Here is a 72,089-nt window from a genome sequence, read left to right on the forward strand (position 1 = left end):
CCTGCTGCGAAATCCTTCCTTCAGAATCTGAGGTCGAGGTTCTTCATCACTCAACCACACCATGTTAGACTGCTTGTCTCTGGTGGTGAAGAAAGAAATCCAACACTCATCTCCGGTAGCTACATCTGAGAACCGTTTCGGACCATTTGGCTCGAATTCAGCCAGCCATAGACGACAAATCCGCACCCGTTCGCTCTTCTGCTCTTCCGTAAGCAAATGAGGTATCCATCGAGCACACTTCTTCCTCAGCCCTAAGTGTTCATGCACGATGTCATGTGCGCTCCCATAACTGACACCGAGCTCCAAGGATAAGAATCGAAGAGTAACAGTTGGATCTTCGTCAATGATGGCCCGCGCACGGACCGTCGTTGCTTCGGTCACGGATGTCCGAGGGCGGCCAGGACGATGATCATCTTCTAGCTGCAATTTTCCGGCTGCGAAAGCTCGAATCCAGCGGGAAACAGTTTCCAGTGATGGAGTAGACTCGGGAAAAACTTGCAACAATTCCTTTCTGATCTCCGTTGCTTTTTTCCCGAGTTTCCACCTTGTGAAGGTGTAGAATCTGCAGCCTTCTTTCGAAAAATCCATGTTTCCGGTTAGAGAGGCAAACCAACAATGACGCAATCGCACAGCGCAACGATAAAATGTAAGCTAGACAAACAGCGACAAGCTCAAACATGTAACAACAGGCAACACTTGCTGCCCCTTGCTCCCCGCCCCCCCAACACTTATAGTCTCTCAGCTACGAGTCCGACTGTCATTACTTTCTGATCACCCCTAGTATATATATATATATATACATATATATATATATATATATATATATTATATATATATACATATATATATATTATATGTATACATATATACAGTATATATACATACACACACACACACACACACATATCATATATATGTATATATATACATATATATACATATATATACATATATATATATACATATATATATATACATACATATATGTATATATATATATATATAATATATGTATATATATATATATATATATATATACAGACATGACAGAATTGCATAGACATCAAGAGCAATGCATTTCTGCTCTTATTTAATGCTTGATGTTAATCAAATTTACCTAATATGTTATATCTACCTAGATTTATGTTTTAGATTACATACAAGATTTAGCAAGCAAGCCACGAACCAAAGGAACAGTAGACCTATCTGAATTTCAGCGAGGTCGTATTTTGAGTCAACATGAAGGTGGACTTAGTCAACACAAAATATCTGAAAATCTGTCAATGCTCCTTTCTACTGTCAATAGAGTGGTCATACAATTCACCAGAGAGGGCAAGAAGGGCATAAAATCTCATTCAGGTCGTCCCGGGCCCTCAGAAACAACCTTGCGTCTTGCCAAAATAAATGTCAAAGAGGATCCACGTTGCAAGGCCTCTGACATAGCAGCACAAGCTGATGTCAGTCCCAGAATAGATGTCAGGTACCTCCACAAGCTGGGTTACTATGGCAGAGCTGCAAGAAGGAAACCACTCCTTTGTCCAACATATATCAAGCGCAGAAAGGATTGGGCTGTTGAGATGGTGGAGAGCCCTGTGGCCTTTTGGAACACTGTCATTTTCTCTGATGAGTCACGATTCACATTATTTTCTGACAGTGGAAGAGTGTGGGTCTCGAGACTCTGCAGTCAAGTGTTTGACCTGAAAAGACTGCAGCCAACAGTGAAACATCATTTCAATAATGGTGTGGGGTGCAATTTGGAGTGATGGTCGATCAGAGGTGGAGTGTCAAGGAAACATCAATTCAGGCAAATATGTTTCTATATTAAGGGAAGAACTCATTCTAATATTCTCCAGAGGTAGAATGAGTAAAAATGTCTTCCTATTTCTGGAAGATGGAGCTCCTTGTCACACTGCTCAAGCAACACAAAACTGGTTGAACCAAAATGGGACCAGGAAACTTCCATGGCCAAGTCAGTCCCTGTATATGAACCCTATTGAACACCTCTGAGGCATATTAGACCGACATCTTCGCAAAAAGAACAGGAAGCCACCTTCAAAGCCCGAACTCTTAGGGTTATTACAGGAAACATGGCAAGAAATCCCTCAAGATGATACTCGTGAACTAATCACTGGCATGCCTAGAAGGGTCATTGCATTGAAAAAAGCAAAGAGGATGTCAACAAAGTATTAGTTATTCACATTGTGACCATTTATAAGCACTTTAATTGTATCATTTGCTTGTTTAACCAATTACACGATTTCTCTTGGTGTCTATTCAATTCTGTCATGTCTGTGTACACACACACACACACACACACACACACACACACACACACACACACACACACACACACATATATATATATATATATATATATATATATATATATATATATATACATTTATATAAATTCTATTATCCCTTTTCTACCATCCTTTTTAAATGTTTCCTTTATCGATGCAATATTGTCTCATTAATTTCAATGGAAGCATTCACACTGGCGCTCTCGCTCCAGTCTCGCTCCGGTCTCGCTCCGGTCACGGTTCCGTCAAAAGATATTTTTACTGGAGCGAGACTGGACCGTGACCGAACCGTGAGCGCCAGTGTGAACTCAGTTGCCACGGTCCTGCACCTGCCAGGGCTGCCGTTTCGTAGAATTTTGTACCAAATAGCGGCATGTGGCAACTGCACAAGGATATGAGGAAATTTTTTCTACATATCAGCGGGCTGTTCATAACATTTAAAAACTCAAACTTTTGTTTAAAAATCATAGAACTGTTATCAAATAATAAATGGTACATCAAAATATGACTTAATTGGTAATTGTGTTACTTATAAAATATTGTACCCCAAAAGATACGTTTTTACATACATACATATACCAAGGCTTTTTCCCCCTTACCAGGGAGGTAGCCAAAAAAGGACAAGGCATAAAATCCTTCCCACCCATTCCATCCCCGAAAACACTCCACACCCCTCCACCCTCCCTCCCATCTTAGCACCTCCTAGATACGTTTTCACGGTGTAGTAAAAAAAAATATACGCTAAAGTTTCAGCTTTCTTTTAGCGATAATAATAATAATAATAATAAAAGAATTTTCATATCTTACTGAATATGTTAGGGCATGGGGGCCTTATATACATTCAAGAATAAAAAAACTAGAACCAACATTTTGTCAAAGTTTGACAAGTATATCTTGCTATGAAAGTCTGCACACGCCCGAGAAAAATGTATACCCCGGTATGGCAACACTCCCATTCTACACGGCAGTGTAGAAAACGCTGCAGCCCTGCCTACTGCTCCACTCCAGTCGAGATTCAGTCTTCGTTTAATTAAGCAAATAGTGTTTCCTTCTGTCCTACCAAACCATGGATAATCCAAAGAAAACACCACAATGGAATCATGCGAAAGGTAGATAAATGATAAAAATACGTTTTCTTTTTATTTATCACTGATACAATGGCAATGCGCACAGCTAGGATATACATAAGCACCAACTGAATAAAATATAACCTACAAAACTTACTTTAATTTTGTGGTTTCAGATGAAATGCTAATAGAATTAGTCAAAGGTAAACCAGAGCTCTATGACCTAACTTCGCTGTACTACAGTCACACATCCTTCGTAACTGATGGTAAGACTTCTACTGGTGTCGAGGGAGGGGGGATGACGGGAACGAGAGCGGACCGATAAATACCTCAGAACCGGGAGTGGAGCGTGACCGGACCGATAGTGTGAATCAACCCTGAATACCTCAGAACCGGAGCGTAGCGAGACTGGAGCGCGACCGGACCGATAGTGTGAATCAACCCTTATGTAGAGTAGTAGAACGGTGGGACTATGGAAATTATGTGACCAGCTTTTTTTTTCGCAGAGATAAGTCTCCAGCCATATAGGAATGCTGCGTGACTCTGGTTCGTTAGGATGTCACTAAAGGCGTCTCTCATATCTCGAATGCATACGCGAAGTAACCCTTAAATTATTATCTTCGGTGCGAGGTCCCCAACTCTTCTGAACAAAATCGTCTGACGGCACAACCATTGAGAAATTATGTACCGTAAGCTAAAACAAAATCTGATAAACAGAGTACGAGGCAATTTCATTGATGACACGAACTCACAACTCACTTGCAGTTGACTGACCTTTGCCACAAGTACGCATGTTATCAGGAGAGAGATAATATGACACATTCTGTCTGGTTACGGGCATCTGAATAATTATCTTTTGCACGTAGGGCGCAGTTCAGTTCAATTTAGTTTAATCGTCAGTGTGGGACCTCATATACAGCTCCCATTTGTTGTTCGTATTGTTTACGCCATTACTGTCTGCTCGCAATGTTGCCTCCTCCGTTTTGACTTTTCTTTTTATTTCCGTATCCAGTATTCCATATTACTTATTAGTTTTCTTTAATTAATTAAAAGCATTATTTTGGGTTTGTTTGCCTGGTCTGAATTTCCCGCCAGCGACGAGCCGTTCTGGATGAATCAAAACGCATATACAGTACACTCGAATTCCGTCGTCATAGTGTTCCGTCTTTACTGACTCGTCCAAGCATCGCCTGCCTCCTATGGCAAGTTGACTTGGAGATATTATCATCTTAATTATGTCTCTGGTACATATGTGCCATAATACTTCTTTTGAATGTTTAGAAATTAAACGTAAAAAAGGCAAGGTAGAAGGTACGATGCTTTCTCCATCTCTCATCCCGGCGGCACCAGTCAAACCGGACTGCAGTCGTACCACCGTTTGTATGTTCAGACGCGCTGCCGACCTGCCGTCGCCACAACAAGTAGTCGAGCGGAGAGTCTGTTCAACAACTTGGGACCATCATTTACGTGCTGTGAGTTTTATACCTCCTATATCATGACACATAGAATTAAGTTATTTTTGTTCTTCTGTAGTAAGTACTGGTTATGCCAGTGAGTGTTAAGTTTTTTAAGTTACCATATTGAGTTTGCTAGATAAGCAGTCACAAGATTACTATGCGGTAAAAAATCACACCCTCCCACCCATCAAATGAATCAAATTATCTGACATTGCAGGAACACATTTTAAAGTCATCACTGTTAATGAATTCGATGCTACATTACACAAGCGTGTGTGTGAACTTGAAATATTAAAAAAAATGCGAGAGGATAACAAAAACTAAATGAACTTGTTTGGCAAGAGTTGCTCTCTTGTTAAAACACCTCGGGCAAGGACGTGGACAAAGTTGTTGCGGTGAATAATTAAAAGGAAACTGATCTAGTTCACAATGTCTATTCAATTATTTGTCCATTTATTTAATTATTTATTTATCTACTGTTTTTGCTTGCTTTACATAACTAGAATGCTGGATGAGCTATCCTCACTGGATCTCGTCTTAAGCTAGGCTAGTTGTACTATTTTTTTTTTCTGTTATTCCACGAAAAATATTTTAAAGCCCTTTAAACGCCTTACCTTTTTCAATTTCTATGTTAATTTTTATCGGTTATGTTTACTTCATGGCTGTGGGTTCTGTTATTGTAACATCTTCTTTCAGTGTCAGTAGTTCCAGTCTATCTTATTTTGTATGTTTTACCAGTTAGATTGGGAGTCGTTTTAGTTACTGCTCATTTTTTCTCTACAGCTTATTGTGTGCTGATCCACACCACCGCATTTATTCGTTTATTTTCTTATTTACTACCACTATTTTTGTCATAATTCCTGTACATGTAGCGAAACCACTTGCATTCATAAGCAATTAAGCCTCGCTCTCCACCCAATAATGCATGTAGATAGATTTTCCTAGTCTCAGCTATATATGAATATCTTGTATCTTCCCGTATCAGCTTCCAATGGATTACGTGTGTATTTGTGTAAATTACCATGGTCTTGGATCACGTGTTAGACTAGTGATCGACAGCTATCACCTTTGCGACTGTACGTTTATTGTTGTGAAGTCACACACACAACTCCTTGCCCAACAGAGCGGTGACTGATATGCGAAAAAGTACAAATATGTCAACAGTGGATGTAGTCTGTACGATTTTTCGCATTTAATTGGGATTTTCACAGCACTGTTTCCCAATCTGTCTTGCACTGCCCCTACTTTTGTTCGGCCGTATGTGACAGTCACGAGCAAAAGTTGACCCAGGCTACAATTCTCACAACGTCAATATAATTTATTTTTTGTCGAGTACTTGATATGTTTTCCTGTGTAGTATTTAACTTGGCATTCTTCTTGAATAAACAAAAATTGTCTGATAAAGTGAATTTTGTATAATGAACAAGTCTAAGTGAATTTGCTGGTGACTTCAATGCCTGCATAAGTTTCACGCAGTAGATTTTTTTTTTTTTTTTTTTTTTTTTTAATATGTAGTGGCACCCGGGGAGTGGGGTGGGGTCAGGGATGGCCCTTCATCCACAAGAGCTAAGATAAAAGGGGCGGGATGCCTGGAGGGAGGCTAACCAGCCTGGAATGGTCATCTTCATATAAGGGGGAAGAAGCCGTTTGGCATAGAATATAGATGACATAGTAATAATGATAACAGTAAAATAATAATAATGAAATAGGAGGGAGGGGACGAATGACATTCTGACAAATATATAGATACAAATAAATAGATAAATGAGAACCACCACAATTAGGGGATGTTGATGTAGTGGTGCTTGACTTGGCAGGTGGGCTGTCGTCGACGTCAGTACAAATTACACCCCAATACACGCGCGCGCGCACACATTTACTTAGATAATGAACTTAACAAAACTTTGAGGATATGTCTAATGATAGTGGCACTAAGTGAATCCCAAACTAGGGGAGCGCCCCCCCCCCAGGGAGGCATGAGGATGCAAGGGGGGCGTGAAGTCATTTGCTCAAAAATCATTATTTGATTAGAATAATTAGATAATACCAAGAACAACCACCTGCCGTTACATACGTGCAAAATATAACTGTCAGTCACCCCAACCAATTATCTATATAATATATAATTATACATATGTAATTTCTCATTAATACAAAAAGGTGTGGGGGCGTGCTGGTCTGCTGGAAGCAAAAAAGGGGCGTCATATATGATAGTTGGAAACCACTGTTTTGGTGTCTCGTGGCGTGGGGGCACGCCGTGTTGGATGACTGCCATCGCGCCGTGGGAAGTGCATGCGGACAAGTCGCTAAGCGCCATGGCAACAAGGCAGGCCTTGAGCTGTACTGCTCCGCAAGCATCAAACTGTTGCCTGCTCACTGGATCACCCTTATGATCATCATTTATCTTTATTAATTCATTTAGTTCGTACCATTTTTAAAGGTGGGTCAGTATCTCTGCTAATGTCCATGGTGTCAGCGTCATGAGCAGCTTTGCAAAGTTATTCGACACATTGTCACCCTGAAGGCTCAACAGGTTGCTGGAGACCATATAGAACACACGGGCATGCATCCACCGGAGAGGGAGGCGGGCTCTCTGTTCAGAATACAACGTGCCTCCTGATAAAGCTATGAAGAAACAGTTGGATCGTTTCTTTCCTTAATGCATGTTTCCACTGTTATGGGAGTTGGGAGAAACGTTGTGTATATGTCATTGAAAGGTATCGTGTGTGGAATGATGTTCCATAGACTGTTAAGCCGAGCAGTCCCGTCTTCCTGAGGAACACCACGGCTGGAACGGGGTTTTCCTACAAATCCCTCATATTGTATATTGTGTTGTTGGCGTGCGTGATTTTGTACGATGTAGTTTTCTATAATGTGTTGTTTAGTATGGGGTGAAGTATTAAATCCTGGACAGTTGCCTGCGATGCTTAGAAGGGCTGGATGGTGGCCGCACCGCAGTCTGTGTGGACTACTCTGTCCTTTTGGGTGAGAGAGGATTCAGAGGGATGGATATCAGGGGGTCTGGCATGCAGCAATATATTGTCTTTCAGTTTGTTGATGGAACAGTGAGTGATATGATTATAGTTATGCTTTTGGAGGCTGGTGTATGGTGGTTGTTGAGGAAGAGAAGAGGATATTTGTGTATGATATAGGTATTTGGGTGTTGTTTTGATGTTTCATGGCGTGTGTGGTTGTTCTGCTATATAGTGTAGTGTTTGTGGAGGCTGCGGCAAGTGTTTGTGTGCCTCTCATGTCAAGATGATATTTGACTTTAAGGACTTTCGTTTCATGGTGTAAATTGTCTGTAGGTGTTATATTAGTGCAGCCTGTAATTGCATTTAGGGCTTTGTTTTGTATTGTCTAGGGTTTTGTGGTGTGTTAGTGAGATTAGGGGGCCATACAGGGCTCTCATAATTCATCACTGAGCGTATGCATTGTATACTCTAGTAATAGTTTGTTTTGTCCAAATGTTGTTCCTGCAATTGGTTTAAGCGCGTTAAGTTTAGGTGTGCAAGTCTTCATGTTTGTGATGTGTTTGAATGACATGGATGTCATTTGTTACACCAAGAATCTTGGGTGTATATGTGTGTGATATGAGTGTTGTTGATATACAGTAGAGGCGTGGTATGTATTTGTGTTCCTCTGTCCGATTGGTGAGAAGTGTGGATGTAGATATGGTTAAGTTATTTTGAGTCTTATTTGTAGTGAACCAGGTGTTAAGTGTGCCGAGGTATGGCTGTAGTATATCTGCAGCGTTGTCTGCGTTACAGTGTTATGTAATTGCTATGTCGTCTGCGCAAGAAGAAATTTGTATTCCTGTGGTGTCGGGTGTGAGCATATCGTGCATGTATAGATTAAAGAGTGTTGGGGATGGAACTGAACCTTGTGGTACTCCGTTCTTAAAGTTTCTGGTTGATTGCTGTCCTTTCATTATATAGATTACATTTTTTTCTTTCCCTTTTCGGTCTCAGCACCCCCTATAGTCAGGTCTAGGTAGTGTAACACCCACTATACTTCTGGTGACGGGGACTACAGTCGATGCACGACTACAAGGGGCAGTTTTTCTCTGCATCTAGATTTTAGTTCAGCCCCTTTAACCCCCCCCCACACACACACACCCCAGGCTGGTATAAACAAAGTCCATCTGTACCACAGCGATGCGAGAGTTCTTTGACCTCATGTCCGATTTTTGTTCTGTCCAATATTGGCTTGATTAGATCAATTGAGGAAATCTGTTCCTTGGGCGACTTTCTGCTCCGGCTCCGCGTTTTGATAATCGCAGACGACACTTCTGTTGTACACATGAATGGAGGAGACTGCAAGAGACCATAAGGGCTACACTAGACAGTTTCATTTCCATCCATAAAGTCGTTTAATCTTCTCTGAATTTTTTTTTCAACGCTCATTGCATTGTTACTAAATATATTTCACTCGTTAACCACTCTGTTAGTAAACCAGTTCTGGCCTATTTCCTTTTTAAACCTAAATTTGTCTAATTTAAATCCATTACTACGAGTCCTGTCTACTCTCTTGATATGATGTCCTTGCTTGCATTACCCTCGCTAAACCCTTTGACAATTTGAATACCTCTATTAGATCACGACAAAAGACCGAAGTGGTGAGGAAAGCTGAACTTCTTAGTTGTTTGTGCTCCTCGTGGAGCGGAAATGAATGACAGGAAAACAAAATATATGATGTCAACCAATGACTGCGGATAGCGAGACGATCTGTGCAAACCATACGTTGACTTGACCGCACGTTTCCAACAAACTGTTCCACGTCTACTGCCATCAAAGTTCTTGTCTTTGTAGACATAGATAACCGTGTCCTTTGTTAGATTTGAAACTTAAGTTTTAAAACTGTACACTTATGTCGTCTATTTTAAAAATATGGCTGCGATTAATGGGTGAAAGTGGTTGTATACGGATTAGGAATGTATAATACCACCAGGAATTGTGTTCATTAGAGGTAGGGTATACTCTTACGAACACGTTGATTACACTGAAAACAATATAAATTATTCATGGAAATATGGCTTGAAAGACGAGACAGATTTTATTTCTCTCTGTGCCCTTTTCCTCTCTTTTCATGGGGTCCTGCTTAGACGACAAGACAGATGATTCTTGAACTTAACATTGGATCCAGTATTTCACCTATAATTCACCCATAACATTGTTTAAATCCAGATCTTGCTTGCACATCATAGTTCATGAAAGATCGTTGATCGCACTGATAGGTGTTTAAGGCACTGTTCATACTAGCGGTTTGAACCGCGCGGAAACCTCGGCAATACCGCATAGTCAAGAAAAACTGCAGTTCTGTGTGAATGCCTCCAGTGGTTTTCGTTGTAATTCAACTGCCGCGGTTGAAACCGCTGGTGTGAACAAGGCCTTGGTTGCAGCTTATATTAAGTGCTCACCCTCTCGCTGGGTCGCTGCAGCAGATGTGGGAGATGCAACTGGAACACGATTGCGCAGTCGTGGGTGACATTCAGACCGCAGTGGATGTAAATGAGCAATGCTTCAGGCCTGTCTATGCACCAAGGGTTCGAAAGGAATCTTGTGACCTAAGGATGGAACCATAGTGTGTGTACTTAACATTTTCTTTTCTGTATTCTAAATATTTAGGCAATGTTCTAGTTTGTGCGCGGAGTTCGGGGTGGGAGGGGGGGCGCTGAAGAGGCAATGTAATCTCCCTCCAATTGAGAAAAAAGTTCTGACACAAAAAAAAAAAAGGAAAACGATAATATATAAATAAACAAATAGAAATTATAGATTTAAAACATATCAGTTAAATATTGAATGAAATTAATCAGATCCTTCAGGCGATAGTGCATGACAGTGGAGGCAGATTCGTCAATTGGAATAGATTGGTAGAAGGCCAATATAAAACCATTAACCCACTTCAAGCTAAGAATTATTCATAGTAAACGCGCGCAAACGCACACACACACACACACATTCACACACATACACACGGTGGCGCAGTTGGTAGAACGATGAACTACTAGCATGGTGGTGCGCGTAATGCTTGGTTCGAATCCTGCCCAGGGCCGAAATTAATTTCGGTACAGCTGCGCTTCGGGTCGTTACTCTGACTCTCGTGGGCGGGGAGTTGGGTGTGTGTGTGTGTGTGAAAGGTCATAGGATTACCCATAGATCGGACCTACGAGCTCTGAGCTCTCTTCCAGGAGGGAAATAGCTGTCGATCACGAGTCGAACACGTGATCCAAAAGACCAAGTGAATACACACACACACACACACACACACACACAAAGAAGAGAGAGAGGCGACTACTGAACATTACAGAATCATGAAAGACACTGAAATACTTGAGGACTTATTAAATTGGGACAAGAGAAGCACAAGAGAACATGGGAAAAACTCAAAAAGGATAGTTATAGAAAATATTTGAAAAAAAAAACAATTCCACACAGTGGTGGACACTTGGAACAAACTGGACGAAACAATAGAGTGTGCAAAAACCATACACGAATTGAAGAGCAAACTAGACACTGCGAGATACAAAGGCGAGATAAGCGTAGCTCCACTCCCCGTAAGATACAACTAGGTAAGTACACATACACACACACACAATCGACTGACAGACTTCGAACAGGTTCTGGCAGACCGACAGACAAGCTAAAGGTGCACAGAAACTGACAGTCAAGATAAAAGTGCGCTGAAGCTGACAGAGTTCCGTGTCAAGAGATGGGGTACATAGTCAAAATAACGTGTCGGGAAGCATAAAGAAATCTTGGCAGGAATTCAAGTCAACATCAGGACTCTGGGGGACTCCGACCGAAACGAACTGTAGCGATGTCTTGGAGAGTCCTACAGAAACAGAGGGGAACCACAAGAAACGGGAGATGGAAAAAAAAAGGTAGGGGGGAACAGAAATTCATCCTGACAGATATCCTAGTCTGAACTTCAGGCACAATGTAGCGTTACAGATGGTGACGTACTGTACACACTGTCCTGTAGACGTTTGCTTCGACGGATTGCTCCCCCCCCCACACACACCACCTCTCCTTGCCCTGCTTCCCGTTTTCCTTGCTGTCTCCAACTTGTGCATTGTTGGCGTCATCGGAAGCATGCTGGTCTCGCGTTCGCTTAAATGTGGGTTCAAATCCTGCACGTCTCTACGGTTCCCAGGAGTGACTTCATTGTCTGCCCCGACAGTCCAAGGGCATGATAGGGCAAGGGCTTCGGTAGCAACTATTCTGCGCCTCCTGGCGTGGGCTGCTCACATTCCGCCTATTCTAAGCACCAACCTCCTCCTCCTCGTTTGTCCTTCCCGGTGTAGACGTTTGAGGACACTCCCCCAAAACATGACTCCCGGAGTCTCCTGAACCTAGTTTGAAAACACTCCCCAGTCAAATGAAACTAGATTGACAACACTCCCCAGTTAACTGAAACTGGTTTCAAATGACTCCCCATCGGGTTGAAATGACTCCCATTATTGGATGCTTGATTTTTTTTATTAAGGTTGCTCGGCCCATACAAAAAAAAAATCTAATTACACTATACATGATTACCTTTTTTTCTTGGATTACAATGACCTATTTATTACTTATTAGAAATTACACTACACACGGATAACTACATTGAAATGGTTGCCAGCGTTATTCTCAAGGTACACAGAGAATCCTTTATGATTTTACTACCTTTCGGGCTATGTAAATGCCATGTGTGAATAGATCCAAACTTTGCCCAAACACATACATTTACTTGAAACATGTTGGCTGCTGCAATAATCTCTCTAGTTGTTCCCCATACTTTATCCTCACGCATTGAATCAACTTGGATGTTTTCGTTGGTGGAAAGGAAATCACATATCAAGCTTCTGACAACAGGATGTTGGTCCTCTTCTCCAGTGATAGCGAATGCCATGGAACGAAAAAAAAAAAATCCATCACCTTTAATTACTTTGACAGCAAGGGGTTCACTTGTGTTTTTGAAAGTCTTGTTTATTTTTCCAGAGGGACCAGATTTTTTCTTAAATATCAGACGTCCACTAGAGTTGTTGCAGATTGCTCGCTGTGTTGCAACTGTTATTGGATTAAATTTGTAGATAATCTCCTGTTGCTGAACCCCTATGATCTGGACAATTGGAGATGGTTGCTCTGACAGAGAAGTTGGAGATGGTGGGTCTGATGAAGAACTTGGTGGTAAAAATCACCATTGTAAATCATATACAGTGATATATATCAGTTTATGCAAGTTTCTTATTATCAATTATTAATTATTAATCAATTATCAATTTAGTACTAATCAATTAATTATTAATTATTATTATTATTATTATGCTAAAATAAAATATCACATTTATATGTTTTTATAAAACCAAACTCACTTTGTTAAGGAACATAGGTCTATTCCAATTTGGTGCATAATTTGAGGCTTAATTGGGATACTGTGCAGTTTCGAGTCAACTTTCTTGAATACTGTGCTGGATTTTTGGCACCGCAAGCAAGTTTTGATAGTTTCATTTACGTCAGATACAATTTTGCGCCACCAATATCTTTGCATTATACGATCGACGACTTTTTCTCTGCCCACATGTCCTCCCAAGGCAACAGATTCGTCGCTGTAACCAGATCCTCGATGACTAGCCAGTACAATGTCAAGCTGGTATTGGCGATCCTTAATCACCCGAAGGAAGCGAACTTCTGCAATCACAAAAATAAACAATCACAGTCGCGCAATACTACATCTATTGGAACTAACATTTATCTAGGAAATGATAAAAGATAAAGACAAAAATTGCGCATTAGAGCAATAACTAATGTCAATCAAAATTATAAATTTACGGAATAGGCTACTCACCAGTTATATCTTTCCTGTTAGGTTTATGAACATACTTCAGACAGTCGTCTTGGATTGTGAATGCCTGACACTTCCTTCGAAAATTAGCTTTTTTTTCCCTTGTTGTTTCCAACATGCACTGGATACTTTTTTGACCGCAGGAACTCTTCCACCTCGTCCATTTCAGTATTAAAGTCCATGGTAGCACACGACACGACACCACACTGACAACTAACAAATCTCGGCAACACTGGCAATTAACAAACCTCTGTAATATGTTCATGTTCGTTTCATTTCAAAGGTTTCAAAGATTCATTCGAACCAGTTATATCTTTCCTGTTCGGCTTATGAAACAATCACAAAAATAAACAATCACAGTTGCGCAATACTACATCTATTGGAACTAACCTTTATCTAGGAATTGATAAAAGATAAAGACAAAAATTGCGCATTACAGCAATAACGAATGTGTGGTCATTTCAAACTAGGTTCATTCGAATGGGTAGTCATCTTAAACTAGGTTATCCGCTCATGCCCTTTCTTTCGTGCATCTATTGGAACTAACATTTATCTAGGAAATGATAAAAGATAAAGACAAAAATTGCGCATTAGAGCAATAACGAATGTCAATCAAAATTATAAATTTACGGAATAGGCTAGTCACCAGTTATATCTTTCCTGTTCGGTTTATGAAACAATCACAAAAATAAACAATCACAGTCGCGCAATACTACATCTATTGGAACTAACATTTATCTAGGAAATGATAAAATATAAAGACAAAAATTACGCATTACAGCAATAACGAATGTGTAGTCATTTCAAACTAGGTTCATTCGAATGGGGAGTCATCTCAAACTAGTTTCAATCGAATGGGGAGTCATTTCAAACGGGTGGGGAGTCGTCTGAAACTAGTTTCAAGTGACGGGGAGTCGTCTGAACCTAGGTTGATCTGACTGGGGGAGTCTTTTGAAACGGGGAGTCACTTGAACCGGCTACACCGGCTCTTGAGCAGTCCTCTCTAGGATTCCAGCCAACCTAACCGCTGGGTTCACACTTCGTAATTATCGTTCGCTTTCTTGAGTTTGCTCGTATTTTTTGCTGCTATTCAGGATCACATTTGCTTCAATTTATCTCCCTTTATTTTGTTTATACGACAGCACATCAGTATTAGTGAGCAATAGGCTAGCCAGGTGGCGCCATGAGGGTATTAGCTGTCGATCACGAGACCAATACGTGATCCAAAACCGTGGTAAATCGTATGATGGACGTTTTCTTGTTATTCGCAATAGAAGCAAACAAAGATTAAATGGCGCTAGAATGAATAGAATAAAGAACATTTCCGTAGTGAAGGAATAGAACAAATGAACAATCTTACCGATGTCAGCAGCGTCTATGGGGTAAAACTTTTTTGTATGTAATCGTAATGCCGGTAAGAAGTCACAAGAAACTATGCAACCACGCAGAACACATTCACACACACACACAATACAAGAATTTAAGAGCAAATTAGATATAGATATACAAAGACGGGATATCACGAGCTTAGCTCCCTTCCCGTAAAATACCACTAGGTAAACACACACACACACACACACACACACACACACACACACACACACACACACACACACACACACACACACACACACACACACACACACACCAACTATAGACCAGTCTCTCTAACAAGTACAATAGCAAAAATTTGTGAAAGAATTGTCAAAAGTAGATGGGTAAAATATTTAGAAAAAAACAACGTGCTACAAGGCAATTTGGATTCAGACAAGGACGATCATGCGTCACCAATTTAATATGTTTCTATTCAAGGCTAATAGATATAATACAAGAAAGAGATGGATGGGCTGATTGTGCATTTCTAGACTTAAAAAAAGCTTTTGACAAAGTACCACACAAAAAGTTGCTTAAGAAATTAGAAACTGAAGGAGGAATACAGGGCAAACTGCTTAAATGGATGGAAAACTTTTTGCAAGAAAGAAAAATGAGAGTAGTGATAAGAGATAAACACTCAGAATGGGATGAAGTAATAAGCGGTGTCCCACAAGGAACAGTTCTGGCCCCAATAATGTTTGCTATATATATTAATGATATGGATGAAGGAATTAAAAGTTATATGAGCTTCTTTGCAGATGATGCAAAACTATTGAAAAAGTGAAAACGGATGAAGATTGTGAGTCACTACAGAATGATCTGAACAAAGTACAGGAATGGAGTAGGAAGTGGGAGATGGAGTTCAACACTAAAAAGTGTAGGATAATGGAATTTGGAAAAAAGCAAAAACAGAATAATAGGATCATATAAATTGGAAGAAGGAATAAAAAAAGTAGAGAATGAGAAGGACCTGGGAGTCATTGTTATGAATAATATGTCACCTGAGAAACATATAAATAAGATTTTTGGAGAAACTTATAATTTAATAAGAACAATCAAAGTGGCATTTGCATACCTGGATGAAGAAATGGTGAAGAAAATTCTAACCACTCTGATAAGACCAAAATTGGAATATGCAGCAACAGTATGGTCACCAAATACAAAAAAAATGTATAAAAAAAACTTGAAAGAATACAAAGAGCAATTACAAAATTGGCACCAAAACTCTCAAAACTATCATATAAAGAGAGACAAGCAAAACTTGAACTACAGACATTAGAGCAAAGAAGAGAGAGAGGAGATTTGATAGCTATTTACAGAATCATGAAAGGCATAGAAGTTATTGATAGAGAGAATCTGATAAAATGGGATGATAGAGATACAAGAGGACACGGAAAGAAAATCAAGAAGGACAGCTATAGAAGATATCTGAAAAAGAACAGCTTTCCTCACAGAGTAATAGACAGTTGGAACAAGTTGGATGAAAAAGTAGTGTGTGCAAGAACAATACATGAATTTAAAAATAGTTTAGATAAAATGAGATATGGAGACGGGACACTACGAGCGTAGCTCTCCTTCCCGTGAAATACAACTAGGTAAATACACACACACACACACACACACTTGAACAGTGAATGCCTGAACTATACACGATTTCAAGAAAAAACTGGATGTGGAGAGATACGAAAACGGGTCACAACGAGCTTAGCTCCCGTCCCGTAAAATGCAACTAGGTAAAAAAAATAACAGCAAGTACGATTACAAGCTATTTGGAAATTCGTTAACAAAAGTGGATAGTGAAAAAGATCTCGGCGTAATTATCAGTAACGACCTCAAATCATCCAAGCAGTGTATTTCAGCCTCTGAGAAAGCAAATAAGATTCTAGGACTGATTGCGCGATCTTTTGATTTCAAAAGTACATCACTCATTAACAAGCTATATAAATCGTTAGTTCATCCACATTTGGAATATGCTGTTTCCGTATGGTCACCGAATCTCATTAAAGACATTGACAGACTGGAAAAAGTACAACGGCGAGCCACAAAACTGATTCCAAATATCAAAAATAAATCATACGAAAATCGACTAAAACATATGAATCTGTTTTCCCTAAAAAAGCGTAGACTCAAAGGTGACTTGATACAGGTCTTTAAGATTCTAAAGGGAATTGACAACATCAAAAGTGACAAAATTTTTACATTGAATGAGAATCAGACAAGAAACAATGGTCTTAAACTGTCCGGAAATAGATTCAATTTGGAAGTAGGTAGAAACAACTTAGCCAACCGTGTAGTTAATGAATGGAATAAACTTCCTGCACAGGTAGTGCAATGTAGTTCAGTTCGAAGCTTTAAGAATCATTTAGATAAATACCTAAGTAAGATGCTGTAATGATTATAATTTATCTTATATTATTTGTTTTTGTTTTATAATTTGTCTGTCTGATTTTCATTTATCATTAGTTATATGTAAATTTATTATTATTTACTATTTACCTGTTTCTTTATTATTTAAATATACCTATGCATTTATTTATGTATTTTATTTGTTATTTACATTATCATAGTTTTTATTTATTATTAATATGATTTTTTTTCGCATCCGACCTAGATATGGATCAAAAGGTCTCCTGTCGGCATGCTCCGCCTTTGTAATCCTTTGTAAATACACTCGCACTCACACACACAGTCTCGACGGTGCAGTGGTACCGCTCTCGACCGCTAAATCAGCGATCCAAATTCAAGACCCAACAAGCACTAAAAATAAAAATCAGCCATGCTACACTGCGGACCGGCACTTCAGCTTTGGTGGGCAAGGAGTATGTGTGTGTGCATTAAATATTGATCAGGCTACAGGCTATAATTATGAGATCTGAACTTTCATCCGGGAGGGTAACAGATGTCGATCACGAATCCAACACGTGATCCAAGACCATGATGAACAACACAAACTATGTGTGAAATGTTTGCAAATGAGGATATTTCTATTTTCAGAAAAATGGACGGCGTGGAAGTAACGGTCGAGAACTACATAGCCGGTCAGTTTGTGCACTGCCGGCGCGTTCTCGACTCGTACTGTCCAGCTACCGGGAAGGTCTGGGCTCACATTCCGGACTCCCATAAGCTCGAAGTCGACGCAGCTGTCACGGCGGCCAAGAGAGCCTTCCCTGCGTAAGTAAAATGGCGTGTCCCGCTATGCGGTGGCGCCGAATGCGCCCAAAGTAGGTTTGCAAGTTCAGTTGAGCCTAATGGGAATCACCCGGCGGTCGCAGCCAAAACTTGATATAACGACGACCACCATCTCCCCCTGGATAAATTACTATCATAACTTTTCGAGTGTGAATACTAATCTAAGGGAGACTTGGCAACAAGCCGCAACGGCGGTGCCGGGCAATGTGACACCGTCCTAAGGCGTCCTTCTAGCGATAACAACCACAAACTGTTAAAGTTAAAAAAGTTGTCTTCAATACAATTTGCTACTCTTGCACGTTTTGTCATAAATCATATTACAATACTACAGCTATTTGCGTGAACATATATCTATTAATTATGGCGGTGGGAGATATGACAAAATGCATAAAAATAGTAAATTTTGTTGGCGAAAATGCTGTAAACGTTTAATTAAGTGGACATTCTTACACTTCACGTAACGGAATTTTATTTGATTAATTTTGCCGTATAATTACTTTTTAATTTCTATATTTAATGAAATTACAAATTTCCTCGTTTCCTTTTCTTTAACTTTCCTAGGTGGTTTGCATGTTCATGAGAAATAAATAATTCTAGATTAAGTTTATATTGTGTTCAAATGAAGAGACGTCGTTTTCACCATGGATTGGTATTTCTAGTATAGTCAGCACCAAGAGCATCGTTGCCAAATTTAGAATTACTTAAATATCATTATTCAAAAACTCCATATCTGTTGAAATTGTTTTTGGAGTCGACATGACACAACACCCTCAAACGTGATTTGTGACCTAGGCAGAACATGACGTCACTCAAAAGCCTTGTCTCACTGCACATGTACAGTATAATTAAAGTCTGTTTTCAATGGCTGAAGATTATCATTATTATTATATAATTCTTGTTGTTATTATTATTACTATTATTAATATTATTATTATCATCATATCATCATCACCAATTTCGTTATTATTATTATTGTCACAATTTTTTAAATTGTGACACCCAGCTCGTTGTCTCCCTTCCCATTTTCTCACGTCCGATTTCTCACCACTACGGCCCTTTATTCCCTATACTCGGGGGAATTTCCAGAGTCCTTAAGACTTCTAGTAGCTACATCCTGTTCTTTCTCCTCCTCGTTATCCTCTTTATCTGTCATGTCATTTTTGACAATCAATTTCAGTGCCTTAACGAAGGGAGAGACTTCTAATTATCTCAGAGCCAGGCTCAACGGTTTTCGCGCCCACACACAGCGCTCAAACACACCCCCTCCCCCCCCCTGCGCGCTGCCACATATTTGTTTAAGCTAGGCAATTAGAATAATTAGGATTGTGTTTAACCCGCTCGTGAACAGTGTCTACCTCAAAGAACAATTGCAACTGTGTCACCTCCCACATGAACATTATTCGTAGTACCCTTCACAACTAGGGACGAAGACATAGAACTATTGGCAACGTCGGAAGCCGGCTAGCGGACATCGTGACCTGACCTGTCGCAGGACACGGGCAGTCTACCCATTAAAGTCAATCAGGGAGGTTCGGGCCGCTCACGACCTGGAGAGCCTAATCGCGCCCTATCCTCCCTCATGTGGTTATTAAGGATTTGCATCCTTAAGTGAGTGCTTACGCACTGTGGACTTTAAAGGAGTATTAGCGGGTCAAATCCCCCTCCGAACTTATCAGGTGGAGTGCTGTGTGTATCATCCCGACTATCATAGTGACTAGAGGCCTCCAGCCTCCAGTGAACCAAACATTTGTGTATCAAGGGGTCACGTACGTATCTGTACCCCCTTTCCTCGGGACACTGACCTGAAAGGAACTGGATAGCGTACACGAGAAGCCTCCTACGTGTTCAATCCTGCTCCCCCTCCACGAGGCTAATCACAAAGGATGACCTGGGTTCCCGCCGTGATCGACAACAATGATATACTTCAATAGCAAAAGCATCCTGCCAGAACGAGGAACAGTACCCCATGGAAGTCATCCCCTCACCCAGCAGAGACCCTCTAAGGATAATAGCAAGTAACAAGGAGTATTTAATAGATAGGACCCCTAGATAGGCGCGCAGGGAGATAGGATAGATAGGATATATGTATGTATGAAATCCAACTGTTAAAACCCTTATTTAATGTCAAGTAGCATACTAGTGTTTAATTATTTAAATTCATTAAAACTCACAATAGGAGTTCTGGGTTTCATTAGCCTAGGACGGTTCACTTAATGAGTTGTCCCATCATACCCCTCCCCCTCTTTGATTTACTCACGCTTGCCTTGGAGGGAAGGCGAGTGGTCCCGAGATGTGATAAAAATCACCTGGACTTCGGTTCCCCAACTGCAGCTATCTTCCCCCTCCCTTCATCAATCACTTAAGGTACGTGTTACCCACACCACCTCATCTACCACCTTCTTCCACTGTCCAGGAATTTGCGTCAATTATGATTATTAATAACATTGTTATCGTTTGGAATGTTTTTGACACAGATGGGCGGCGCTCTCGGTGGAGGAGCGAGCCAAGTACATGCTCCGAGTGGCTGACCTTCTGGAGGAGAAGTTGGAGGAGTTCGTGGAGGCGGAGTCACGTGACCAAGGCAAGCCCCTCTGGCTCGCCCGCACCATCGACATTCCGAGGGCCATCCTCAACTTCCGGCACTTTGCCCATACAGTGCCACACGAGCTCAACACGTAAGTCGTACTCAATCTCTTTGAATTGTAATTGTAGAGTTTATAGTTTCGAAGGTATTGTTTATATTCAATATGTTGTTTTATATAAAAAAAAGATGTTTGCATTCAATTTTTTTTTTTTTTTTTTTTAATAAAGTAACATTAGCAGTAAGAATTGGACACTACCCGAAGTGGGTAGTTTCACTCCAGCCAGAATTTGCTATCTTGAACCTCCATGTTTTCATTCCTTTCTGATTCCTTTACATTTGAATAAGATCGCCCCTTATGTTAGAATGGATGAGTGCTAAACAGGTAACATTCCTCATTGTGGTTTGTAATACATGTCTTCTTCACCAGGTCATCAGTACATGATGACAAAGGCGTATTCAACTACACGACACGGGAACCTATTGGAGTGGCTGGCCTCATCAGTCCTTGGAACTTGCCCCTTTACCTTTTCACCTTCAAGGTTGCCCCAGCACTTATGGCAGGGAATGTTGTTGTGGCCAAACCATCAGAACTTACTTCTGTCACCGCCTACAAACTCTGCAAGCTTTTCCAGCAAGCAGGTAAAACCAAATAGAATCACATGTTTGTGTCAGTGAAATTGCATTTACCTAACCTGCTTGACTGTGGTTAATGGGGCAAAAAATAATCTTGCTCAATCCTGTCTTGGAGTAATTCCATCATGGAATTTTCTGAAGTTGTGTATATTATAAGCACAGTTTTGTAGGTAATCATTTTTATCATCGATGACAGGATTATGATTATTTACACTTTAACTAGGTTTTCTATATGTTGGTAGCTCCAGTTCATCTAGTCTTTCATTGTATGTTCTGTCAGTCAAGGAATGATTTTTAGTAGCTGATCTTTCAATTTTCCCTCTATTTAATATTCACCCTCTTTTCCTAGCTGACATAAAAACAGATCACACAAATGCAGCACTGGAAACAGTCTAACAATACTCCCCAGAGAGATCTAATGGAGGATTCAGGGACTATGACTTGCTAGTGTGGAGCTATAAGTTTCCAGTGGGCCCAAAGTGGTATCATTGAAGTCCTTAATATGGTTACACTTCAGTACTAAGGCTGACCTACATTTTCATTTACAGAGGTTCCACCAGGTGTCTTAAATGTTATCTTTGGAACGGGCCCATCTGCAGGTCAGGCACTTGTTGAACATCCCGATGTTCCTGTCGTCTCTTTCACGGGGTCTACAGCTACAGGCAAGCACATTGCCCAAGTCACAGCACCTATGTTCAAGAAACTCTCTCTTGAGGTAACAGTTTTATATATATATATATTTTTTTTCCCCATCCATGAAGTGCTATGATGATGGAAATAACGGGTGGTGGAATGAGTGGGAGTGGGTGCGTCTTGGCTGGCTACCTCCCTTATAATGGTAAAAGGCCATTGGTATGTATTTACCTAGTTGTATTCTACAGGAAGGGGAGCTATGCTTGTGGTGTCCCATCTCCATATCTATTTTTATCTAGACTGTTTTTAAATTCATATATCATTTTTTGCACACATCACATTCTCATCTAACCTGTTCCAAATGTCTATTATCCTGTGGGGAAAGCTGTTCTTTTTCAGGTCTCTTCTATAATTGTCTTTCTTGATTTTCTTTCCATGTCCTCTTGTATCTCAACTATCCCATTATATTAGATCCTCTCTATCAATAATTTCCATGCCTTTCATGATTCTATAAATAGTTATCAAGTCTCCTCTCTCTTTTCTTTGCTCTAATGTCTGTAGCTCAAGTTTTGCCAGCCTCTCCTCATATGATAGTTCTGAGAGCGTTGGTGCCAATTTCGTAATTGCTCTTTGTATTCTTTCAAGTTTTGTTATACATTTTTTTGTACTTGGTGACCACGTTGTCACTGCATATTCCAATCTTGGTCTTATCAAAGTGACTAGTATTTTCTTCACCATTTCTTCGTCCAGGTATGTAAATGCCACTTTGATTGATCTTATTAAGTTATAAGTTTCTCCAAAATTTTTATTTGTTTCTCAGGGGACATATTATTCATAATAATGACTCCTAGGTCTTTTTCTTTTTCCACTTTTTTAATTTCCTCCTCTCCCAATGTATATGATCCCACTGTTTTTTTGCTTCTTCCAAATTCCATTATACTACACTTCTTAATGTTGAATTCCATCTCCCACTTCCTACTCTATTCCCATACTTTATTGATATCTCTTTGCAGTGATTCACAATCTTCTTCGGTGTTCACTTTTTTCAACAGTTTTGCATCGTCTGCGAAGAAGCTCATATAACTTTCAATTCCTTCATCCATATCATTAATATATATAGCAAACATTATTGTGGCCAAAACTGTTCCTTGTGGAACTCCACTAATCACCTCATCCCAATTGGAATGTTTGTCTCTTATCACCACTCTCATTTTCCTTTCATGCAAGAAGTCTTCCATCCACTTAAGTAGTTTGCTCTGTATTCCTCCTACAGTTTCTAATTTCTTTAGCAATTTCTTATGTGGCACCTTATCAAAAGCTTTTTTCAGGTCTAGAAAGGCACAATCAGCCCATCCATCTCTTTCCTGTATTATATCTATTAGTCTTGAATAGAAACACATCAGGTCTATGACACATGATCTTTCTTGTCTAACTCCAAACTGCCTTGGATTTAGTACATTGTTTTTTCCAAATGCCTTACCCATCTAATTTTGATAATTATTTCACAAATTTTTGCTACCATACTTGTAAGAGAGACCGTTCTATAGTTTGTAGGGTCTTCTTTGTTTCCCCCCTTATATATTGGTACTATATTTGTTCTTTTCCAATCTTCTGGAACTTTTCCTTCCTTCAATGAACTGATTATTAGACTATGTATCTTGTCTGTTAGTTCATTCCTGCATTCTCTCAAAATACAGTTTGCCATTTCATCTGGACCATGCAATTTTCTGACATCAAGATTACTCAAGTGATTTATTATTTCATTATTTGTTACTTCTATTTCTTTCTATTTCTTTCTTAGGGGGGACTTTCCCCTCCCACTCATCATCTCTCAGTTGTATGTTCTCCCTCGTAAACACTGATTTAAAATGCTTGTTCATAATTTCTGCCATTTCTATTCCCTCAGTGTATTCTATTCCTCCTTGTCGTAGTTTCACTAATTCTTGTTTGTTTTTCAATTTGTTGTTTACAAATCTATAAAATAGTTTTGGTTAATCTTTACATTTTAATATGACATCCTTTTTGTGTTTTCTCTTTTCTTCTCTGCACACTTGTACATATTCATTTCTATAATCAGTATATATTTTCCATTTTTCGGGTATTTTGTCTTTCCTTCATTTTATCCAAGCTTTAACCCTTTTATCCTTTAAAACTCTACATCTTTTGTTGTACCAACATTTTACATATCCTTTTTCTTGTTTTTGTCTTGGAACATACATTTCCACTCCTTCCTTATAAATTGTCAAAATTTTCCATTTCTCTTCTACTGTTGTTTCCTCTTTGTATATCCTTTCCCAATCTGCTATTTGAAAAAAAATTCTCATCTTATCAAAATTTGTTTTTCCATACATCATTCTTCCCTTTCTATATTGTTCGTTTTTTCTCATGTATTTTTCATTTAGTTCCAGTGCTACTAACATGTGGTCACTTTTACTTAGTGGTGTCTTATATTTAATCTTGCCCACTATTTCAGGTTCTGATGTGATTATTAGGTCTAGTCTCGATGGCTCTTCCTGATTTCAATACCTAGTATTTTCTTGTATCCATTGTGTCATTGCATGTTTTATAATCATATCAAGTTGTACATTTCCCCATAGGTCATCACCACCCTTCACTGTCATTTCTTCCCAGCAGATTTCTTTACAATCAAAGTAACCAATTATAATTAATCTTCCTCCATCTTCCATTATCTTATTTAGTGTTATCCTTGTGTCTAACATATTTTTGTGTGCTCTCTCTTCCCACAAAGCCATTTTAGGAGGCACATAATTTACCACAAACTTCCTGCTCTTCTTGTCCCTGTCCTCTATTTCTATCAAGATCATTTCCACTCTATTCTTTCCATATGTAACATTCCTCACATTAATATCCTTCTTAGTCAGGAACATAACTCCACCATCTTGTTTTACTTCTGTTTCTAATCCAGTAATTATATGCACCATATCCTACACTGTTGAGTGGTAATGGACCTTTCAACTTTGTCTCTACAATTCCCATTATGTCAGGTTCTTTTTCCATCAGGTAATCATTCAGTTCATTCAAGCCTGTTATTAATCCATTGATATTTGTGAAGGACACTTTAATTTTCTGTTACCTCCATTCTGTTTCCCTTCTGTTTTTCTCTCCTATGTACCATTTCCTCACTTTCATATCCACTACTCTCCAATAGAATTTTCCTTTGTCCGACTCTGTTCCGTTCTTGTTTGTTTCCCCTAGCTTAATTTTTTTTTTCTCTTCCTCTCTTTCCTCTTTATTCATCTCTTTTTATCCATACCTATTTGTACTGATCACTTTTTGCTAGTTTTCCTGTTTTTGATAAGACATTCTCTGCTGTCATTTGTGACCTTAATTGGTCTGGTCTTGTCTATACTGTATTTCCCAAGTCTATATATTTCTTTGATTTCTTTCCCTATTTCCTGTTCACCTTGTGTACCCTGTTCACTCTTTCTTTCTCCTCTCTTACTCTTGTAGTCCTATTTGGATTATATTTCTCTTCCATTCCTAACATAATTATACATTTCTTTTTATCTGCTAAGTCTCTTGCTATATTCTCCCTCTCTCATCACTGTAATAACTGTGTCCTTAGGGTGTTCCTTCATCTGTTGTTTCACTATATCTCTAAATTCAATTTTGCTATTTTCCTGAACCTTTTTCCAACCACTTACCTCTTTTTCTATGGACTCATTATTCTCTCTATTATTCTTGTTTAATTCCTCATTCTCATCCTTTACTTCTTTTAACTGTCTTTTTAATTCTTCTATTTCTTTATTTAGGTTTTTGTTCTCCTTCTTTAGTTCTTCCAATTTAACAACTCTTTGTGTAATCAGTAGAAGTTGACTGAACCTAACCTCCCATTGTTCGTTCATTTTTGTTAGTTTTTCCTCTAGACTTGCTAATCGGGAGAGGTCATCTGCTCCCTCTTTTAATCCATAGAAATAATTATCTCCACCTTCCATTGTGCTGCTCTTATCTATATTTCTTATTTTTATATTTTTCCTAATTTCTTCGACTTCACCTCTGTCGTCTGGGCATTTCTTATTGACATTCCTTCTGATGTCCGGGGCCCGTTCGTCCCCTTCCTCATTTTCTTCTATTTTCCTCAGTAATCCCTCCCCTTCTCCTTTTTCTTCACCTTCCCACTACATCACGAACTTTCCCCTTTCCTACTAATACAACACAGGTACTCCCTTGTCGTTGAAGTCCACGAAAATTAATTTTTTTCTGGAGTTCCAATCTTCGCTGTCACTTTGACTGTCGTGTGTGTGTGTGTGTGTATATATATATATATATATATATATATATATATATATATATATATATATATATATATGTGTGTGTAAAACAAAGACTGGTTATCCCAACCATATGATCATGATAGATTCTATGGAACATTTTCTTGAGCATTTGTATATATTTGATAGGTCCCTCCTATGAAATGCTTGTTGTTTTCTTTTTCTCTTCCTTGTCTAGCTGTAACGTGTTACTCATGCCATCCTAAAATAATGATGATGATTTTCTTTTCTTTCTTCTTCTTCTACATCGTGGAACATAAGGGAGGAAGGGAGGAGGAGTTTGAATTTGTTTGAGATGAGGTGTCTGAGATGTATGATAGGGTCACTAGGCTGGATAGGGTGAGAAATGAGGAAGTGAAGAGGAGAATAGGGGTGAAAAGGGAGTTGGGAGATAAGGTTGATGAAAGAGTATTGGGATGGTTTAGACACATGGAAGGAAGGAATGAAGAAAGACTAGTAAAAGAGGTGTGGAAGGCAAAGGTGGAAGGAGTGAACATGAAGGGGTGACCTAAGATGAGATGGATGGATGGGGTAAAAAGGGCATTGAGAAAGAGGAGAACGTCTGTTGAGGAAGGACGGGAGAGGACAAAAGATAGGGGTTAATGGAGAACAGTTGTGTATGGATGATGCTGTGATGCATGAGGGGGAGTGGATGGGGGATGAGGGAGTATGTATGAGAAATAAAGTGATGCAGCCTGAATGGATTTCTCCCCATCTCCTTTTCTGCATTAGGGGATGGAGAGGGTGGTCGCCAATTTAATGAAGTGGCCTTGCTGTGGATATGCTATGTCTTGCAACACTGCTTCTGACCCAGGGCAGTGGACAAGATACAGAGGTGACCCGTCATCCAGGAGGTGCCAAGATAAGAGAGGGTAGAGGGGAGTGGAGAATATTAGCGATGGAATGGGTGGGAGTGATTTTTATGCTTTTATTTTTTTGCTACCTCCCTTATAAGGGGGAAAAAGCCTTTGGTATATGTATATACATCCTGTTCTTCGTTCTCTTCTTACTCCATAAGCTTTCTTTTAACCTTGTCCACTTTATATACCTCTCTCCTCCTTTGTTCTTGGATAATTTTAAGATTTTCTTCACTCACATTAGCCATGATGTAATTTTTTTTCCTTCTTGTTCTCTAAGTTATCCTTCTCAAGCTTAAGTTTGTTATATATGCTTTTTGAATTACAGGTACAAAAACCTTTATCAGAAATTCTGAAAACCGAAAAGTTCCAAAATCTGAATGTTTTTTGTAAAGAATGGAAAGCATCATAATGAGTTTCATTTGGTTGGAAAATACTGTGGTGTGCCCGGAATTCAAATGCCCCAAAACTCAGACTTGAAATTTGAACAAAACTTTTTCAATAAAAATATGACCCAAATTACAAGCGATTTTTCAAAATCTGAACAAATTCTCAAATGTTCGTGATGTTTCTTGGGTGTATTCATCTGCATTGTTCCTCTACCCACACTTTCTGAGTGCTCAGTTTTGTTCTTGAAGCGGTAGTGAAAGCATCTGTGATTTTTATATTATTTTCAGTTATTTTCTTGGAATTTCAGTTATTGTCTTGGCATTTGAATGACCTTCTATAATGAATTATATTCAAATTCTAAGGCACCACTGTAGACCTGACCTGACACAAACGCTTGGGTGATGTGACTATGTTTGATAGGTACACTGCCATTTACCGCCAAACATGAAACCTTTTGCACCACCGTGCACACATGGTGCAGTGCAGTGAAGTGCTGCAGTCATGTGTATGTGTACTTGTTACGGCCCATTGCCTCTTGTAACTTAATTGTGAATGTGCTGTCATCAACTTTATTTTAATTTATTCTGTTACATCATTTACCAATTTATTACTGTAGCATATATGTTTCTGTAAACTGTAATGACATTTATAGTCTTCCATTATCCCCCGTATGTGTGAATAATCATCACTGTACAGGCTTTGTATAAGAGTCATCACTTGAAAATCTTGTTCCTGTTGAAAGCATCCTGATGATGTTCAGACGTGAATGTTAGCGGCTTTATTTTCATTTATTCTATTTTGTCATTTACCAGTTCATTACTGTAACATGTAGTTAAAATGTAATGCCATTAACTGTCTTTATTCCATTTAGGTGTGGTTATTCATGTTTTCCTGCAGAAATATTACAATTTTGTGTATGATTAAAATTTATGTATCTATGGCGTAAGTTATCTCCACTTACCTAGTTGTATTTTGCGGGAAGGGGAGCTACGCTCGTGGTGTCCCGCCTTTGTATCTCGCAGTGTCTAGTTTGCTTTTAAGCTCATGAATGGTTTTTGTGCATACTATTTCCTTGTCCAGTTTGTTCCAAGTGTCTACCACTCTGTGGAAAATTGTTTTTCTTCAGATTTCTTCTGTAGCTATGTTTTTTTTTTTTTTTTCATGTCCTCTTGTGCTTCTCCTGTCCCAGTTTAACAAGTCCTCTCTATCAAGTATTTCTGTGCCTTTCATGAATCTGTAGATGATCAGTAGGTCACCTCTCTCTTCTTTGCTCCAGAGTCGGTAAATCTAGTTTAGCCGATCTCTCCTCATATGACAAGTTTGCGAGTGCAGGTGCTATTTTTGTTGCTGCTCTTGGGATTCTTTCTATTTTTTTTTATATTCTTTTTGGTACTGGGTGACCACAGTGTCGTCGCATATTCTAGTCTAGGCGTTATCAGTGTGACCAATATTTTTTTAATCATTTCTTCATCCAAATATGTAAATGCCACTTTCATTGATCTTAGCTAGTTGTAGGATACTTCAACAATTTTGTTTATCTGTCTCATTATTCATGTTTTTTATTATCTCACTATTTCATTTATCAGCATATCACTATAAATAAGCTGTAATAATACCAGTCTGTATTTATCCCAGTTATTTGAGTATTTACACGTTTCTGCTGTAATAAAAACGTTCATATGTGGGGTGCTGCCCAAACTTCAATGGGACAACTAGTATTGGTTCCAAAATCAAAAAAATCCTGAAATCCAAAATCCAGCTGGCCCCAAGGGTTTGGATAAAGGGTTGTGTACCTGTATTATATTAACTTTTCTGGTTCTCAATGTGTTTGTTTAACTGTCCTACCATGCCTTAACAGCACCCCTTAACCTGAAATTTTATCACTTAATGTACTCAAGGTTGTCCTTGCCTTTCTTCAGTCATCCACACATAATGATGATTTAGTTTTGTATTACAGACTCCATTGTTCAGGGCTAGGATGGTGCCTTCCAAAATGATTCTCATTTCTAGGTGGCATTGGACCACTGCTTAGAGTAGGTACCCTTCCTAATCTCTGCACTGTGACTAGGAATACTGGTGTGCTACACAATTGACCTACCTGGTGGTTGCCAAGCACTACTGTTATACTACAGTACGTTCCTATATCATCCATAAATATCCTCAACAAATTATTGACCTTTACCATTCTTGTCTCTGGTTGCTGATCCCCATTTTCTATTTCATTTACAATGGACTTCTGTTTGTAACCAGTTTTAGTCAAACTCTGTGGTTTATTTGCTATCCATTGCCACATTTCCAGTTTCAGTTTTTATTTTTATTTCTCTTATTCCCTCTTATTTTAAGATTTCACGATCCATACATCAATTCCATTGCCTCCTTAATCCTGTAATTACATTTAATATACAGTACGTTTCTCCCATGTTGCCACTTTCTTTGTTTCCTTCCAGGAAAGATATTTCATATGTGTTTATAAGGAGGTGATCAACAAGTTTGTAGCTCATTTCATGTAAACTACAATTAGGTAAATATAAATTAAATAGAACACAAACAATAGTCAAGATTTTCTTCCCAGTGAGATCAATGGCAGGGGACTCGAAGACCATTATTATCTGTTGTGAGACTACAGATTTCTAATTGACGAGTTAAACACCATATGAGGACAGAGCTTTTATTTGTACGACGTTTCGCTTATTACAGCTTTTTCAAGTACAAGTTGAGATACAAATGCTTGAGATTAAATAAGGGGAAAGGAGGGGACTGGAAGAGAAAAGGGGGGGGGGGGGAAGGAAGAGGAAGAGGAGAAAGGGGGGGGGGGTTTGAACATTGGGAAAGGATGAGAATGTTGGCCCAAACGTCCGTGGGCGAAAAGTCCACAAAGGGTGGTTTAGATATTTAATATGTTGCTGGCCATGGGTATTAGGGGAATTAAATGAGGCGAGATGTTAAACATGCCCCTGTTTTGTTCGATAGTGTTCGTTCCTTAAATGATTGCTGCTTCTATACACTTCCTGCGGATTTTGTCTGGTTCCCGTATCAGCAGCTCTGCATTCTTCCAGTCCATAAGATGGTTTACCTTGTTTCTATGTGTCACACAGACGGCCTTAAACGAAGTGGAGCCCACCATTCAGTTTTCCCTAGAGGAAGAAATCCATGATTCTCTTCCTTTCCTGGACACACACATCTTTAAGTACGGTAACCAACTTGAATTCAAAGTGTATAGAAAGCCCACCAACAAAAATTATTTAATTCATTTCTACTCCCACCATGATATAAGGACCAAGAGAGTAGTAGTTATAGGCTTTTTCCTTAGGGCATTTAGGATATGTAATGCAAAATACTTAGAAGAAGAGTGCAGGTTTATTAAAGAGACCTTTTTAACACTAAAATTTCCAGAATTCCTTTTATATAATTGCAGACAGCAGGCCGCTAAGATTCGGGAAAGCCGTAGGCAGCAGGACAGCACAACAAGACGTCTCGTGTTGCCAACCGGCAACGTTGCCACCAACCTGACACATCTTTTAAGAACCACCAACTTGGAAGTAGTGTGCCAGACAAGCAGAACGATAAAAGACATCACGAAGACAAAAACACACAACAACCAGACACCGGGCACAAAAGCCGGTGTTTATCGTATTACGTGTTCAGGATGTGATAAAGTTTACAACGGAGAAACGTCATGCGACCTGAATACACGAATACATGAACACCGTTACGACATCAGGCATGATGTCACCACCAATGCATGTGTGACACATAGAAACAAAGTAAACCATCTTATGGACTGGAAGAATGCAGAGCTGCTGATACGGGAATCAGACAAAATCCACAGGAAGTGTATAGAAGCAGCAATCATTCAAGGAACGAACACTATCGAACAAAACAGGGGCATGTTTAACATCTCGCCTCACTTAATTCCCCTAATACCCATGGCCAGCAACATATTAAATATCTAAAACACCCTTTGTGGACATTTCGCTCACGGACGTTTGGGCCAGCATTCTCATCCTTTCCCAATGTTCAACCCCCCCCCCCCCTTTCTCCTCCTCTTCCTTCCCCCCCCCTTTCTCTCCCAGTCCCCTCCTTTCCCCTTATTTAATCTCAAGCATTTGTATCTCGACTTGTACTTGAAAAAGCTGTAATAAGCGAAACGTCGTACAAATAAAGGCTCCGTCCTCATATGGTGTTTAACTCGTCAATCGTGTCGGCAACTGCCACTTTCAAGGAGATTTCTAATCAGTGAAGCTCAAACAATATTGATATTAAATCTGGGAATGCATTCTTTCATCAAACAGATGGGAGGGAAGAATGCTGCTGTGATCTTTTCGGACTGTGACTTGGAGGCCTGCATCCAGACCATGTGTCGGTCTTCTTTCATCAACCAAGGACAAGTCTGTCTTTGCACCTCGAGGATATTTGTTCAAGAAGACTTGTATGATGAATTTCTTACAAAATTTGTGGAAGCTGCTAGGTAGGATGACCGATTTCACTGTTTTGTATTTGTCAAAAGGACTGAGTAATTATGAAAAAATGTATATAGAATCAGCCATTCATCTGAATGATGTATTTTTATACGGTCACACATATACAATACTTTTCAAAACCATGTGGTCCTTACCCCTTGCAGCTCCATAGTAATGGCAAAAATAGGATGGCATTTTCTGAGGTAAAATTATATAGATAGAAAGTATCTGGTAACCATCTGCCATCATGCCAGACTGGCAGAGTGGAATGTGAGGGAGAACCCAGCCAGTTGCTCCCGCACTGCCCTGGGAAGAAGATGAATAGGGGTAATGCCTCTCTTTGGGACCTTGCCTTTTTTCACACAGGTTTCCTTCCTTTCCCTAGGGGCTATATTGTTACCATGGCACCTGCAAAGGAATTAACTAAAGAAGTAATTGCCCAAATCATTGGACTAAAAATGCCAGGCCATAGAACTAAAGAAATAAATGAAATGTTAAAGGTGGCCAAGTTCTCAAGAAATACATGGCATGATTTCAAGAGGGAGGAGGGCTGGAGATACCATTCCAGAAAGCTAGGACAGGGTATCCTTAGAAGACTTCTCCTTCAGAGATTTTACTGTTGTTCATGAATTTGATTCTAAAGTATGCTTTATGATGTTCAGAACCCTTGGAGAAGTCTTCTTAGGATGCCCTACCCTAAGTTTCTGGGATGATATCTCCAGCCCTCCTTCCTCCTGAAATTGTGCCATGTTTTTCTTGATCATGGGCTTCACCTTCAATATTTCACTTATTTTTTTATTTCCGTAGCCTGCCTTTTTTAGTCCAATGATTTGGGCAATTACTTCTTTAATCAATTCATTTGTAGGTGCCATGGTAACTACACAGCCCCTATGGAAATGAAGAAAACCAGTGTGAAAAAAAGCAAGTTTACAAAGAGTGTGGTTACCTGTATAGCCTCTTCCCACAGTAGCATGGGAGTGACTTGCTGGGTTCTCCCTAACACCCTCTGCAGCTCTGCCAACCCAGCACAAACAGCAGGGGGTTAAATCCATGTGAACAAGTTGTATAGACATGGTAAAGGAAACATGGACTGAAGGTGAAGCTTTTATTCCTGACGTTTCGTCTATCGACTTTCTCAAAGGAATGAGCATACTAGATACATACAGAGTTTATACACATGCCTTACTCAGAACACAGTGTTATACGCTCGCATACCCCCTTGAGCCGTAAGGCGTGTATATAAACTCTGTATGTATCTACTAAGTATTTCAGCGGCTTTGACCCATTGTTTTTCGCTCATATTTCCGAAATAACCATTCACATCAGTATGATATATTAGCACAGCCTAATTCACACCCGGCCATAATTTTTGACGTTAGAGTGCATTTACAAGTGTATTTAATTACGGCGTTTACTCTTGATATTAAGTGTGTCGTAGCCGACACCCGTGAAGTAAATCGAACAGGTGAAGTCGTGACGTCATCACAAACTACCTCGTGTATCCCAACTTCACTTGTTCAATTTACTTCACGGGTGTCGGCTACGACACACACAATATCAAGAGTAAACACCGTAATTAAATACACTTGTGAATACACTATAATGTCAAAAATTATGGCCGGGTGTGAATTAGGCTGTGCTAATATACCATGCTGATGTGAATGATTATTTCGGAAATATGAGCAAAAAACGATGGGTCAAAGCCGCTGAAATACTTAGTAGTATGCTCATTCCTTTGAGAAAGTCGATAGACGAAACATCAGGAATAAAAGCTTCACCTCCAGTCCATGTTTCCTTTACTGTGTCTATACAGCAGGGGGTTACTAGATGCTTTCTATCTACATAATTTCACCACAGGAAATTACATCCTATTTTCAAAAATAGTATGCAGCTACAAGGGGTAGGAGCCACGTATTTTTTTGACAAGCATTGTACAATTTTGCATTTTTACATAATTGTATGTTGTTATTGATACTTACATATATCAAGGGCTTTTCCCCCTTACATGGGAGGTAGCCAAAGTCAAAAGGTATAACTCCACTCCCACTCATTTCATCCCTGCCCATTCCACTCCCATTCACCACCCCTCCCTCCCTCCCTCCCTCTTTTCTTGGCTTCTCCTGGATGATGGTCATCTCTGCATCTCGCCCATTGCTCTGATTCATGAACAATGTAGCAAGTTGTTATTGATAAGTGCTAAAAAAAGATGATAATAATAAAGAGGTATAACAGTCATTAACATTCCTTAGTCAATATCAATGTTGTCACAATATATCAATTGTATCACAAGATAATGTTTGATAGAACTCCTAGGTTTAGTTTGGATTTTATACGTTTCTTCCAATTTCAGGAATTTGAAAGTTGGTAATCCTCATGATGGATCTGTGTTCTTGGGAGCTCTGAATTCAAAACCTCACTTGGAGAAGGTACTGCGATATGTTGCATATGCTAAAGAAGATGGCGGACAGATTGAGTGTGGACATGGTGTTGATCACCTTGCTCTACCTTCAGAAAATAAGGAGGTGAGCATTCAAGTACATTCAGCCCTAAATTTTATGGACCCATATTTAACAGATATTGGAGGCAATGGATAAAATCCAGTGACTCAAAATAAACTTTAGAGTACCCCCACTGTATGACCATGGGATACCAAGAACATATCTTTACAAGTTTTCATAGATCTGATGTTAAATTATATTAAATTACAGTAAACCTATTCTATCTATTCCAAAAGGTTTCAGTTTACAGTAAATGTTTTTAACTTATTATATTTATCAAATCCATATTCTCCCTTTTTGTGTATTAAATCAAGGGATGGGTGTGCAGATAATCTAACCTAGAAAATTAATTACCACCTGTGTCATATTATGAAATAAAGGAGGCAAAAAGGAGAGTAGATGTGAAATGGGTAAGAGTATGATAGAAAATTTTGAAAGTAATAAAAAGGTGTTTTGGAAATTAAGAGAGGAAGAGGAGGCAAATCAAGTAGAGAAGAAAAGGTAAAAGGTGCTGATGAAGAGATGGCAGTAAGAGAAAGATGGGTAGAGTATTTTAAGGAGTTGTTAACTATGAAGGAGGATAGGGAGGGAAAGGTAGTTACAGTGGCAAGTGCTAAGAAAATGAGTGATGAATGAGAAAAATGGAGGAGAAATAAATAAAGATGAGGTGAAAGTAGTTAATAAAGTGATAGAGCAGGTAAGACATCTGGGTTAGATAGGTGTCGTGCAGTGTCTATAAAAGGGAGGTACAGTTATGGTGGACTGGCTGGTGAGGCTGATTAATGTTTGTCTAAAAAAGGGTAGTGCTGGAGGACAATAGGAGTCCACATATAATCCCACTTAACAAGGAAAAAGGGGACAAGTGTGAGTATAGTATTTTCAACGGGATCAGTTGGGAAAGCTTATGGGAAGGTTTTGATTGAGAGGGAGTAATTGGTGAGGAAGAGTGGGTTTATGACAGGTAGGGATTGCATGGATCAGATTTTTGTGGTAAGACATATGTGAGAAAGCTTTAGGAAAAGCTAAGGATGTTTTTTCTGGGCCTTTATGGATTTGGAAAATGCTTATGACAGGGTAGAGAGGAAGGCATTGTGGGAGGTATTGCAGATATATAGGATAGGAGGAAAACTGTTAAGAGCCACAAAGAGTTTTTACAAGAATAGTGGAGTCTGTATTAGAATTAGAAATGGAGAGAAAGCAAGTGTTTTGAGGTAAAGTTGGGACTTTGCCAGGGATGTTTCATGTCACCGTAGCTGTTCACTTTATACATGGATGGGGTAATGTGAGAGGTAAATGCAAGGGTAATGGGCTGGTGATTGGAGATGGTTAAAGAAAATGGAGAAAAATGGGAGATAAGCCAGTTGTTGTTTGCTGATGACCACTTGTGGCAGGATCAGAGGAGTTGATTAAGGAAGTGACAGAGTTTGGGAAGGTGTGGGAAAGAAGGAAGTTGAAGGTAAATGTGGGTAAAAGTAAGGTGATGAGATGTACAAGGGGAGAGGATGGCAGCAAATTGGAAGTGAATATTAAGGGAGAAAGACTGGAGGAAGTGGACAGCTTTAAATGCTTGGGTGCAAATATGGCAGGAAAGGGAGGAGTTGAGGTGGAGGTAGAATGTAGACTGAGAGAAGCAAGTAAATACCTCGGGGGATCTTGGGGGATTAAAAAGTGTAATGAGAAATAGACATTTGGGAATGGATACTAAGAGGAGGTTGTATGAAGGAGTGATTGTGCTGACAGCACTGTATAGGGCAGAAACATGGAACATAAGAGAGGACTAGTTTAAATGGTAGGGATTACTAGGCAGGATAGAGTGAGAAAGGAGGTGAGGAGAGCGGGAATGGAAAGGGACCTGGGAGATAGGGTTGATGAAAGAGTATTGGGATGGTTTGGACACATGTCAAGAATGAGTGAAGAAAGATTAGTAAAAGAAGTGCAGAATGCAGAGGTGGAGAGAGTAAACATGAGGGGGTGACCAAGGATGAGATGGATGGATGGGTAAAAAGGGCATTGCAAAAGAAGGGAATTTCTGTTGAGGAAGGAAGGGAGGAAGGGTTGAGTGGAGAATGGTTGTGTATGGATGATGCTGTGATGCATGGAAGGGAGTGGGTGGGGGATTGGGTGGCGAGGGAGTATGCAGCCAAAAGGAGATAGAGGGGGGGGTCACCGATTAAATGAAGCAGCCTTGCCATGAATATGCTGTATCTTGCTGCATTGCTTCTGAATCTATCTATCTACCTCCCTTGTGAAGGGGAAAAATCCCCTGGTATATGTATGTGTCATATTGTAGACGTCATCATCATCATGATCATAAGAATTTTACCAAAACAATTATTCTTGCTGGTTTCCCTCAACTAAATGAAATCACCTGACAACAGCTGGGATACACAGTAATACTGTAAAATACAATGAAAATTGTACCTATCTATATAGGAGGTGAGGGGGAGAGCCGAGGTGGAAAGGGATTTGGGAGATAGGGTTGATGAAAGAGTATTGTAATGGTTTCGATACATGTCAAGAATGAGTGAAGAAAAACAAGTAAAAGAGGTGTGGAAGGCAGAGGTGGAAGGAGTGAACATGAGGGGTCAACCTAGGATGATATGGATGGATGGGGTAAAAGGGCCATTGGGAAAGAGGAGAATGTCTATTGAGGAAGGATGGGAGAGGACAGGAGATAGGGGTGAATGGAGAATGGTTGTGTATGGATGATGCTGTGATGCATGAGGGGGAGTGGGTGGGTGATGGGGGGTGAGGGAGTATGTGTGAGAAATAAGATGATGCAGCCCAAAGGGATTTCTCCCTGTCTTCTCCTTTTCTGCATGAAGGGACAAAGAGGGGAGGGGGGTCACCGATTTAATGAAGCAGCTTTGCTGTGGATGTATTGTGTCTTGCAACACAGCTTCTGACCAAGGGAAGTGGGCAATATACAGGGATGACCCGTCATCCAGGAGGTGCCAAGATAAGAGGGAGGGTAGAGGGGAGTGAAGTATGTTAGGAATGGAATGGGTGGGAGTTGTTTTTATGCCTTTGTTTTTTTGCTACCTCCCTTATAAGGGGAAAAAGCCTTTGGTATATGTATGTATCAATATACCAAAGGTCTATTCACCTTTATAAGAGAGGTAGAATAAGTAAGGCTCAAGATAAAATGTAAACACGTCCCTCTCAACACCCTATCCAGAAATTACAAAGCTTTCAATTTAAATTCCTCATATTTGCTAGAGGTCCTCACCTTATCAAGCAACCACTGAAGAAATTCACAAAAGAACTAAAACTGAATCACTTAACATCTGATTCTACTGCATGAAAAGTCAGATTTGGGTCAAACTCCTTGAGGATCCCACAATTCCAGATTACTTGAAAGGAAGTGAACTGTAAGACAAAACACAACTCCATGTATGGTAGCTAAGGAGTCTATTCAAAACTCAAAGGCTACCACCAGTATCAATACACACCACATCAGACTAATCAGAATATGCCAAAACAAATGGAAAAATTAGAGTCTAAGCTGGTTAGTTTAGTTAACTCCTTATGAACACACAAGCAGTGTTGTCTTCCTCTCATTCCATTGACCTTTCTTTCTGTTGTAACTTGTAGGGCATTGTTCTCCACTTATCTACCTTCCCGTCTTATCTAGTAAAAAAAAAATATCAGTTCACTGCAGGCATCCAACCATTTAAAGTGATCACCATCCTAAGAACTTCTTTATACAATATTCTCTTTTGTTTACCGTCTAGGGATACTTCATGCTTCCAACCATCATCACAGGCCTAAATGAAAACTCGAGGTGTATGCAAGAGGAGATATTTGGGCCTGTGACCTGTGTCATCCCGTTCAAAACGGAGGCTGATGGCATCAAGAAGGCAAACAACTCCAACTATGGCTTGTGTGCCTCTGTATGGACACAGGACCTTGGAAGAGCTCATCGTGTGGCACATGCACTCAAGGTTTGTTAAGGAATTTTGTATTTACCTTTGATGCTTGGAAAGCAGAAGTGGGTGGAGGGAACTTAAGGGGAAGACCAAAAACAAGATGGATGTATATGAATGGGGTGAAGGGAGCATTGAATGCAAGAAGAATTTGTCAAACAAGGAAAAAGAATGAAAAAAAAAATAGTGAATGAGTTGTAGTTGTAAGTGGATGAGAAAAGAATGCAACCTAATAGGATGTTCTTGTTTGTTCCATTGATTAATCAGATAGGTGTGTATATGTGTGTGAAGAGGGGTCACCATTTCATACAAAAGATTACAAAAGGAGCATGCCGACAGGAGACCTTTTAGTCCATAACTAGGTCATCTGTGAAAAAAAAATTATGATAATGATAAATGAATAAATAAATAAAAATTATAATAATAAAAATAATAAATAAAATGCATATACCAAGGCTTTTTCCTCCTTACAAGGGAGGTAGCCAAAAAGAAAAAGGCATAAAACCATTCCCACCTATTCTATCCCTAAATACACTCCACCCCCTCCATGATAAGCATACATATACATACATACATATACCAAGGCTTTTTCCCCCTTAGAAGGGGGGTAGCCAAAAAGAAAAAGGTATAAAATCATTCCCACCCATTCCATCCCTGAATACACTCCACACCCCTCCACCCTCCCTCTTATCTTAGCACCTCCTGAATGACGGGTCATCCCTGCACCTTGTCCACTGCCCTGGGTCAGAAGCAGTGTCGCAAGACACAGCACATCGACAGGAAGGCCGCTTCATTAAATCGGCGACCCCCCCTCTCCATCCCCCCATTGCATAAAATGAGAGGACGGGGAGAAATCCCTTTGGGCTGCGTCAAATTTTGCTCACACATACTACCTCACCCCCCATCCCCCCGCCCATTCCACCTCATGCAATCACAACATCATCCATATACAACCATTCTCCATTCACCCGTCTTCTGTCCTCTCCCGTCTTTCCTCAACAGATATTCCCCTCTTCCCCAAAGCCCCCTTCACCCCATGCATCCACCTCATCCTAGGACGTCCCCTCACGTTCACTCCCTCCATGATAAGCAAATAATAATATACAAACAGACAAATAATAACAAACAAATAAACAATATAAAATAAATGGCAGGCATTACAGCATCTTGCTTAGGTGTTTATCTAAATGAATCTTAAAGCTTCAAACTGAACTACATTGCATTGCCTCTGCAGGAAGTTTATTCCATTCATTAACTAGATGGTTGACAATGTTGTTTCTACTCACTTCCAAATTAAATCTATTTCCTAACAGTTTGAGACTATTATTTCTTGTCAGATTCTCATTCAGTGTGAAAATTTTGTCACTTTTGATGTTGTCAATTCCCTTTAAAATCTTAAAGGCCTGTATCAAGTCACCTCAGAGTCTATGCTTTTTTTAGGGAAAATAGATTTATATATGTTTTAGATGATTTTCATATGATTTATTTTTGATATTTGGAATCAGTTTTGTGGCTCACCATTGTACTTTTTTCAATCTGTCAGTATCTTTAATGAGATTTGGTGACCATACGGGAACAGCATATTCCAAATGTGGACAACCTAACGATTTATATAGCTTGTTTATGAGAGATGGACTTTTGAAGTCAAAAGATCGCACAGTCAGTCCTTAAATCTTTTTTGCTTTCTCAGTGGCTGAAATACACTTAGATGATTTGAGATTGTTACTGGTAATTACATCAAGATCCTTTTCACTATCCACCTTTGTTAATGAATTTCCAAATAACTTGTAATTGTACTTACTATTATTTTTACCAATCTGCATAACCTTACATTTACTTGTACTAAATTTCATTAGCCACTTTTTACACTATTGCTACTGTTTATCTAAATCTTCTTGAATATCTAATTGGTTTAAGTGATCATTTGCTATTCCACTCATTTTTGTATCATCAGCAAATTTGGAGACAATAGATTTCAGTACATGGATTTCAGTACATGGCCACTCCAATGAATAGAAGTGGCCCAAGAACAGAACCCTAAGGAATTCCACTCAACATTTTTTCATCTAGAAGTTTTCCGTTTAGAACAACTCTGTTTTCGATCATTCAACCAGTTACTACTCCAACTTAAGAGGCTACCACTTATTCCATGTGAAGCTAATTTAGTAAGTAGTCTTTCATGGGGGATGGTATCAAAAGCTTTTGCAAAGTCTAAATATAAAATCTATATTGTTTCTTTTGTCATAATTCAAGATGACTGTGCTGTAGAATTTGAGTAAGTTAATCGTGCAAGAACGTTTCTGTCTGAATCCATGTTGGCTATCATTTATCAAACAGTTACTTTCTAAATGATGTTCGATAGCATCTCTGATGATAGTTTCCATCATTTTTCCTACAATTTAAGTCAAGCTTATAGTCAGTCTTCAATAGATCATTACCGTTACATGCATATACCAAGGCTTTTTCCCCCTTACAAGGGAGGTAGCCAAAAAGGAAAAGGCATAAAATAATTCCCACCCATTCCATCCCTGAATACACTCCACACCCCTCCACCCTCCCTCTCATCTTAGCACCTCCTGGATGATGGGTCATCCCTGCACCTTGTCCACTACCCTGGGTCAGAAGCAGTGTCGCAAGACACAGCACATCCACAGCAAGGCAGCTTCATTAAATCGGCGACCCCCCCCTCTCCGTCCACCCATGCATAAAGAAGAAGACGGGGAGAAATCCCTTCAGGCTGCGTCAAAATTTGCTCACACATACTACCTCACCCCCCATCCCCCGCCCATTCCACTTCATGCATCACAGCATCATCCATATACAACCATTCTCCATTCATCCCTGTCTGCTGTCCTCTCCCGTCCTTCCTCAACAGACATTCCCTTCTTCCCCAAAGCCCCCTTCACCCCATCCATCCACCTCATCCTAGGACGTCCCCTCCTGTTCACTCCCTCCACATCTGCCTTCCATACCTCTTTTACTAGTCTTTCTTCACTCATTCTTTCCATGTGTCCAAACCATCCTAATACTCTTTCATCAACCCTATCTCCCAATTCCCTTTCCACTCCTGTTCTCCTCCTCACCACCTCATTTCTCACTCTATCCAGCCTAGTAACCCCCATCATACTTCTCACTTCTCAGACACCTCATCTCAAACACATTCAAACTCCTTCTCTCTTCCTCTTATGTTCCATGTTTCTGCCCCATACAGTGCTGTTGGCACAATCACTCCTTCGTATAGTCTCCTCTTAGCATCCATTCCCAAATGTCTATTCCTCATTACACTTTTTAATCCACCAAGGCATTTACTCGCTTCTCTCAATCTACATTCTACCTCCACCTTCACTCCACCCTTTCCTGCCACATTTGCACCCAAGTATCTAAAACTATCCACTTCTTCCTGTTGCTCTCCCTTAATGCTCACTTCCAGACTACTGCCACTTTCACCCCTTATACATCTCATCACCTTACTTTTACCCACATTTACCCATTTCACTAAATGGAACACCCACAGCTTCAAAGTGACTAGCAATGACTCAAAGAACCTCCCACAGATCTCTCTGGGAAGGAATTTTGAACTGTGGTCTATGTTGTATCAGTGTGAGACTGTTTCTATGTTACCAGCTCAAAGTTATAGGTAGAGGAGAAAACTCACTGATTGTCAGCTGTCCATGTATGAAAAAGTGTTGGATACAGCTGAAGTTGATAGAAAGAGACCTTGGGCCTTTTCTGGAGACAGAATGCCAGCCCCTCAAGGATGTCCCTCCTGATGGAGGTGAGGGGGTTGATGTGCTTTGGAAATGGGCAGTTTTGCTGTCCACCTTGTAGGACCACCACATGCAGGCACCAGTCATTGGTCCATATAATTTAGTAGTTGGGATAAACCAGCTCCAGCTATCAGGCCCTGCTGGAGGACTGCTGTGACTTTCTGCTTTTCTTTTGACCCAAGCAATGTGGTAGGAGACATTGGGTGACCCTTCATCCACAAGGTGTGAAGATGAGTGAGAGTGAATGGATTTTTGGATGGGTGTGGGATGGGTGATAGGTGGATGCAACTTTGACTCGGTCACCCTCACTATAAAAGCAAAAAGACCTGTTGGTATATGTATATGTATGTATCTTTGATGCAGTGATGAGTATGAATAATATTCTTTATTGATAACTTTCTATTTTCTGTAGGTGGGCACGGTGTGGACCAATTGTTGGTTGGTGCGCAGCTTGGACATGCCATTTGGTGGAGTAAAGTGTAGTGGTATTGGCAGAGAAAGCACAAAAGACTCTTATGAATTTTACACTGAAGTCAAAACTGTCTGCACAAAATTCAAGTAGACTAATTTTGCATTGAAGATCATTAAGAATTGCTGCAAGAAAAAATGAAAACAAAGGCTTTGTATCATCTTCTGGAAGGTCACCTGTATTTTTGTAAATTGTATAACCTTCCACAATTTCTTTAAAGGTTTTACTTTGGATATGTTTGGTATTATCTTCATATATGCTCAACTTTGCTCCATTGTAGTTGAGGATTTTGTTATATCATAAAGGTGGTGAATGTCATAAATGTTCTAGAAATATGATGAATTTTGAAAGAAATGTGGAGTATTTGTAGATAAAACAAGATAGTGTTTTATGGCAAATCCTATGATAGATTTTTTGTAATACAATACTGTAAATACAATATGTGTTTGGTGAAGGCTTATTCCATACTTGAATTTGATAGAGTTTACCAGACAGTAGTGTATATATTTTACTCCAGCGTTTCAGCTGCCACTACCCACTCTGTGAGGTAGCTCAGGGTTGTCTTTGTTGGAGTTCAAGGATTATGCCCCAACTGCTGTCATATGTCAACTCTAACAGGCTTTGAACTACTATCCATCTAGGTTCTCACCTTCAGACACCAGCACCCTAGTCCACACATCCATCACACTCCCACACATTTATCAATTTATAAATATCGATATGTACATTTGCAATCTCTTGTATAATGGGGAAGAAACACATTGATATATAGATCATAAACTTCCATAGTACATAATATCCAATTACAAATAGTTTTCAGGACTTGCCATATTTACACACTACATAACCTTGGTATGGTTTTGCAAATGGGTATGCAGGGCTTTGATCTGTAAATTACATTTTTCATGTATTTGTCAAAGAAGGCATTGGAAATAAAAAATTTCCTTAAATACATATTTGCAATATCTTTGCCCTTTTTATTCATATGTAGATGAAGCATAAGGAAAGGAAAGAAAGGCAGAGAAATGCTTGGTAAGGAAGACTTCTATATCCTACAGAAAAATTTAAGAGGGATGACCCATCATCTAAAATGTGCTAAGATGCAAGGGGCAATGAATGGGTTTTAAATGGGTGTAAGATAAATGTATATTCAGAAATACATAATATACTGTACACACGAGCAGAGAAACACTAATCAGTGCTACTTCAGTCTGCAACACATTACAATATCATAGTTCTTGATGTATAATGACCCAATCTGTCTACCAAAACCAACTGGATGTGTGACCTACCATAGTTTCACCCAGGGACGATCCAGAAAATGGGAGTGGGAGCAGGGAGTTTGCATACCTAACCCATCCCATGTAATACAGTTACAACTGGACAACGAAGCACAAAAGAATAACAGGTTGATTGTGACTCAGACTATGCAAAAACATCATGAGAAATTATAGCCTAGCCAAGTTGCCATAACATAAAAAGTACCTAGTGATAATACTGGGTAATTCAGACAGGGCCAAAAACTTCCAATGTGCTATATACTTATATATATATATATATATAATTTTTTTTTTCCTTTTTTTTTTACATAGTCATGTCAGTGTGTATTGGTTACAGATGGTTAAACTTTCCAATTGAGCATGCCTGACTATATTCACCTGTAATCATACAAGATGATGATTGCTGCATGGTGATACAAATATGAAATTAATGCATTTATTCTATGATTACTCAGTCTTTTGCAACTGTAAAATATTTGTTCTCCTGAAAAAAGTACAATATAGCATTAGCACATTGTACAGGTGTTGCCTGATGTGAATACATTCCACCAAAATTGGTAGCGTACCCAACAACCCACCAGGCATTTCTGGATTCACCATTTAATTTTATGTCTGAAATCATCATAATTGAGCCATTTTGAAAATAGCTATTTGAAGTACTTTTGTACCAGAATGGATTGGTTTTGTCCCAGGCATCCAATCATCTTGCACTTTCATATTTTCTTCATTAACCCTACCCATCACCCCCCCCACCCCACCACTTAAATGTTGATTGGCTGATAGCGTGTGACATCATCTTGTCAAAATGGTGAGTCTTCTTTTTATCAAACCAACTACATTTAAATAATAATTTGCACCCCCATTTTGGTCAAACACAATTGAACTTTCATATGCAATTTCAAATCATCAGGTGTGTGTGAATATTGCATAAGTGATTACATTTTTTTTCTTGAGTGCTACTATTCAGAGCCTTGGAAACTACTCGTAACTGTGACATCTATATGGAAAAACTATTTCTTCACATCCTTTCAACATGTGGTCTTTGTTAATTTACTTCCATGACCTCTTATAGCCCTCCCATCTTTAATCAGGAGATCTCTTCTATCAATGCAATCTATTCCTTTTAATGACCTGAACACTGTTATCATGTCACCTCCTTCTCTTTGATCTTTCAGAGTTGGCAGACCTAGTACATTGTCTCTCCTCATATAGTTTATCTGCCAGGCTGGGGACTAGTTTGGTTGCTGCCCTTTGTATTCTCTCAATTTTGTTTTTATCCTTCACTCTGTGTGGGGACCATACCACTGATCCATATTCCAGTCTTGGACATATCAGGGTTTCAATGAGTATTTTTATCACCTCTTCATCCATGTAATGGAATGCCACTTTAATCTTCTACAGTAGTCCATATGTCTCTCCCACAATCTTGCTGATATGTCTGTCAAGTGACAGGTTGTCTTTTATCAACACTCCCAAGTTTTTCTCTTCTTTTGCTGTTGTAATGTGTTCATTTCTCAAAGAACAGTTTAATGATGGCCTTTTGCCACTATTGCCCATTTCCAGTACTTTGCATTTTTTATATTGGACTTCATTTCCCATTCTTGGCTCCATGCAAAAATAGTATCTGGATAATTTTGCAATATTCTACTGTTCTCTTAATTTTTACTCTTCTCATGATTTTTGCATCATCTGCAAACATGTTGGTATAGCTTGTTGTTCTTTCCATCATGTCATTAACATAGACAAGAAACATTATTGGTGCGAGCACTGAACCTTGTGGTACTCTGCTTGTTACTGATCTCTAGCTTGACATCATGTCCTTTACTACTGTCCTCATGTATGTGTATTTACCTAGTTGTACCTAGTTGTATTATATGGAAAGGGGAGCTATGCTTGTAGTGACCCATCTTTGTATCTCGCAACATTAGTTTGTTCTTAAGTTTATGGTGTTTGTACATACTATTGCTTTGTCCAATTTGTTCCAAACATCCACCACTGTGTGTGGAAAGCCGTTTTTTTTTTTTTTTTTTCTTTTTCTTCAGATCTTCTATAACTATCCTATTTGAGTTTTTTTTTTTGTGTCCCCTTGTTTTTCTTTTATCCCACTTTGATAAGTCTTCTCTGTCAAGGACTTCTATGCCTTTCATGATTCTGTAAATGGCCAATAGATCTCCTTTTTCTCTTCTTTGTTCCAGGGTTGGTAGTTCCAGTTTAGACAATCTTTGTATGTTAATTTTGAAAGTGTTGCAGCCATCTTTTGTTATTGCTCTTTGGATTCTTTTTAATTTCCTTACATTCTTTTTTGTACTGGGTGTCCATAGTGTCGCAGCGTATTCCAATCTTGGTCTTATCAGTTTGATTCACCATGGCCTTCAATCATGTGTTGGACTTGTGATCAACAGCTATTTCCCTCCTGGAAGAGAGCTCAGAGCTCATATATGACCAATCTATGGGTAATGCTGTGACCTTACATGCACACACACACCCAACTACCCACCCATGAGAGTTGGAGTAATGACTTGTAGCACAGAGATACTGAAATTATTTCAGCCCTGGGTGAGATTTGATCTCAGACATATGTATATATATATATATATATATATATATATATACACATATATATAGTTTATATATACATATATATATATATATATATATATATATATATATATATATATATATATATACATACATACATATACCAAAGGCTTTCTCCCCCTTACACGGGGGGTAGCCAAAAAGAAAAAGGTATAGAAATCACTCCCACCCATTTCATTTCCCATATTTTCCACTCCCCTCCTCCCTCCCTCCTATCTTGGCACCTCTTTTTTTTTCTTCCTAAAAAAGAAATATATATGTATATATACACAGATATATATACTGTACACACGTACCTAGGAGTTACTATCAGCAATGACATGGCACCAGACAAACATACCAACAGAATAGTTGGAGAAACTTTCAATTTACTAAGATCAGTGAAAGTGGCCTTTAACTACTTGGATGAAGAAATGGTAAAGAAAATATTAGTTACATTGATAAGACCAAGATTGGAGTATGCTGTGACACTATATGGACACCCAGTACTAAAAAGAACTTAAAGAAATTAGAAAGAATTCAAAGAGCAATGACAAAGATGGCACCAACACTCTCCAAATTGACATACGAACAAAGATTGGTCAAACTCAAACTACCAACCCTGGAACAAAGAAGAGAAAAAGCAGATCTACTAACCATCTACAGAATTATGAAAGAGATAGAAGTCCTTGATAGAGATGATTTATTAAAGTGGGATAAAAGAAAAACAAGAGGACATGAAAAGAAACTTAAAAAGGATAGTTACAGAAGAGATCTGAAAAAGAATAGCTTCCTACACAGAGTGTTTAGCTTTTGTAGATTACAAGAAGGCCTTTGACTTGGTAGAACAAATAGCAGTACTAAACTCGTCATGCAAGCAGGGTACAAAGGAACAGATCATTAGGGTTTTAGAAAAGATTTATGTGAAAGGTACCACTGTAATTTGACTACATAAAGATACAGAAATAATCAAGATCAAGAAAGGAGTATCCCAAGGCAATACCATTTCACCCAAATTATTTACAGCTTATTTGGAAGAGATTTTCAGAAGGTTGAGTTGGGAAGAGAAAGGTTTGAAGATTAATGGCAAATATTTGAAGCACCTAAGATTTGCAGAAGACATCATTCTTATTAAAAAAAAAAAAAAAAAAAAAAAAAAAAGTCTTGCAAGATATGCTGAGTGATCTGAACAAAGAAAGTCTCAAAGTAGGTTTAAAAATGAATAAGAGTAAAACCAAAGTAATGTTCAACACAAGCTCAAATTAGAGATTATAATTGATGGTGAGAGTCTAAGAGTATAATTTAGGCCAGATGGTGAAAATGACAAAAAATCATGATAATGAAATATAAAGATGCATTACAATTGGTTGGAATTGTTTGGTAAGTATAATATAAACCTGAGAGTCTCTCTACCTTTATATTTGAAGTGTAAAGTTTACAATCAATGCATTCTGCCAGCAGTAATCTACAGGTGTGAGACTTGGAAACTAATGAAGGTGATGGAAACAGAGCTGAGGACTGCACAGAGGAGAATGGAGAGATAAATGATGGTAATAATGCTGAGAGACCAAAAGAGAGCAAGTTGGGTGAGAGAGCAGACTAGAGTGAAAGATACTGTGGAGGCGGTAAAAGAGAGGAAATTGAATTGGGCAGGTAAATTAGTGTGAACAACTGTTGAGCGATAGAGCAAGTGTTTTACCGAGTGGATGCCGCAAGATGGGAAGTGCGGAAGAGGGAGACCAGACAGAAGGTGGAGAGACGAGATAGAGAAGTTCATAGGAGTGATGTGGCAGAGGTTGACTTGGTCGTGTGAATCATGGAATGCTATGGAGGAGGCCTTTGTTCAGCAGTGGACTCAGGATGGCTGATTTGATTATTTGATATATACATATATATAAAATGTGTGTGTGTATACAATATATACAAAGGCATAAAATCCACTCCCATTTCATCCCCACATACTCCCATTCACCCAACTCCCTCCTCTTATCTTGGTTCCTCCTGGATGATGGGTCATCTCTGCATCTCACCCACTATCCTGGGTCAAAACCAATGTAACAAGACACCGCACATCCACAGCAAGGCCGCTTCATTTAATCGGCAACCTCCCCTCTCTGTCCTCTCATGCAGAAAAAGAGAAGACAGGAAGAAATCCCTTCAGCCTGCATCAAATTATCATTCACACATACTCCCTCACCCCCCATCACCCACCCACCCCCATGCATCATAGCATCATCCATACACAGCCATTCTCCACTCACCCCTATCTTCTGTCTTCTTCCGTCCTTCCTCCACAGACATTCCCCTCTTTCTCAATGCCCCTTTTATCCCATCCATCCATCTCATCCTAGGTCACCTCCTCATGTTCACTCCTTCCACCTCTGCCTTCCACACCTCTTTTACTAATATTTCTTCACTCATTCTTGACATGTGTCCAAACCATTCCAATACTCTTTCATCAACCCTATCTCCCAACTCCCTTTCCACCCCCTTTCTCCTCCTCACCTCATATCTCATTCTATTCAGTCTAGTAAACACATTTAAACTCTTCCCCTCTTCTCTTATGTTCCATGTTTCTGTCCCATACAGTGTTGTTGACACAATCACTCCTTCATACAACCTACTCTTAGCATTTTTCCCAATACACTTTGTAATCCATGAAGGCATTTCTTTCAGTTTACATTCTTCCTCCACCTCCATTCCTCCTTTTCCCACCACATTTGCAACCAAGTATCTAAAGCTATCCACTTCCTCCAGTCTTTCTTCCTTAATACTCACTTTCAATTTGCTGCCACATTCTCCCCTTGTACATCTCATCACCTTACTTTTACCCATATTTATCTTCAACTTCCTTCTTTCACACACTTTCCTAAACTCTGTCACTAACTTCCTTAATCCCTTTGATCCTGCCACAAGCGCAGTGTCGTCACCGAACAACAACTGGCTTATCTCCCATTTTTCTCCATTTTCTTTAACCATCTCCAATCTCCGACCTATTACCCTTGCATTTACCTCTCACACTACCCCATATACATATAAATTGAACAGGCAAAGCAACATAACACATCCATGTTGAAGTCCCTCCTTTACCTTAGACCACTTACTCTCTCCATTTCTAATTCTAACACAGGCTGTACTACTCTCATAAAAACTCTTGACTGCTCTTAACAGCTTTCCTTCTATCCTACATATCTGCAATACCTCCCACAGTGCCTTCCTCTCTACCCTGTCACAAGCCTTTTCCAAATCTATAAAGACCCAAAAAACACCCTTACCTTCTACTAAAGCTGTCTCACATATCTACCTTACTACAAAGATCTGATAGATGTGACCCCTACCAGTCCTAAACCCACGCTGTTCCTCTCCTAATCCTCTCAATCAAAACTCTCCCGTATGCCTTCCCAACTACACTCAACAAACTGATCCACTCACACTTGTCCCCTTTTCCCTTGCAAAGTGGAACTATACACACAGTCCCCCGGCAATTTACACTCTTTTAGACAAACATTAAATAGCCTCATCAACCAGTTCACCATCACTATACCTACCTTTTTAGACACTCTGCATAACATCCATCTAACCTAGGTGCCTTATGTTCTTTCATCATTTTAAGTCTGCTTTCATCTCATCTTTCCTTATTTCTCCTCCATTTTCCTCATCATTGTCATTTTTCAACACTTCCCACTGCAACTACCCTTCCCTCCCTATTCCCTATCCTCCTTCACATTTAGCAACTCCTCAAAATACTCTGCCCATCCTCCTCCTACAGCCATCTCTTTCATTATCATCTCTCCATCTGCACCTCTTACTTCTCTTCTTTACTTGATTTGCCTCTTCTTCCTCTCTTAATTTCTTTCCAAAACATCTTTTTATTACTTTTAAAATTTTCTGTCATTCTTTTACCCCATTTCACATCTATTTCCCTCCTTTATCTTATGTTTTACTTCTCTTTTCTTTGTACCTCACATATTATTTCTCGTCCTATTTTATAACCAATCTGTGAATGTTCACTTCTTCTCTTCTACAACCTTCTTTGCTTCCTCATTCCACCACTTACTACCCTCCCTTCCATTTCCTCCCATCCTTCTTATTCCACACACCAACTTTGCACACCTTGTGACTCCCTCCTTGACCCATCACTATTCCTCCTCCATTCCTAGTTCTGCTCTATCCTTCACCCCCTCCCAGTCCTCTCTCAGTTTCTTCTTGTATTCCTTCTTATCCTTTTCATTTAAACAGTTTACTCTAAGCACCTCCCTACCTTCTCTCCTTTTCCTCTTTCTCCATCTATCCTCCACTTTCAACTTACTTTCCACTAAAAATGACCTGATATTCCCCCACTCTCTCCCCTTAAATCATGTACATCCAAAAGTCTTCCTACTCTTCTCCTGGTTACCATTATATAGTCCACTAAGGTCCTATCTGCCACCCTTCCATCCACCACCCTCTCCCATGTGTACTTATGCTTGACTTTCTTCCTAAACACTGTATTTGCTATCATCATCTCTCGAGACACATCTCAACCATCAACTCTCCACTACAATTTTTTTCTCCTGGGATTCCACACTTCCCAACCACTCCGTCTATTAGTTCCTTTCCTATCCTAGCAATAAGGTCTCCCAATACCACTACATTGACCTTTCTCTCTAAACCCTCTATGCACTCATTTAAATCTATCCAAAAAGCCTCCCCTCCTTCTACACTCTTCTCACTACCAGGCCCATATGCACTTACAAAGACCAACATTTCACTTCCCAGTTTTATCTTCATCCACATTAACCTTGAAACCACCACCCGTTTTTCTATCTCTTCACTCACTAGTATAGCAACCTCTTCTCTCCCACGTCCTCTCTTCACTCCTGACACCCAACTACACTCCCAAACTCAAAGTCGTCCCTCCCTTTCAACTTAGTTTCACTCAATGCCAACACATCCATCTTTCTTCTTATAAATATACTACCTATCTTTTCCCCTTTACTCTCACCTGTACCACATCCACACACATTAAAACCCAAACCTCAGTGTTCTAGTTAAAAAGCTCCCAGACCTTCTTACGTTTTTTTTTTTTTTTTTTTTTTTTTTTTTTTTTGTCAATGAATGTCTCCTTTGGGGCTACAGTGAGAATTATGGTTAGTCCTACCCCCGTCCCATTATTGTCGCCTTTTACGACTCAAGTGGAAACACTCAGTGGTAGTATTCTTTTGCTACTGAGCAGTTTCTAACCAACAATAACACGTAGTCCATTATATATATATATATATATATATGGTGGAAAAAGAAGTCACGGGCCTAGTTCCGAGTTTTTTAGTTTATTCCTGACCGGTTTCGCTCTATGCTTCTTCACATTCTTCTGGAGAAACATAGAGAAAAACCGGTCAGGAATAAACTAAAGAACTCGGAACGAGACCCGTGACTTCTTTTTCCACCTTTATCAACTTGTCCCAATATATATATATATATATATATATATATATATATATATATATATATATATATATATATATATATATATATATATATATATATATATATATATATATATATATATATATATTAGTCGGAGGGAAAATGTGCTGGATTCCCGGCATATATTCAGATAGAACAAATCCAACAGAGGAGTCGGTCATCTCTATTTCAACCCCTACTCATGCTCCATGTATAAATTTGTGTGTTTGAAAATATACATACATGATTGATAGTACATTGTGTCTGTATGGATTTGAATAATGTTTTACACATGGTAGGTTTACGGTACATGCTAGTGACAAACTTGATCCAGGAGGTGTCTACCAGGACGTTCAGGAAGGGATGTTTATGGGCAGTATATTCGGATACATTCTGAATGAGGTATATCATAGCGACAAGGGGCCTCAACTATGTATCCCTGAAAACACTCCGAAGGAACTTGTTCGACGCTGCTTAAGGCACCCTTCACAGAGAAATGATATTTTCCCTAGACGCCGAACCGCTGTTTACCAATATCCCTTTTGACAAAACCATCGTCTGCCTCTTGGATAAAGTATACCGTAGAGAGAGCAGGAATGTACTAGGCACCGTAGAAAGCACTCTGAAGAGTCTGTTGGAATATTGTACTAAAGAGGTCCTCTTCGTATGTCTTCGTAGAAGATTTCACATCCAAACAGATGAAGTTCCCGTGGACAACCCAAGGAGTGCTATTTACCAACTTCGAGTGGACTCTCGAAGAGCTGGTCTTACAGGACATAGCCAAACCTGACATGTATTATCGCTACAGAGATGCCAGTTTTGTTAAAAGAATAGATTAAGAGTAACCTCAGTATCTGAAAGAAAGGAAAGGAAGAAGAAGATTAAGAGGAAGGAAAGGAAGAAGAAGAAAAAGAAGATGAAGAGGAAGAAAAAGAAGAGTAGGAAGAGGAAAAGGGAGAAGAAGAAGAAGGAGGACGAGGAGAAAGAGAAGAAGAAGGAGGAGGAGGAGAAGAAGAAGAAAAATAGAGAAAGAAAAAGAGGAAAATAATATAAAACGATCGATGAATCCAGCCTCAGCTTGGCAGAAACAGGAGCCGAATTTATAAAAGATCCCAACCCCATTAACTCTTCTAAAGCCATTGTCACACTGTCCGGCGCCCTCGTTGCGGCTTCTTGTTAGCTCTGACAAAGTCTCGGATATTTTACCTAAATCTCTATGTCGGCGACCTAAATGTTTGTCTATAGTGTCTAGACATAGGCATTTAGGTCGCCGACATAGAGAATCTATTTTGAAGATTTATGTCTAGACTTAGGGGTTAGGATCCTTTATAAATTCGGCCCCATGGCCCTCTCCCTTCCGAATGTTCTCCTCCAGCAGTCCTCTGGAGCTGCCTCACATCACGTTCACATAGATGAGACTCGTGACTGCCTTTACCGGAGAGAATAAACAAAATCTCGAAAGAGTTTTCCTTTCTAAGAACTCCTGACCAAGTGTTTGTCAAACGCGGCTTGGTGTAATACTGAGCGTCGGTGGTCAGTAGAGTTGGACGTTGGTATCTATACAGTGTACAGGGGCTATCACACTGGGCTAGTTTTCCTCCAACCTCCGATTAATTGGTGGTACCGCCCAACTCCCGAACTTTTCCGCCTTAAAATCACTCTCTGGCAAAATATTTTGTTTCCTCAACAATTTATATAAAATGTCATTTGATATACTTGGGGGCTGCGAATATTTTCCTCCGGCATATCAGATTCCTTCCCGAAAGCTGCGGGCTACTGCAAATCTACTCCAACAGTCGGAGGAAAAATAGCCCAATGTGATAAGGCCTCAACCCTCTAAACCAGTGGTTCCCAAACTGAGGGAAATTTCCCGCTGGGGGGAAATTTGAACTTACCAGGGGGGAAATAATTACACTACCTACTAACTAAAAAAATCTCAGATGAATTTTCTCATGTCTGAGAGAGAGAGAGAGAGAGAATGCCTGTTTATCAGTATATATGTACATTTGAAAAATAAATTAGTAAATAGTCACAGTGTGGTTTAACTACTCTTTCCTTCATACACATGAAGGGGGAAATCTGGATGGTCGAACTGGGTGCAGGGGGGAAATGACAGAAAAAAGTTTGGGAACCACTGCTCTAAACCCTTCCACGGGATTCAGGCGTATGCTTCCGCCACGTCGAAATCTCAGGGTCGTTATACAAATGTTTTGTGTATATTTAAATTTTAAGCCCATTAACTCTTCTAAAGCCATTGTCACACTGTCCGGCGCCCTCGTTGCGGCTTCTTGTTAGCTCTGACAAAGTCTCCCTTATGATGAGTCATTAGACTCGAAAGGTTATATGAGAGTATCTTAGCCAGGTGGTCGTCGTTATATCAAGTTTTGGCTGCGACCACCGGGTGACTTCTGTTAGGCTTAACTGACATCATTCGGCCGCATCCGGCGCCGCGCCGCCGCATAGTGGGACACCAGCAGAAAATAGTCCTACTCGAATACAGATACGCACGCGTGCGCACACACACACACACACACACACACACACACACACACACACTTTCAACGAACGGACGGCTTGAAGAACGTTCCGAAGAAAAGTGCCGATTGTGGATCCCAACGCAAAGAGAAGTACCTTTTTGTATTTGCAGGGTGGGGGGAAATTGCTCGTGAGGCAGTAGGTAAGTAGGAAAAGAGGAGAAGGGGAGGGATTGCTGGGGAAATGGAAGGAAATGAGGATGTGGAGGACTTGGCCCAGGCAGACGGGCGTAAGGTCAACATGAAACGACCACCGGACCAGCTCAGTGATGACGAAATGGCAAATAAAAATGTAAAGATTAGAAGTATAGAGAGGAGCAATACAGTAGAAAGTGACGAGAATATGTTCCAGGGATTTAAAGAGGGTGGGGGGGACACAACCCCCCCCCCCCCGACTGATAAGACTAGAGGAGAGAGTTGATAAGGTGATCGAGGACTTGGAACGTAAGTTAGGTAATGTAGACTCCATTTTCCAGAGAATTGAAAGGTTGGAACAACTAGAGAAGGCTAACAGAAACTTAACTGAAGAAGTAGAGGACCTAAAAAGACAGTTAGGAAATGTAAAGGAGGAGAATGAGAAATTGAAGAAGAATAGTAATGAAAACAGTGAGAAAATAGCTACAGAAGCTAAAAATTGGAGAATAACTCAAGAAGGGAATAAGGTTTCATTCACTGACATAGTCAAACAGCAATTGAAAGAACATAATGAAGACTCAGTTATTAAAGTGATGAGACAGAAGGAGAATATAGTAAGAGAATTAGCTGACAAAAAGAAATGTATAATTATATTAGGAATGGAAGAGAAACATAACCCAGATAGAACCGCAAGAATCAAGGAGGAAAATGAAAGGGTAAGCAGTTTATTAAAATTAGTCCAGGAAGATGAACCAGAAATTATAAAGGAAATTGAGGAAAAATTCAGACTCGGAAAATATAGTACAGATAAGACCAGACCAATTAAGATTAAATTCAGGTCACAAACAACAGCAGAGAAAATTCTATCCAAGACAGGGAAACTAGCAACAAATGATCAATATAAAAAGGTATGGATAAAAAGAGAAATGAATAAGGAGGAAAGAGAGGCAGAAAAGCAGAAAAGAATTGAAGCTAAGGCAAAAAACGAGGAAAGAACGGAGTCAGAGAAAGAGAGATTCTATTGGAGAGTAGTGAACATGAAAATAAAGCAGTTCGACATACTAAAGAAAAACATAAGGGAAACAGAGAACACAATGGAAGTGGCAGAAAACTAAGAGTGTCTTACACAAATATAGATGGATTGATAACAGGATTGAATGAACTGAATGATTATTTGAAAGAAAAAGAACCGGACATAATGGGAATTGTAGAAACAAAATTAAAAGGCCCACTACCACCCAACAGTGTAGGACATGATACATACAATTATTGGATTAGAAACAGAGAGAAAAAACAAGGGGGTGGAGTTATGTTCCTGACTAAGAAGGATATAAACGTGAAAGGTGTCATATATGGAAAGAATACAGTAGAGATGATTATGATAGAAGTGGAAGACCGAGATAAGAAGAGCAGAAAATTTGTGATCAATTATGTGCCTCCGAAAACAGCCTCATGGGAGGAGAGTGAACATAAAAGTATGTTAGAGGACACAAAGATAGCATTAACTAAAATAATGGAAGACGGAGGAAGAATAGTTATGATGGGCGACTTTAATTGCAAAGAAATCTGCTGGGAAGAAATGACAGTAAAGAGTGGTGATGACTCATGGGAAAATGCTCTACTTGAGATGATTACTGACCATTCAATGACACAATGGATACAAGAGAACACTAGGTATAGAAATGAAGAAGAACCATCGAGGCTAGACTTAATAATTACATCTGAACCTAGAATAGTGGACAAGATTGAATATAAAACACCAATAGGTAAAAGTGACCACATATTGATTGAACTGGAACTTAATGAAGAAAAATATATGAAAAGAAATGAACAATATAGAAAAGGAAGAATGATGTATGAAAAAACAAACTTTGATAAAATAAGAGAATTCTTCCAACAAGAAAACTGGGAAGAAATATACAAAGAAGAAACATCAGTGGAAGAGAAATGGAATATTTTGACAAAAATTTACAAAGAAGGAGTGGAAAAGTATGTCCCAAGAAAAAAACAAGAAAAAGAATATGTAAAATGCTGGTACAACAAAAGTTGTAGGGAGTTAAAAGACAAAAGAGACAAAGCCTGGACCGGATGGAAAAAAGACAGAAGACCTGAAAAATGGAAAATATATACTGGTTATAGAAATGAATATGTACAAAAGTGCAGAGAGGAAAAAAGAAAATATGAAAAAGATGTTATAGAAAAGTGTAAAGATCAACCAAAACTATTCTACAGATTTGTAAACAATAAACTGAAAAACAAACAAGACTTGGAGAAATTAAGACAAGGAGGAGTTGAATACACTGAGGAAATGGAAATGGCAGAAATTATGAACAAACATTTTAAATCAGTGTTTACAAGGGAAAATATACAACCTGAAGAGATTGAGTGGAAGGAAAAAGTCCCCCCTATGGAAGAAATAGAAGTAACAAAGAATGAAATATTGACACACTTGGGTAATTTTGATGTCAGAAAATCGCATGGGCCAGATGAAATAGCAAACTGGATTCTGAAAGAATGCAGGAATGAACTGGCAGACAAAATACATAGCATAATAAGCAGTTCCTTAAAAGAAGGAAAAGTTCCAGAAGATTGGAAAAAAGCAAATATAGTACCTATATATAAAGGAGGAAATAAAGAAGAACCTACCAACTATAGACCAGTCTCTCTAACAAGTACAATAGCAAAAATTTGTGAAAGAATTATCAAAAGTAGATGGGTAAAATACTTGGAAAAAAACAACGTACTAAATCCAAGGCAATTTGGATTCAGACAAGGACGATCATGCGTCACCAATTTAATATGTTTCTATTCAAGGCTAATAGATATAATACAAGAAAGAGATGGATGGGCTGATTGTGCATTTCTAGACCTAAAAAAAGCTTTTGACAAAGTACCACATAAGAAGTTGCTTAAGAAACTAGAATATGAAGGAGGAATACAAGGTAAATTGCTAAATTGGATGGAAGACTTTTTGCAAGAAAGAAAAATGAGAGTAGTGATAAGAGATCAGCACTCAAAATGGAATGAAGTAATAAGCGGTGTCCCGCAGGGAACAGTTCTGGCCCCAATAATGTTTGCTATATATATTAATGATATGGATGAAGGAATTGAAAGCTATATGAGCTTCTTTGCAGATGATGCAAAATTACTGAAAAGAGTGAAAACTGAAGAAGATTGTGAATCACTACAGAGAGATCTAAATAAAGTACAAGAATGGAGTAGGAAGTGGGAGATGGAGTTCAATACAAAAAAGTGTAGTATAATGGAATTTGGAAAAAGCAAAAACAGAATAACAGGATCATATAATTTGGGAGAAGAAGGAATAAAAAGAGTAGAAAATGAGAGGGACCTGGGAGTCATTGTTATGAATAATATGTCACCTGAGAAACATATAAATAAGATTTTTGGAGAAACTTATAATTTAATAAGAACAATCAAAGTGGCATTTACATACCTGGATGAAGAAATGGTGAGGAAAATCCTAATCACCCTGATAAGACCAAGATTGGAATATGCAGCAACGATATGGTCATCAAGTACAAAAAAATGTATAAAAAAACTTGAAAGAATACAAAGAGCAATCACAAAACTGGCACCAACACTCTCAAAACTATCATATGAAGAGAGACTACAAAAACTTAAACTACAGACACTAGAGCAAAGAAGAGAGAGAGGAGATTTGATAGCTATTTACAGAATCATGAAAGGCATAGAAATTACTGATAGAGAGAATCTGATAAAATGGGATGACAGAAATACAAGAGGACACGGAAAGAAAATAAAAAAAGACAACTATAGAAGAGATTTTAAAAAGAACAGCTTTCCTCACAGAGCAATAGACAGTTGGAACAAGTTAGATGAGAAAGTGGTGTGTGCAAAAACAATACATGAATTTAAAAATAGTTTAGATAAAATGAGATATGAAGACGGGACCTCACGAGCATAGCTCCCCTTCCCGTAAAATACAACTAGGTAAATACAACTAGGTAAATACATACACACACTCAAGGCAAGGTCGAGAGCTGTCAATCACTCACCAGTGTGTGGAGCAAAGCTACATCCTCTGATTAATGGGGTAGCTAAGGCAGACAAATAACATAAAAAAGCATGGAATTTTTTTTTTTATAGCTTTTCTGGCGGTCATATCTCAGATACTGATAATTTGAGGATAAGAAAGTGATACTGAGTAATTTCAGTATTATGTGAACATCATAGTGTAATTTTAAAGTTTACCATACATACAGAATGTTTTCTTTAAAGTTTACATTTTCTTCCACCTCTCACTCTTTCCCCTCTGAATTTCCTATGACGTCACGGTGGAGGTGCGCGGAGGGGGGGTGCTCAACGTACCTTATAGTATTCGTTTTATAGTATTCGTTTTACCTTGCACACACATGCACAAGTACGCATACGCACAGACACACACACACGCACAAACACACGTGCACATATACATATGAACGCGCACATAGACACACGCACACTTACAACTTGCTGGTGTACAGAACATTGCAAGCCGTTCCTACCCCTTCTAAGCAAGGAGATGGTGTGTTTATATGTGAGTGCGTGTATGTATGTATGTGTGTGTGTGTGTGTGTATTTACCTAGTTGTATTTACCTAGTTGTATTTTACGGGAAGGGGAGCTATGCTCGTGGGGTCCCGTCTTCATATCTCATTTTATCTAAACTATTTTTAAATTCATGTATTGTTTTTGCACACACCACTTTCTCATCTAACTTGTTCCAACTGTCTATTGCTCTGTGAGGAAAGCTGTTCTTTTTCAAATCTCTTCTATAGCTGTCTTTTTTTATTTTCTTTCCGTGTCCTCTTGTATTTCTGTCATCCCATTTTATCAGATTCTCTCTATCAGTAATTTCTATGCCTTTCATGATTCTGTAAATAGCTATCAAATCTCCTCTCTCTCTTCTTTGCTCTAGTGTCTGTAGTTTAAGTTTTTGTAGTCTCTCTTCATATGATAGTTTTGAGAGTGTTGGTGCCAGTTTTGTAATTGCTCTTTGTATTCTTTCAAGTTTTTTTATACATTTTTTTGTACTTGGTGACCATATCGTTACTGCATATTCCAATCTTGGTCTTATCAGGGTGATTAGGATTTTCCTCACCATTTCTTCATCCAGGTATGTAAATGCCACTTTGATTGTTCTTATTAAATTATAAGTTTCTCCAAAAATCTTATTTATATGTTTCTCAGGTGACATATTATTCATAACAATGACTCCCAGGTCCTTCTCATTTTCTACTTTTTTTATTCCTTCTTCTCCCAAATTATATGATCCTGTTATTCTGTTTTTGCTTTTTCCAAATTCCATTATACTACACTTTTTTGTATTGAACTCCATCTCCCACTTCCTACTCCATTCTTGTACTTTATTTAGATCTCTCTGTAGTGATTCACAATCTTCTTCAGTTTTCACTCTTTTCAGTAATTTTGCATCATCTGCAAAGAAGCTCATATAGCTTTCAATTCCTTCATCCATATCATTAATATATATAGCAAACATTATTGGGGCCAGAACTGTTCCCTGCGGGACACCGCTTATTACTTCATTCCATTTTGAGTGCTGATCTCTTATCACTACTCTCATTTTTCTTTCTTGCAAAAAGTCTTCCATCCAATTTAGCAATTTACCTTGTATTCCTCCTTCATATTCTAATTTCTTAAGCAACTTCTTATGTGGTACTTTGTCAAAAGCTTTTTTTAGGTCTAGAAATGCACAATCAGCCCATCCATCTCTTTCTTGTATTATATCTATTAGCCTTGAATAGAAACATATTAAATTGGTGACGCATGATCGTCCTTGTCTGAATCCAAATTGCCTTGGATTTAGTACGTTGTTTTTTTCCAAGTATTTTACCCATCTACTTTTGATAATTCTTTCACATATTTTTGCTATTGTACTTGTTAGAGAGACTGGTCTATAGTTGGTAGGTTCTTCTTTATTTCCTCCTTTATATATAGGTACTATATTTGCTTTTTTCCAATCTTCTGGAACTTTTCCTTCTTTTAAGGAACTGCTTATTATGCTATGTATTTTGTCTGCCAGTTCATTCCTGCATTCTTTCAGAATCCAGTTTGTTATTTCATCTGGCCCATGCGATTTTCTGACATCAAAATTACCCAAGTGTGTCAATATTTCATTCTTTGTTACTTCTATTTCTTCCATAGGGGGGACTTTTTCCTTCCACTCAATCTCTTCAGGTTGTATATTTTCCCTTGTAAACACTGATTTAAAATGTTTGTTCATAATTTCTGCCATTTCCATTTCCTCAGTGTATTCAACTCCTCCTTGTCTTAATTTCTCTAAGTCTTGTTTGTTTTTCAGTTTATTGTTTACAAATCTGTAGAATAGTTTTGGTTGATCTTTACACTTTTCTATAACATCTTTTTCATATTTTCTTTTTTCCTCTCTGCACTTTTGTACATATTCATTTCTATAACCAGTATATATTTTCCATTTTTCAGGTCTTCTGTCTTTTTTCCATCTGTTCCAGGCTTTGTCTCTTTTGTCCTTTAACTCCCTACAACTTTTGTTGTACCAGCATTTTACATATTCTTTTTCTTGTTTTTGTCTTGGGACATACTTTTCCACTCCTTTTTTGTAAATTTTTGTCAAAATATTCCATTTCTCTTCCACTGTTGTTTCTTCTTTGTATATTTCTTCCCAGTTTTCTTGTTGGAAGAATTCTCTTATTTTATCAAAGTTTGTTTTTTCATACATCATTCTTCCTTTTCTATATTGTTCATTTCTTTTCATATATTTTTCTTCATTAAGTTCCAGTTCAATCAATATGTGGTCACTTTTACCTATTGGTGTTTTATATTCAATCTTGTCCACTATTCTAGGTTCAGATGTAATTATTAAGTCTAGCCTCGATGGTTCTTCTTCATTTCTATACCTAGTGTTCTCTTGTATCCATTGTGTCATTGAATGGTCAGTAATCATCTCAAGTAGAGCATTTCCCCATGAGTCATCACCACTCTTTACTGTCATTTCTTCCCAGCAGATTTCTTTGCAATTAAAGTCGCCCATCATAACTATTCTTCCTCCGTCTTCCATTATTTTAGTTAATGCTATCTTTGTGTCCTCTAACATACTTTTATGTTCACTCTCCTCCCATGAGGCTGTTTTCGGAGGCACATAATTGATCACAAATTTTCTGCTCTTCTTATCTCGGTCTTCCACTTCTATCATAATCATCTCTACTGTATTCTTTCCATATATGACACCTTTCACGTTTATATCCTTCTTAGTCAGGAACATAACTCCACCCCCTTGTTTTTTCTCTCTGTTTCTAATCCAATAATTGTATGTATCATGTCCTACACTGTTGGGTGGTAGTGGGCCTTTTAATTTTGTTTCTACAATTCCCATTATGTCCGGTTCTTTTTCTTTCAAATAATCATTCAGTTCATTCAATCCTGTTATCAATCCATCTATATTTGTGTAAGACACTCTTAGTTTTCTGCCACTTCCATTGTATTCTCTGTTTCCCTTATGTTTTTCTTTAGTATGTCGAACTGCTTTATTTTCATGTTCACTACTCTCCAATAGAATCTCTCTTTCTCTGACTCCGTTCTTTCCTCGTTTTTTGCCTTAGCTTCAATTCTTTTCTGCTTTTCTGCCTCTCTTTCCTCCTTATTCATTTCTCTTTTTATCCATACCTTTTTATATTGATCATTTGTTGCTAGTTTCCCTGTCTTGGATAGAATTTTCTCTGCTGTTGTTTGTGACCTGAATTTAATCTTAATTGGTCTGGTCTTATCTGTACTATATTTTCCGAGTCTGAATTTTTCCTCAATTTCCTTTATAATTTCTGGTTCATCTTCCTGGACTAATTTTAATAAACTGCTTACCCTTTCATTTTCCTCCTTGATTCTTGCGGTTCTATCTGGGTTATGTTTCTCTTCCATTCCTAATATAATTATACATTTCTTTTTGTCAGCTAATTCTCTTACTATATTCTCCTTCTGTCTCATCACTTTAATAACTGAGTCTTCATTATGTTCTTTCAATTGCTGTTTGACTATGTCAGTGAATGAAACCTTATTCCCTTCTTGAGTTATTCTCCAATTTTTAGCTTCTGTAGCTATTTTCTCACTGTTTTCATTACTATTCTTCTTCAATTTCTCATTCTCCTCCTTTACATTTCCTAACTGTCTTTTTAGGTCCTCTATTTCTTCAGTTAAGTTTCTGTTAGCCTTCTCTAGTTGTTCCAACCTTTCAATTCTTTGGAAAATGGAGTCTACGTTACCTAACTTACGCTCCAAGTCCTCGATCACCTTATCAACTCTCTCCTCTAGTCTTATCAGTCGGGGGGGGGGGGGTTGTGTCCCCCCCACCCTCTTTAAATCCCTGGAACATATTCTCGTCACTTTCTTCTGTATTGCTCCTCTCTATACTTCTAATCTTTACATTTTTATTAGACATTTGATCCTCGCTAAGTCTTTTGTTTACCTTCCGCTTGTCTGGCTGGGCAAAGTCTACTCCCTCCTCATTTCCTTCCATTTCCCTCAGTAATCCCTCCCCTTTTCCTCTTTCCCTACGTTCCCACTACTCCACGAGCAATTTCCCCCCCACCCTGCAAAAACACTAGGCACTTCTCTTTGCGTTGGGATCCACAGACTTCACTTTTCTTCAGAACGTCTTCTAAGCCGTCCATTCGTTGAAGTGTGTGTGTGTGTGTGTGTGTGTGTGTGTGTGTGTGTGTGTGTGTGTGTGTGTGTGTGTGTGTGATTCACTATGGTCTTGGATCACCTATTGGACTAGTGATCGACAACTATTTCCCTCCCGGAAGAGAGCTCAGAGCTCATATATGACCGATCTATGGGTAATGTTGTGTGTGTGTATGAGAACGATCACTGCCTTCTACTTTATATATTGTCGAAATTGACTGAATTTTAATCAAGCTCATGCTCTAGTTTGTAAGTGTGTGTGTATTTACCTAGTTGTATTTACCTAGTTGTATTTTACGGGAAGGGGAGCTATGCTCGTGGGGTCCCGTCTTCATATCTCATTTTATCTAAACTATTTTTAAATTCATGTATTGTTTTTGCACACACCACTTTTTCATCTAACTTGTTCCAACTGTCTATTACTCTGTGAGGAAAGCTGTTCTTTTTCAAATCTCTTCTATAGCTGTCTTTTTTTATTTTCTTTCCGTGTCCTCTTGTATTTCTGTCATCCCATTTTATCAGATTCTCTCTATCAGTAATTTCTATGCCTTTCATGATTCTGTAAATAGCTATCAAATCTCCTCTCTCTCTTCTTTGCTCTAGTGTCTGTAGTTTAAGTTTTTGTAGTCTCTCTTCATATGATAGTTTTGAGAGTGTTGGTGCCAGTTTTGTGATTGCTCTTTGTATTCTTTCAAGTTTTTTTATACATTTTTTTGTACTTGGTGACCATATCGTTGCTGCATATTCCAATCTTGGTCTTATCAGGGTGATTAGGATTTTCCTCACCATTTCTTCATCCAGGTATGTAAATGCCACTTTGATTGTCCTTATTAAATTATAAGTTTCTCCAAAAATCTTATTTATATGTTTCTCAGGTGACATATTATTCATAACAATGACTCCCAGGTCCTTCTCATTTTCTACTTTTTTTATTCCTTCTTCTCCCAAATTATATGATCCTGTTAGTCTGTTTTTGCTTTTTCCAAATTCCATTATACTACACTTTTTTGTATTGAACTCCATCTCCCACTTCCTACTCCATTCTTGTACTTTATTTAGATCTCTCTGTAGTGATTCACAATCTTCTTCAGTTTTCACTCTTTTCAGTAATTTTGCATCATCTGCAAAGAAGCTCATATAGCTTTCAATTCCTTCATCCATATCATTAATATATATAGCAAACATTATTGGGGCCAGAACTGTTCCCTGCGGGACACCGCTTATTACTTCATTCCATTTTGAGTGCTGATCTCTTATCACTACTCTCATTTTTCTTTCTTGCAAAAAGTCTTCCATCCAATTTAGCAATTTACCTTGTATTCCTCCTTCATATTCTAGTTTCTTAAGCAACTTCTTATGTGGTACTTTGTCAAAAGCTTTTTTTAGGTCTAGAAATGCACAATCAGCCCATCCATCTCTTTCTTGTATTATATCTATTAGCCTTGAATAGAAACATATTAAATTGGTGACGCATGATCGTCCTTGTCTGAATCCAAATTGCCTTGGATTTAGTACGTTGTTTTTTTCCAAGTATTTTACCCATCTACTTTTGATAATTCTTTCACAAATTTTTGCTATTGTACTTGTTAGAGAGACTGGTCTATAGTTGGTAGGTTCTTCTTTATTTCCTCCTTTATATATAGGTACTATATTTGCTTTTTTCCAATCTTCTGGAACTTTTCCTTCTTTTAAGGAACTGCTTATTATGCTATGTATTTTGTCTGCCAGTTCATTCCTGCATTCTTTCAGAATCCAGTTTGCTATTTCATCTGGCCCATGCGATTTTCTGACATCAAAATTACCCAAGTGTGTCAATATTTCATTCTTTGTTACTTCTATTTCTTCCATAGGGGGACTTTTTCTTTCCACTCAATCTCTTCAGGTTGTATATTTTCCCTTGTAAACACTGATTTAAAATGTTTGTTCATAATTTCTGCCATTTCCATTTCCTCAGTGTATTCAACTCCTCCTTGTCTCAATTTCTCCAAGTCTTGTTTGTTTTTCAGTTTATTGTTTACAAATCTGTAGAATAGTTTTGGTTGATCTTTACACTTTTCTATAACATCTTTTTCATATTTTCTTTTTTCCTCTCTGCACTTTTGTACATATTCATTTCTATAACCAGTATATATTTTCCATTTTTCAGGTCTTCTGTCTTTTTTCCATCTGGTCCAGGCTTTGTCTCTTTTGTCTTTTAACTCCCTACAACTTTTGTTGTACCAGCATTTTACATATTCTTTTTCTTGTTTTTGTCTTGGGACATACTTTTCCACTCCTTTTTTGTAAATTTTTGTCAAAATATTCCATTTTTCTTCCACTGATGTTTCTTCTTTGTATATTTCTTCCCAGTTTTCTTGTTGGAAGAATTCTCTTATTTTATCAAAGTTTGTTTTTTCATACATCATTCTTCCTTTTCTATATTGTTCATTTCTTTTCATATATTTTTCTTCATTAAGTTCCAGTTCAATCAATATGTGGTCACTTTTACCTATTGGTGTTTTATATTCAATCTTGTCCACTATTCTAGGTTCAGATGTAATTATTAAGTCTAGCCTCGATGGTTCTTCTTCATTTCTATACCTAGTGTTCTCTTGTATCCATTGTGTCATTGAATGGTCAGTAATCATCTCAAGTAGAGCATTTCCCCATGAGTCATCACCACTCTTTACTGTCATTTCTTCCCAGCAGATTTCTTTGCAATTAAAGTCGCCCATCATAACTATTCTTCCTCCGTCTTCCATTATTTTAGTTAATGCTATCTTTGTGTCCTCTAGCATACTTTTATATTCACTCTCCTCCCATGAGGCTGTTTTCGGAGGCACATAATTGATCACAAATTTTCTGCTCTTCTTATCTCTGTCTTCCACTTCTATCATAATCATCTCTACTGTATTCTTTCCATATATGACACCTTTCACGTTTATATCCTTCTTAGTCAGGAACATAACTCCACCCCCTTGCTTTTTCTCTCTGTTTCTAATCCAATAATTGTATGCATCATGTCCTACACTGTTGGGTGGTAGTGGGCCTTTTAATTTTGTTTCTACAATTCCCATTATGTCCGGTTCTTTTTCTTTCAAATAATCATTCAGCTCATTCAATCCTGTTATTAATCCATCTATATTTGTGTAAGACACTCTTAGTTTTCTGCCACTTCCATTGTGTTCTCTGTTTCCCTTATGTTTTTCTTTTGTATGTCGAACTTCCTTAGTTTCATGTTCACTACTCTCCAATAGAATCTCTCTTTCTCTGACTCCGTTCTGTTCTCGTTTTTTGCCTTAGCTTCCAGTCTTTTCTGCTTTTCTTCCTCTCTTTCCTCTTTATTCATTTCTCTTTTTATCCATATCTTTTTGTATTGTTCACTTGTTGCTAGTTTCCCTGTTTTGGATAAGATATTCTCTGCCGTTGTTTGTGACTTGAATTTAATCTTAATTGGTCTGGTCTTGTCTGTGCTATACTTTCCGAGTCTAAATTTCTCTTCGATTTGTTTCATAATTTCTGGTTCATCTTCCTGAACTGATTCTAGTAATTGGCTTACTTTTTCATTTTCCTCTTTGATTCTTGTGGTTCTATCTGTGTTGTGTTTCTCTTCCATTCCTAATATAATTATACATTTCTTCTTGTCTGCTAAATCCCTTACTATATTCTCCTTTTGTCTCATCACTTTAATAACTGAGTCTTCAGTATGTTCTTTCAATTGCTGTTTGACTATGTCAGTGAATGAAACCTTATTTCCTTCTTGGGTTTTCTTCCAATTTTTACTTTCTTTAGCTATCGTTTCTCTGTTTTCTTTACTATTCTTCTTCAATTCCTCATTCTCCACCTTTACCTCTCTTAACTGTCTTTTTAGGTCTTCTATTTCATCAGTTAAGTTTTTATTCGCCTTTTCCAGTTCTTCCAATCTTTCAACCCTTTGTAAAATGGTGTTCATATGACCTAACCTACTCTCCAAGTCCTCGATCACCTTATCAACCTTCTTCTCTAGTCTTGTCAGTCGGGGGGGGGGGGGGGTTTGTGTCCCCCCCACTCTCTTTAAATCCCTTGAAAATATTCTCATCACTTTCTACTGTATTGTTCTTATCTATACTTCTAATCTTTACATTCTTATTAGACATTCCGTCGTCCTCCAGCTCGTCTTGTGGTCGTTTGTTTACTTTACGGCGGTCTGTTTGGACCAAGTCCTCTACTTCCTCATTACCTTCCATTTTCCCAGCAATCCCTCCCCTTCTCCTCTTTCCCTACTTTCCCACTACCCCACGAGCAATTTCCCCCCACCCTGTAAATACAAAAAGGCACTTCTCTTTGCGTTGGGATCCACAATCTGCACTTTTCTTCAGAACGTTCTTCAAGCCGTCCGTTCGTTGAAAGTGTGTGTGTGTGTGTGTGTGTGTGTGTGTGTGTGTGTGTGTGTGTGTGTGTGTGTGTGTGTGTGTGTGTGTGTGTGCGTGTGTGCATATGCGTGTATGCATGTGTACCTGTGCGTGTGTTTGTATTCGAAAAGAAAAAGTTTACTGTAATTCCATTAATAAAGGTAATAACCAGCACGTAGGTAATAGTGAAAAAATTGCCAATGAAACAATGATGACTGTGTCGGTACAAGTGTTACACATTTGAATCTGGTGCAAAAAGAATAAACAAGGAATAGAAATATAGAACATGCAGAATTATATTTATTTTTCTTATTTACTAGTATTATAATTATTAATTTGTTTAATTATATACTGATTTATTGATTACATTACTATTTCATTATATTACTATTTTTTTGGTTCATTTTGTACATCGAGAGTAGATGTCTCTGAGACAATCACAAACAATTTCAAGCTTGCAAAGTAACTTTGAGGACATAGCTTTGATCCCAAATGGCTACAGTTTAGAATAGAGATGCATATACATGTGTGCATATAAATACATAAGCGCTCAAACAAGCTCTTATGCTCATATACACACATAAAAAATCGCAAAGCTACACACACATACACACACACACACTAGAGCATGAGCTTGATTAAAATTCAGTCAATTTCGACAATATATAAATACATAAGCGCCCAAACAAGCTCTTATGCTCATATACACACATAAAAAATCGCAAGGCTACACACACACACACACACATACATACACACACACACATACACACACACACACACACACACACACACACACACACACACACACACACACACACTCACAAACTAGAGCATGAGCTTGATTAAAATTCAGTCAATTTCGACAATATATAAAGTAGAAGGCAGTGATCGTTCTCATATTTGTTCCGGCTATTGCATGGCGACTTTATTCAGCTGAGGGGAGAAAATCTCCCTGAAGTGTTGTTGATGATGTTTAGTGGGAATGTTTTCTGAGGTGCTTCTCACACAGCCAAACGTTCGGGATTACTGAGGAAAGATATTCAAGGGCTCTTCTCCTTTTCTTATTTTGTGGCAAAAAAAATTCCAGCCCGAAAGACGCTGGATTGGGTCCAATTCCAGAAGCAGGTCTACTACTGCTTTCGTAGCATCACTTAGACTTCTCCAAGGTTGTAATTTTCCCAAATATGGACCCTTTTCAAGCCACAGTCTGTAGCCTCTGTCCTCTGACACGGGCTGGTTCCACGGCCTTTCTCTGCTCAACATCCTCATGAGAATGATGCCGCAAGCCCAGAGGTCTACAGGTGGGCCGAGGTATTTCTTCTCGTTGATTACCTCGGGAGCCATGAAGGCCCGAGTTCCCACGGTGCCCTTCAGTCGCACCTCTTTTCCCTCGACGATGAAGACGTCCGCCAGACCGAAGTCGCCGATCTTCAGCACGTCGGCTTCGGTGATGAAGAGGTTAGCTGGCTTGAGGTCGCGATGGGCGACGCCTCTCGAATGGAGGTAGCTGACGCCTTCCATCAGCTGCGAGAAGTAGTTCAGGGCGTCTTTTCTCGCCATCTTATGGATCCTGCCCTCGACGTCTCCCATCGAACAGAACTCCATAAAGATGATCAGTCTGGCTTCTGATCTCTTCCAACAAATCAGCTCAACGACGTTCAGATGTTTGAGCTGAAAGTGGATTATTTCTTCGAATGAGGAGTCTGTGTTTTCTGAGGTTTGGGAGACGATTTTCATGGCTGCACTTTTGCCATTTTCTTCATTTTTGACCTGGAAGACTTTTCCGAATGATCCTACTCCGAGGATTCGGACCATTTTCCAGTCGTTGATGCTTTCAACAAAGACTTTTTCGTTGTCCTGCAAGATCCTCTTGTCAGGAGTTTTGACGACAACGTCTTTGCTCTTTCTAGTAGACTTCTTTTTGCAGCCGAAGAAAGACAGACATAGCTGCAGAATCTTCCTGGAGGACTTTCTTGATTTCTGGCTGTCACGGTTCCACTTCTGGTTTGGGCTGTCTGAAGAGTCGCGTTGTCTTCCAAAGCACTGACAGCAAGTGTGGAACATCTTGTAAAATTCTCCCACAAATTATGAATATAATTTTATTGGAGGTTAGAGAAAAGATGATCTTCAAAGACATCTCAGATTTTCCAGTTGTGGCCGATTACTTTCTTCAGCTTACCCGTCCGCTGAGCCAAAACTTGTGTTTTTCCCAAAATAATATTTATGAAGTATAAAGCCGTGTCGCTAAAATTGCGTACACATTTCAGTATTTTGTTGGTAATGACCAGCGTTTCTATCCTTGGGGCACACTATTACACCGAACAGGTGGAGTCATTTATAAGGTAAAGGTGAGATCTGAGGAGGGTAGCAGAAGGAATGCCCAGTTGAATTTCAAAGAAACATTGGAGTCACAGCAGCGGTCAATGACAGTTTTTAAGAGATAAACATAACGAAGAGAGAGTAGAATATGCGTTTTCTTTTTTGTTTCTAGTAGAGACTAGTCTCCGGCCTTAAAAGAAACCTGTGCGACTCTGGACAGAAGATATAACACTAAAATCCCTAAGGTACTGGATACATAAAACCTATGCAGACTTCCCCAGAGGATAAAGTTAAAATGAGTGATCGGCTTTCTTCCTTGCAGTCATCTTTAGTACAGAAGTTACCATAGTCCCACACATAATGACTGCATAACGCCATCCAGTCAGCACTCGGTACAGGAGGGAGAATCGGGCTAAGAAATGCAAAGCAAAGCATTCCAGTTGGCGGATCATATCTGAATAATATCGCTTATCCTTAGCCAAATTGCTCTCGTTCTACAATTCTAAGAATTCCTTGTCAAATTGTAACTAAAACTAGCAATCTAAAATGTTTTGATTTCATATCTTTCAAAGATTCATCTGCAGAAAGCTCAAACTTCCACAGACACACACACACACACACATAAATACATATATATATATATATATATATATATATATATAGATATATGTATACACACATATATATATTTATATACATACATATATATATATATACATACATATATATATATATATATATATATATATATATATTATCTGATATATATATATATATTATCTGATATATATATATATATATTATCTGATATATATATATATATATATATATATATATATACATATATATGCTACACAGGCGGAGCATACCGACAGGAGACCTTTTGGTCCATAACTAGATCAGATGCAAAAAAATAATAATGACAAATAGAAAAATAAGTTATAATAATATAAATAGTAATAAATGAAATAAATAAATGCATAGCTATAGTTAAATAATAAACAAACAGGTTAATAGTAAATGATAATAAATTGACATAACTAATAATAAATGAAAATAAAGCAAACAATAATAAACAGACAAATAATAACAAACAAATAATATAAAATAAATGGCAGTCATTACAGCATCTTGCTTAGATGTTTAAACGAATCTTAAAATTTCGAACTGAACTACATTGCACTGCTTCGGCAGGAAGTTTGTTACAAAGGATTGCAAAGGCGGAGCATACCGACAGGAGACCTTTTGGTCGGATGCGAAAAAAATCCTAATAATAGTAATAAATAAATAAATAAAAACTATAATAATGTAAGTATCAAATAAAATACACAAACGCATAGGCACAGTAATATAACAAACAAACAGGTAAATAGTAAATAATAATAAATTGACATATAACTAATAATAAATGAGAATCAAACAGACAAATGATAACAAAACAAAAACAAATAATATAAAATAAATAATAATCATTACAGCATCTTGCTTAGGTGTTTATCTAAATGATTTTTAAAGCTTCGAACAGAACTACATTGCACTGCCTCTGCAGGAAGTTTATTCCATTCAATAACTACACGGTTGGTGAAGTTGTTTCTACCTACTTCCAAATTGAATATATTTCCGGACAGTTTTAGACCATTGTTTCTTGTCGGATTCTCATTCAGTGTGAAAATTTTGTCACTTTTGATGTTGTCAATTCCCTTTAGAATTTTAAAGACCTGTATCAAGTCACCTTTGAGTCTACGCTTTTTTAGGGAAAACATATTCATATGTTTTAGTCGATTGTCGTATGATTTATTTTTGATATATGGAATCAGTTCTGTGGCTCGCCGTTGTACTTTTTCTAAACTGTCAATGTCTTTAATGAGATTCGGTGACCATACGGAAACAGCATATTCCAAATGTGGATGAACTAACGATTTATATAGCTTGTTAATGAGTGATGGACTTTTGAAGTCAAAAGATCGCGCAATCAGTCCTAGAATCTTATTTGCTTTCTGAAAGGCTG

At 38.6% G+C, this 72,089-nt stretch overlaps 2 protein-coding genes across 2 annotated transcripts; one reads left to right on the plus strand and one right to left on the minus strand.

Annotated features, from left to right (window-relative positions):
- Positions 1 to 4,690: 4,690 nt before the first annotated feature.
- LOC143020745 (2-aminomuconic semialdehyde dehydrogenase-like) lies at positions 4,691 to 43,679 on the plus strand. The gene is made up of 9 exons (XM_076177471.1): positions 4,691 to 4,842; positions 18,022 to 18,198; positions 20,691 to 20,891; positions 21,228 to 21,439; positions 21,982 to 22,148; positions 31,898 to 32,073; positions 34,416 to 34,587; positions 38,298 to 38,507; positions 42,669 to 43,679. The coding sequence occupies exons 2-9, from the start codon at positions 18,026 to 18,028 to the stop codon at positions 42,816 to 42,818; spliced, it is 1,461 nt and encodes a 486-aa protein (XP_076033586.1). The 5' UTR covers positions 4,691 to 4,842; positions 18,022 to 18,025; the 3' UTR covers positions 42,819 to 43,679.
- LOC143041661 (uncharacterized) lies at positions 11,552 to 14,190 on the minus strand. Its single transcript, XM_076213669.1, has 4 exons — positions 13,657 to 14,190; positions 13,184 to 13,499; positions 12,747 to 12,991; positions 11,552 to 11,661 (listed from the first exon to the last, which is right to left on the minus strand). Exons 1-4 carry the CDS (start codon positions 13,916 to 13,918, stop codon positions 11,552 to 11,554), a joined length of 933 nt encoding a protein of 310 aa, XP_076069784.1. The 5' UTR covers positions 13,919 to 14,190.
- Positions 43,680 to 72,089: the final 28,410 nt, after the last annotated feature.

This window comes from Oratosquilla oratoria, chromosome 3 (assembly GCF_046742065.1).
Source record: "Oratosquilla oratoria isolate Oo_2021 chromosome 3, ASM4674206v1, whole genome shotgun sequence".
In the NCBI taxonomy this organism is placed as follows: Eukaryota; Metazoa; Arthropoda; class Malacostraca; order Stomatopoda; family Squillidae; genus Oratosquilla; species Oratosquilla oratoria.

Coding starts and splice junctions, on each gene's coding strand:
- LOC143041661 (XM_076213669.1), bottom strand. CDS start 13,918: ATGAACATATTACAGAGGTTTGTTAATTGCCAGTGTTGCCGAGATTTG. Junction 13,500..13,656: donor TAACAGGAAAGATATAACTG/GTGAGTAGCCTA, acceptor TTGTGATTGCAG/AAGTTCGCTTCCTTCGGGTG. Junction 12,992..13,183: donor GACCTATGTTCCTTAACAAA/GTGAGTTTGGTT, acceptor TTTACCACCAAG/TTCTTCATCAGACCCACCAT.
- LOC143020745 (XM_076177471.1), top strand. CDS start 18,026: ATGGACGGCGTGGAAGTAACGGTCGAGAACTACATAGCCGGTCAGTTT. Junction 20,892..21,227: donor GTGCCACACGAGCTCAACAC/GTAAGTCGTACT, acceptor CTTCTTCACCAG/GTCATCAGTACATGATGACA. Junction 21,440..21,981: donor CAAGCTTTTCCAGCAAGCAG/GTAAAACCAAAT, acceptor TTTCATTTACAG/AGGTTCCACCAGGTGTCTTA.